We start from the raw sequence: 71,207 nt of genomic DNA on the forward strand, positions 1-71,207 counted from the left end.
TGCTGATGTTTAGGCCAAGGTATGTATAGTTTTTTGTGTGCTCTAGGGCAATGGTGTCTAGATGGAATTTGTATTTGTGGTCCTGGGAACTGGCAATTATTTTTGTCTTACAGAGATTTACTGTCAGGGTTCAGGTCTGGCAGAATCTGTGCAGAAGATCTAGGTGCTGCTGTAGGCCCTCCTTGGTTGGGGACAGAAGCACCAGATCATCAGCAAACAGTAGACATTTGACTTCAGATTCTAGTAGGGTGAGGTCGGGTGCTGCAGACTGTTCTAGTGCCCTCACCAATTCGTTGATATATAAATTATGTTGAAGAGGGTGGGGCTTAAGCTGCATCCCTGTCTCACCCCACGGCCCTGTGGAAAGAAATGTGTGTTTTTTGCACATTTTAACCTTGTTGTTAACTTGTTGTTTGTGTGCATGGATTTTATAATGTTGTATGTTTTCCCCCAATACCACTTTCCATCAAGTTGTATAGCAGACCCTCATGCCAAATTGAGTCAAAAGCTTTTTTGAAATCAACAATGCATGAGAAGACTTTGCCTTTGTTTTGGTTTGTTTGTTTGTCAATTAGGTTGTGTGCAGGGTGAATACGTCTGTCGTACGGTAATTTGTTAACAAGACAGTTTGACATTTTCTCAGTACATTGTTTTCGCTGATGAAATGTACCAGTCTGCTGTTAATGATAATGCAGAGGATTTTCACAAGGTTGCTGTTGATGCATATCCCACAGTAGTTATTGGGGTCAAATTTGGCTCCACCTTTGTGGATTGGGGTGATTAGTCCTTGGTTCCAAATATTGCGGGAGAAGCGAGAGCTAAGGATGATGTTAAAGAGTTTTGGTATAGCCAATTGGAATTTGTGGTCTGTGAATTTGATAATTTCTTTGATACTTTGATGCCATCAACACCACAGGCCTTTTTGGGTTGGAGGAATTGTACTTTGTCCTGTAGTTCATTCAACGTAATTGGAGAATCCAGTGGGTTCTGGTAGTCTTTAATAGCTAATAATAAGATTTGTATTTGATCATGTACATGTTTTTGCTGTTAGTTCTTTGTTATAGAGCCAAAAAGAATAGAGAAGTGGTTTACCCATACATCTCAGTTTTGGATAGATAACTCTTTGTGTTGTTGTTTGTTTAGTGTTTTCCAATTTTCCCAAAAGTGGTTATAGTCTCTGGATTCTTCAATTATGTTGAGCTGATTTCTGACGTCCTGTTCCTTCTTTTTCCGTATTGTATTTCTGTATTGTAGTAATTCACCATAGTGAAGGCGTAGACTCAGGTTTTCTGGGTCTCTATGTTTTTGGTTGGATAGGTTTCTTAATTTCTTTCTCAGGTTTTTGCATTCTTCATCAAACCATTTGTCACTGTTGTTCATTTTCTTCAGTTTTCTGTTTGACATTTTTAGATTTGATAGGGAAGTTGAGAGGTCAAATATACTGTTTAGCTTTTCTAATGCCAAGTTTACACCTTCACTGTTACAGTGGAATGTTTTGTTCAGGAAGTTGTCTAAAAGGGATTGAATTTGTTGTTGCTTAATTGCTTTTTGGTAGTTTTCCACACTATTTTCCTTCCATCTATAGCATTTCTTAATATTATTCAGTTCCGTTGGTTTAGATGCCTCTTGATTGAGTATTGCTCTGTTCAAGTAGACTGTGATTTTGCTGTGATCTGATAGGGGTGTCAGTGGGCTGACTGTGAATGCTCTGAGAGACTCTGGGTTGAGGTCAGTGGTAAAGTAGTATACAGTACTACTGCCAAGAGATGAGCTATAGGTGTACCTACCATAGGAGTTCCATCTAAGCCTATCATTGACTATGTACATACCCAGCGTGCGACAGAGCTGCAGGAGTTGTGACCCGTTTTTGTTGGTTATGTTGTCGTAGTTGTGCCTAGGGGGGTCTATACGGGGTATGGAATGTTGTCACCTCCAGGTAGGTGTTTGTCTCCCTGTGTGCTGAGGGTGTCAGGTTCTTGTTCAGTTCTGGCATTTATGTCACCACAGACTAGTGTCCCTGGGCCTGGAAATAATTGATTTCCCCTCCAGGATGAAGAAGCTGTCTTCATTAAAGTATGGGGATTCTAGTGGGGGGATATAGGTAGTACACAGGAGGCCATTTTTCTCTGTTATGATCATTTCCATTTGAATTTCTAGCCAAATGTAAAATGTTCCTGTTTTGATTGATTTAATAGAGTGAGTTAGGTCTTCTCTATACCAAATTAGCATCTCTCTCTCTCTCTCTCTCTCTCTCTCTCTCTCTCTCTCTCTCTCTCTCCCTCGCCACATGGACACACACACACACACACACGCATACACTCAAGCACGCACACAGTCACACAGTCACACAAACAAATACACACACACATTCACTTACAGAAATACAGAAATGTATGCACGCAGGAACACACACTCACACACACACCTCCCCTTTAACCATTTAAAATCCAATCTAGCCTAATTGACTGTTCGGCAGTAGCAGCATATCACAATATCATTATCACCTACTCAGTCGAACTCATAAAGTGTTTCAGCACTCTCTCTCTCTCCCCCTCCCCCTCCCCCTCTCTCTCTCTCTCTCTCTCTCTCTCTCTCTCTCTCTCTCTCTCTCTCCCTCTCCCCCTCTCTCTTTCTCTCTCTCTCTCTTTCTCATCCCCTCTCTCTCTCTCTCGCTCCCCTCTCTCTCTCTCCATCTTTCTCTCTCTCCACCTCCCTCCCTCCCTCCCTCCCTCCCTCCCTCCCTCCCTCTCTCTCCCCCCTTCTCTCTCTTTCTCCATCTTTCTCTCTCTCTCCTTCTCTCCCTCTCTCTCCACCCCTCCTCTGCTAAGCTTTCACCCACCTCCGTCGCTCTCTGCTCTCCAACCCAGATGCCACAAATGTATCACTTGTATAGTTCTTTATAAAAAATAGTGTAAAAACTATCAATACTACTTATTTCTCTGCGAGTGAGGTGGATATACAGCATTTAGAAAAAAACATGATTTGTCTCTCTGAAATGAATCCATCAAGCGATAGATTTTAAACAAATACATGACTGGCATTGAACATGATTAAAACACACCAATATCTTTCATAATTTCTTTAATTAAACAATAAAATCTAATTTACAAACATTTTTGAAAATGGATATATAGCATTTTGGAATGAAACTATTCACTTTCTACCACTCTGCCTGGACTGTCATTGGGTGGGGTTGGTTGGGCTCAGGGCTGACGGGTAGAGGTTGAGGGCAGGAAGAGAGGGAGGAAAGGGGCAGAGGAGGAGGTAGAGAATTCAGCTGAGAGCAATGTCTCACCCAGGTACGACAATTTCTTCATTAGCGAAGACACACAGACACCAGAAGATGAGGTGGGATGGGAGGGGGAGAGGAGGGGTGAAGGGGGAGGTCTGCAAACACACCACCCCCTCCGCTGCGCTGACTAGCTGTTCCAGATTCGACTACTTGTTTTTTGGCGGTGGAACCTCATAAATCACCCAGAATGCTTTGCTCTCTGACTCACCATCATAACCAGCGTGTTTGCACTGCAAAATATTCCTGGAAACGAAGGAATACATGAGAGAACTCCTAGCCAAGGACAGGATAGGAGAGTAGGCCTCATCCCCAGAAGCTTGTGTACTGAATGTAGAGATTGATAAAGATTGGTCAATCAATTCCCAATCAGAATGTCTTATACTGTCTATCTATCTATCTATCTATCTATCTATCTATCTATCTATCTATTCAGTTCTCTATGTGTTTTCAGTATACAAGAGAGGGACCTAGGGCACCACTATGACTAACTATATAGAAATAAGTAAACAAGAGGACTTTCTACTGTCTGATTGGGGTTTCCTGACCCCTTAGAACACCACTGAGCTTATCAAAACTCAATTGACCTCTTCTGTTTGGGATACACAGACCACCCCTCCACACCCTAATGCCGGGCACACTCAATAGAGTGTATTTACACACACACACACACACACACACACACACACACACACACACACACACACACACACACACACACACACACACACACACACACACACACACACACACACACACACACACACACACACACACACACACAATTAACGAGGACCAACCGAGACTGCAGGTCGTAGCGATTGGAGCAGGCGGAGAGGCTAACATGCTGTGTACTCAGCTCTCTGGATGGACAAAGACTTCAGTCACTGAACTACTGTCTGTCTGTCTGTCTGCAGCTACACACACATCCCATAACATAGCAGACAGATGGCCTAACTCAGCAGGACTTATTTACCACTGGAAGACTGAGCAAAGACCAGTATGTGCTGCCCAATCAGCAAACATCCTCACTGAGTATCCAGAAACACTCACACACAAACAAATACGCAGGCACAGGCACAGACACGCACTCGTGCGCACACGTGTGCACACACAGACACAGACAGACACAGACAGACACAGACAGACACAGACACACACACACACACACACACACACACACACACACACATATATATATATATATATATATATATATATATTCAACACAAAAAAACTTGGACATCCCAGTCCTTTCAATCATAAGATGATCCAATGGCAAAGCCAATGCTACTTGATGCTGCCATAAAGTGTATAGAGTTTGATGTTTTAAAATAAAGGTATGGAGGTATTTTGACTGAGGGGAACCTTTGCTCCTTGCTCCAGCACACAGGGTTGCAGTCCTCCGGCCTGCTGCAGTCCAACCCTAACTCGGCCAGGCCCTGCCAGCTGGATGTCACATTGCTGCTTCATTACTGTTTGCTGGTGTCCCTGTGACCCTGCAGTTTTCATTTACACCCTGGTGTGGAACCCTCCATCACTTTCCAGTCCTGGGACAGGTCCCCCGCCCTGCTCTCTGAGCCTTTCAGAGAAAGAAGGCAGAGAGAGAACGGTCATCATTCAGTACATATCAACCTTACCTGATGCTTATCATGACAAAGATGGAATATGAGTGTTGAAAGTGTATGTGAATACCTATGATTGGTGTTCATGGTATTGTAGTGATTCTCGCTATACAGTGCATTCGGAAAGTATTCAGACCCCTTGACTTTTTCCACATTTTATTACGTTACAGCCTTATTCTAAAATTGATTAAATAGATTTTTCCTTCATCAGTCTACACACAATACCCCATAATGGCAAAGCAAAACCAGGTTTGTAATCATTTTTGCAAATGTATAAAAAATCTAAAACTGAAATATCACATACATAAGTACTTACATAAGTATTCAGACCCTTAACTCAGTACTTTGTTGAAAATGCACATGAAAGCAGGCTGTCAGGTTCTCCCATCTCCACAGAGGAACTCTGGAGCTCTGTCAGAGTGACCATCGGGTCCTTGGTCACCTCCCTGACCAATGCCCTTATCCCCTGATTGCTCAGTTTGACTGGGCGGCCAGCTCTAGGAAGAGTCTTGGTGGTTCCAAACTTATTTAATTTAGGAATGACGGAGGACCTTCAATGCTGCAGCATTTTTTTTGGTACAATTCCCCAGATCTGTGCCTCAACACAATCCTGTCTCGGAGCTCTACAGACAATTCCTTCGCCCTCATGGCTTGGTTTTTGCTCTGACATGTACTGTCAACTGTGGGACCTTATATAGACAGGTGTGTGCCTTTCCAAATCATGTCCAATAGATTGAATTTACCCCATGTGGACTCCAATCAAGTTGTAGAAACATCTCAAGGATGATAAATGGAAACAGGATGCACCAGAGCTAAATTTCGAGTCTCATAGCAAAGGGTTTGTATACTTATGTAAATAAGGTATTTCTGTTTCTTATTTGTAATAAATCTGTAATTGTGAGGTATTAAGTGTAGATTGATGAGAGAAAAAATGTATTTAATCAATTTTAGAATAAGGCGGTAACGTAACAAAATGTGGAAAAAGTCAAGGTGTCTGAATACTTTCCGAATGCACTGTATGAGCCACATTACAATTCCCACCAAGTGGGTTAACCCTATTAGCGTCATTTTCATGCCAGCAACATAGGTTCACTTTCCTGCCCTGCCATTCGCTACATTGGTGTTAGAAGTGGGATGGTGGCCATTGGAATGCACGGCCCAGACATGTAAGGGGGCTGAGCAGTCGAGGCACGGGGACGTGCCTTGCTGTTCAGAGGGAGCAGTGTAGCGATTCTCGCTACATAAGAAACATTACAATTCCCAACATGTGGGTTAACCCTATTGGCAAATCTGCGATGGGTGTTTTGCCTTTCACGCTAGCGACCCAGGTTTGCTTCCCTGCTCTGCCATTAGCTACAGTATAATACAGATGGTTTATTGGTGGGGAAATGAGAGGATGATATGGTCCAAATTAGATTGACCCTCTTCACCCAATACACTAGAAGACCCGATATGAGAAATGTACATTTCAGGGACACATAAAGCAAAACAACCATGAAAATTGAGAGTTAAAGTTCTAAATAAAGAGTTGTTACTTTCTATTTGAATTCTCTCCCTGGTGCGAGGTGGTCTGTCCTCTTGGCATATACTGCATTTGGGGTTCATCTACTTTTTTTGTTTAATGACAGACAGGGAATTCTAAACGTGTTAGCCGTGTGTCACACCTCCATGAAGATTGTCACAAAGACGCGTCAGCGATGGAAACCCCTCAGAAGGATTCCTCAACCTGAATCGTTCCATCTCTACGTGTCATATCAATTACACAAGAAGATTCACTTAGCATAGCTGTGTTGGTACTGGTATTTATTCAACACTCTATACAGCAGCCCCAAAAGATGATTGAATTTGGGTGCAGGAGACCACAACATCAGTGTAAGCATTGTGTGATAGGTACTGTGTAGGTTATGTGTGATAACCATTGTACTTTGGCAAGGACTTTATTTTCAACAGTTATTTACTCACATTTTGTCTCTTTACAAAAAACTGGCTTCTCGTTTGTTTGTGTGAACTGTGTGTGAGTTCTTTTTGAGTTGTGATGACAAAGGTTGTTCAACAAGACGTATCTGTGCCAGTTGAAATAGGCTATGTAGTCACCTTAGCCCTGAAAAAATATGATATATTCTTTAATCCCGACATGGGCCTTAGTCTTTGGCTTGCAGTTTAATATTATAAAGCTCAATATGACATAGGCTGAAATGTATAGATTCAATCCCTCTTCACCTTTTAGGAAATGGAAATGATATGATTGTAGACACTGTAATGTGGTAGTTAACGTAGTGCATGCCTAAGTTCCTCAGGTTAGGCTAATTTCATTGACACTGAATGTGACTGTAATTGACGCAATGAAGTCATATTTGAGAAAACAAAGGAACTTTTAATTTATTATTAAAATTACATAAATAAACATAAACTCCCAATGAGTCCAACAAATGCAAATAGAATAGATATGTACATATGATTGCCAGGGAGGGAATGTACACAGAGCGAAGGAGGAGAGACATCTGTGCTTTCTCCTGGGCTGCAGTGGGAGGATACAAGGCACTTCTTGCTTTCATTCTTTCCTTCTTTCTTTTCCTTCAGGCCACGAAACGCAACACACTGACACTGGATCCAAAACAGTTACATGTAAACAGCTAACAATGAAAACGGACGTTAATTTATTTTATATACACACATATACATTTTTTATGTTAGATCAACAGATTATTTAATCTTATTTATCTATTATAATAATAACACAACTAATTGTAACAATAAACAGTTAAACATAAGGATTGGCCCCTTTAGTAAAGTTGGGGGGGTTACTTCATCAACTTAGCTTTGTGTTGCTAGTGATCCTGATTGTCTTACGCCAGCGTACGATTGTCTTGGAGTACTCTGTCTGTACTGAAGGACACAACTACAGTAACACACCAGCAACTGGAACAATTGTAGAGGAAGTATATTCAGACTGTCTTAGGCTTATAACTGCACCTCGGAGAGAGTGAAGGAAACTCCCAATGGAAAAACAGATGCCTCTTCCACTCAGACATCAAGTGTGTAACTTAAGAATGGCAACCTATGGATTTAAGCTTAGAATGTCTAGGGTGTTTGGAATGGAAGACCAACCATGTCATGTTGGTAAAACACAAGGCCTGAGAGGACCCTACATCTCTCTGCTTTAGATAGATCTTCTTCTGAGTTGACTCTGCCTTTCAAAGGCGCTGCTTCAACCCAAAAGGTTCCTAGCTGATGGTCAGGCAGTAGAGTGGAGATGGTGGTGATGTGGAACAGGATGGTGCTTGAGGAGAGTCAATGGCTATGGAAGCATTGTGCTCAGTAGCTCTGAGCCACAGGTGCCCAGGAGGCGGTGAGCCTGGCGATGGAGCTTTCGAACTGGGCCTCGCCCACGCCTACACCCACCTCGCTAAGGCTGGGGTCGTACATGGAGGATGGTGAGGATACGGGCAGGGAGGAGGTCAGGCCTGTGTAGGAGGAGCCTCGCAGGAACTGGCTGGTCAGGCCACCAGCGATGGAACCAGAGGAGGAGCCGGAAGGAGTTAGGGCCGTCCCGGCAACAGACCACAGGCTGGGATACTGGCTGTAAGGAAGAGCGTGAGAGAGAGAGTGAGAGAGAGCTTAGGTTACAAGTTTTTTTGTTTTTTTTCCAACCAGGAAGAAATATGGGCCTAGTAAAGGTCTAGGCCTAGGGCCCAGAATTGTTCCTGATAAAATCAAGTAGTCAGGAACATACTGAAAAATAAACAGTGATATCAGAAACATATATATGATCAACTATGACCATGTGTTGCCATACCTGGAGTTGGATGTGGAGTTGCTGGTATGGGCCAAGGTTCCCATCCCAGTGGAGTTAGGGATCTGAAGGGCTGACCAGCTGTCATGGGTGGGCAGGGCTCCCGAAGAGTTGTCCATGTAGTTGTCTAAACAATAAAGTACATCGAGAAATTACTAACAACAGTATACAAACATTTCTCTGATCAAAACAATGCATTTCCTTCAGGGGTAATTTCTCAAACATATTTTAACCAACATCTTCAAATCCATGAAACCCCCATGCTGTAATCTATACCTATGAGTCTGACTAGTGATCAGAATAAACAGTAAACAGTGCATTCCCAGAGTGCTGGGTTGGGTAGAGGAGGTTCTTACTTGAGCTGGAGGAGCGGTGTGGGTAGTGGCTGGGGTAGGGAGCGGCCCTGTGGCCCCTCAGGCTGGAGTATCTTTCACAGTAGGACCCCGAGGAGTGGCCAGGGGCCCCGCTGAACGGAGGGGGGCTGCTGCTGGGGCACATGGGACCGTTACCAGGTAGAAACCAACCACCAACTGGAGGGAGAGAAGAAACAAAATGGTTTGGTTAATACACTTCCTTTTTTCATAATGTTCTCTATGTACAGTTTCCTTGGGGACATGGAAGGCCTTGAAAATAACATGTATGATGATGATGATAATGATTTTCTGAACGTTTAATAAAAGTGTGTTGGAAAATGATGTCACATATAATGACTTGGTTTGATTGTTGGAATTGAAACGGAGAGGTACAGAAAGAGCTTTTCTAATTTGGTTGGTGTTGTGAGACTTAAGAAAAGACTTACATTGGGAATAACCAGACTGTTGACTGTCTCCACCATGGTCTGGCATGTCTTTATGGTCGCTTCTAAAATTGAAAACATAATACCAGAATTCGCACACAAATTAAAATAAATACAGGAAAAGCGTTGTCATATTGCTGACACAATATCAGTCTCTTTCGCTTACCTTTCTTTGGCATCGAGGAAAGCTTTAGCGAATGGATTGTGTTTGATCTTCAACGCAGTTATCTAGAAGGTACATAAACATGACAACTAATATTATTTTCTTCCATCATTGTAAGCAGAACACAATATAATGTTTATTATTGTGAACAAGGATTATCTCTGTGACTGTGTAATTAAGGCCACTGACCTCTTCGTTCTGGTAAGCAGTGACAGCGATGAACTGGGTCTCGGGGAAAGACTGGCTACTGATCATCTTCTGGAGCCCTCCAACCTTCACAATGTGTATCCTGGGCTCATACTTGTGCAGAGAGTTCAGCATAATCTAGATCGAAATTATACATTATTTTAATAATATCACAATAAAGAATAATCAGAAAAACACACACTCAAACTAAATTAAAAAAAAATATATAAGCCTACAGAGCCCTAACACAAAATTGTGAAGTTGACTTGCCATGAAATGAATAACGTTTTCCCCCAGAAAAGGCCTACTTTTGTAATTCAGCACAGCAGGGTAGAGCATCATTAGCTCTGAGAGAGCAGGGCAATATGACCTAGCCTACCAAGTTGACTTTAAAATTATTTACATAATAATGAATATACATACTACAAATACGAACACAGAAGACGACAAAACAAATCGAGGCATTACCTGTCCTCCCCCGTTGAGTTTATTGGACAATTTGACTTTGCTAAATGAGACAGGCGCTTTCATCCAGTGTGCTCCGAAGTTAGGCGAGTCTGGGTGGATGTAGACGCAGCTAGGGCTCTGTGGCTCGGGCTTGCCACCGGGAACCCACTCGCCGTTCACGTACTTCCACCGGTTGTTGTCTGCAGCCACGAAGTCCAAGAGAACTGAGTACATAGCGTTGGGGTCCAAACCACTCACATTCGCTCTGAGCACTGGAAACATCCGCCTGTAAGTTAAAATAAAGTTGTTAAATAAAAATATTGCCTAAGCAAGCCCAAATATGGTGTTATGTTGGCTCAGCCGTTGATCTTTATAAATTAATTATTTGACATATATATATTTGCATTAAAAAGGGTGCAATTTCTGGCCCGTTACTTAATCCTAATAATAGGGTTTATAAGATTTGACGACCATTGCACTTTATCCCTAATTTTTGACATAGTTTTCAAGTTGTAACAGTAAAGCATATATGGCCTATAGATATGGCATATAGCCTGGTCAATACCCTATAGACTATTCTGAAAGGCTGAACATGCCTGTGGCCGATCTAACCCTTGCGCATCAGTTACGTTAAGCTTCGTAGTCGTGCGTAAATGCGGGCTACGATTTCTCCAGATAAACTTTGCTTTTAGCTAGGCAGGCCAGCAGGCCTCGAAGGCCTCCTTTTGATCCGTAGCTAACAGCAAAAAACAACCATAGCCTACCTGCCAGTCTTGGTGACAATCATTTCGTTGGTTAGTTCTTTAAACTTGGTCCATAATTCTGCATCTTCTAGTCCCAGTTTAATATCCCTCTCTGAGGCGTCTCCTTTCTCGCTGCCCTTCTGAAACTCGCTCTCCACCACGCTCAGAAGGTGGTCCAGCCTCTGGTCGGAGTTTGAAGTCATATTTCCTATAGGATGAGTTCGTGTGGAGTTCCGCGAAATGTACCGTTAGAATAGGATTCACTGTTCCAAGATTAGTTTTGACAGTGAGATAAGTACTACTGGCTTCGGAGCCCAAGGCCTGATCATATAAGGCCCCCCAGGGACCACATGGGGACAAGGGCGTGGTGTTGCGTTGCGTTCTAGACCACGCCCCGATGGCCTAACGGTCTGGCTTCGAGCGTCTCTTCGATGTCCCCAATGCAAAATGGTCCATCATAACTGCGTCAATGCAAAATTAATAAATGTACCTATAGGCCTCTAGGTCTACTTTAAACTGGGTCATGTTTGAATAAGAATAACGTCTTCATTGCCCTTTCCTTTAGGTTTATAGCACTCCATGGCCGAGGCCTATACATTTTCTAAAATTGTTTGGATATTCGTTTACTTTTGCATAGCCTAATACATTTTTGGAGCTGTTCATATTTCATACATTCGTTATTTATCTTAAATGACCCTCCAACGAAAAAAATACACGTTAAAATGTTATTAGGCCTTATTGCCAAAAACATACAATATGTTTATGGAATTAAAAATTGTTTATTAGTATCCTAGTCTATATCATCTATCTGTCAGATAGGAAAAAACATCGTTGGATGATTAGGCCAAACTCATTTTTGAATATTTAAATAGAAACAAAAGAAAGGAAGAGACAAGGCAACCGGCTGCAGCCACGGTGCCTTTGAACTAAGTTGTATATTTGCGAATAATGCTAATCTTTTGTTGTACCAAATACACACGTGAGAAATGTAGTGTTGACTGTTGCCAGGCCATTAGGCTGTTCCTCTGTTCCTGTACTGGGCGAAGTGTGGATAGCCCGGAGGTGACATCGGAGATCTGCATAATGGGGCCGCCTGTCTGTTTCTGATCTCACATCCACTCTCACTAACATCGAGGAAACATTTATTCGCACTTCATTGTAAAAGTATTAGACTTCTTTATCATTAAGATCGGGGATTGAGTTTATAGGGGATTAATAATTGTATCCTATACCAATGATCTGCTTATGGACTTTTTTTTCTCATTCTGATACCATGCTCTTGAGCAATGTCTGTAGCCTAATGTCTTGTTGTATATATAGGCCTACTTAGAAATTCTATATTAATTATCATCATTTCCTATTTTGTTCCAGTTTATTATCTTATTATCCATTTCATATTAATTTTTTTACATGTGGTTTCCTGAAGATTACTCCAAATGTTACATGTTCATTTCAAGACAGGTGAGGCCTTGAACCTGTGTCCCTCCCTATAATGTCAGAAGATTTAGGAGGGAACTTGTGTGGCTAAAGTCTTTCCTGATGTATGAAGGTTATATTAGGTCTAACAGTTACCATTGATCCTGAGGGGAGGTAGAATACAGTGGGTCTGTGTGTTTTTGTGTTCCTGTCTGCTCTGTCTCAGGCTCTGTGATGTACTTGGAATTGAGTGGGTTCTGTGGAGCGTGACTCCAGTTTACTACTCCACTTCCTGCAGCTCTACAGAGGTCATAAATGTAAAGGAGTTCTCTCACACCTTTCCATCCCATATCATTCAACTGCCTCTTCCTTTTCCCCTCTTTATTTTGAGGCCTGAGAAGAGAGAGAGAGAATTTCACCACCAGCTACAAAATACAGGACTGTTCTCTATCCCGACCAGTCCCTCTGTCTCAGCCTGAGTTTAAAATGTATTACATTTAGATTTTTGGTCACTGGCCTACACACAATAACCCATAATGTCAAAGTGGAATTATGTTTTTAGATTTTTTTAAACAAATTAATAAAAAAAGAAAAGCTGAAAAGTATTCAACCCCTTTGTTATGGCAAGTCTAAATAAGTTCAGGAGTAAAAATGTGCTTAACAAGTCACAAAATACATTGCACGTATGCAATAATAGTGGTGAACATGAGTTTTGAATGACTACCTCATCTCTGTACCCAACTCATAGAATTATCTGTAAGGTCCCTCAGTTGAGCAGTGCACAGTTTCAACCACAAAGACCAGGGAGGTTAGCCAATGCCTCGCAAAGAAGGGCACCTATTGGTAGATGGGTCGAATTCTTTTTTTTTAAGCAGACGTTGAATATCCCGTTGAGCATGGTGAAGTTATTAATTACACTTTGGTTGGTGTATCAATACACCCAGTTAGTACAAAGATACAGGCATCCTTTCTAATTTAGTTGCCAGAGAGGAAGGAAACCGCTCAGGGATTTCACCATGAGGCCAATGGTGACTTTAAAACAATTACAGAGTTCAATAGGTGTGATAGGAGAAAACTTGTGATGGATCAACAACATTGTAGTTACTCCACAATACTAACCTAATTGACAGATAAATAAAATGTATATATTTTTTTTATTTCAGTGAAAAGAAGGAAGCCGGTACAGAATAGAAAATATTCCAAAACCTGCACTCTGTTAGCAACAAGACACAAAAGTAATATTTTCAAACATATCGGTGGATGCAGCAGGTTATGGGTATGTTTGTAATCATTAAGGACTGGGGAGTTTTTCAGGATAAAAAAATTAATGGAATGGATTAAGCACAGGCAAAATCCTAGAAGAAAACTTGGTTCAGTCTGCTTTCCACCAGACACTGGGAGATGATTTCACCTTTCAGTAGGACAATAACCTGAAACACAAGGCCAAATCTACACTGGAGTTGCTTACAGTTTTGACTTAAATCTACTTGAAAATCTATGGCAAGACCTGAAAATGGTTGTCTTGCAATGATCAACAACCAATTTGACAGAACTTGAAAAATTTAGAAAAGAAAAATGGGCAAATGTTGCACAATCCAGGTGTCAAAACAAAGTATTGACTCAGGGGTGTGAATATTTATATAAATTACGTATTTCTGTATTTCATTTTCAATACATTAGCAAACATTTTGAAAAACACGTTTTTACTTATTTTTGGTTCTAGGCCTGTCACGCCCTGGCCTTAGTATTCTTTGTTTTCTTTATTATTTTAGTTAGGTCAGGGTGTGACATGGGTATTTATGTGGGTTTTGTAGTGTCCAGGGTGATTGTAAGGTTTAGGGGGTTTATTTAGAGTAGTTGGGTTTATGTTTAGTATAGTTGTCTAGCTGTGTCTATGTTGTGTGTAGTTGTCTAGGAAAGTCTATGGTTGCCTGAACGGGTTCCCAATTAGAGACAGCTGGTTTCTGTTGTCTCTGATTGGGAGCCATATTTAGGGTAGCCATAGGCTTTAGTTTGTTGTGGGGAATTGTCTATGTTGAACGTTTGTAGCGTGTGTGTGTGTGCACTACGTTTATTAGCTTCACGGTCGTTTGTTGTTTTGATAGTTTGTAAGTGTTTTGTTTCGTTTTGCCTTCGTCTATAATAAAAGAAGATGGCTTATTTTCCACATGCTGCGTTTTGGTCCGTCTCTCCTCCACACGATCGTGACAAGGCCTATGTATTTAAATAACAACTTGGTATTGAGTTATACTGTTTGAATGCTGTTCTACTCAACCAACAATACATCTGAAACTAAGATTAATGTAATTCCTTCATTTGTAATGTGTACCTCAATGTTATTTGTCAAATTTTGTTTCCCATAATCTCTTTAGCCTGGTCTGTTGGTGACGTGAGGGTTAAACCATCCAGTCTCCTCAGACATCAACACACGCTCACCTAGGTGAGAAATATTACAGAGGCCTGGTGCTTCACAAAGGGACAGTTATAAGGCCAGGCATATTTTCCAGAGGACTTCGTCTTCGTCTTCGCTGGCCTAAATAAGTAAATACAGAGACGAGGATGAGTCAGCCCTGAGAAAGAAGAAATAACTCACTAGACGCACGCACGCACATACGCACGCACGCACGCACGCACGCACGCACGCACACACACACACACACACACACACACCCGTAAGTTTGAGTCTCTTGTGTCCTATGCACATTAATGTCTAATATCCTCAGCATTATTTTCTATTTGAAGACACTTTACTATAAGTTGGTGTAAACACCATTGAATCCATCTATCCTTTATCACAGATTTCAGACCCAGTGGTCCACTGATCTCATCTCATATAGTATATCTGTTGTGACCACAGACTTCATTTTCCCATTTTTGTGTTTCATCCTCCCCTCTTTGTCTGTTTCAGGATATAAGGTAACAGATATAACAGTACTGTAATAACATGACAAAACAGGTTACTTCCCATGCCCCTGTCATTTCACCAGCCTCTTCAAGCTCCACCATAAAACTATCTGTCTGTGTTTCCTATTTTGTTTATCACCGATAATTCAAGGTGGGTTTGAGTGGAGCGAGTGTTGGGTTTCTATTGCGGTCGTTGTATTGTATTTTAATGGTACTTTATTAGTGGCTGGTGTAACTGTGGCTCTGTGTGAATAAGCAAAGGTGTTGTTGTCCATAGGGACAGATAGTACCTGAGTGAAACACACCAATAGCCACTTCCCTTTCCCTTTCCCAAACCGTAACCCTCCTCCTACCACTTACCCCCTCCCCCCTCCCCTCTCTGATGTGGATTGAGCCAAAAGATGCGTCTGTCGCTTTTGAATTTCCGTTACAAGTTCAGGGAAATCTAAACTTTCCTTTTCTAATCACTAAGGCATTTGAAAGGGATAAAAATAATTAGTCGGGACAGTAATGGGACAGTAATTGCCCCCTCTGCCCCCCTTAATACAAGCTCAACTATTACCAGCTCAACTAATCCCAGCTCAACTTATACCAGCTCAACTAATGCCAGCTCAACTAATGCCAGCTCAACTAATGCCAGCTCAACTACGGTAATACCAGCTCAACTAATGCCAGCTCAACTAATAACCAGCTCAACTAATGCCAGCTCAACTAATGCCAGCTCAACTAATGCCAGCTCAACTAATGCCAGCTCAACTAATGCCAGCTCAACTAATGCCAGCTCAACTAATACCAGCTCAACTAATACCAGCTCAACTAATACCAGCTCAACTAGTACCAGCTCAACTAATGCCAGCTCTACTAATGCCAGCTCAACTAATACCAGCTCAACTAATACCAGCTCAACTTATACCAGCTCAACTAATACCAGCTCAACTAATGCCAGCTCAACTAATACCAGCTCAACTAATGCCAGCTCAACTAATACCAGATCAACTAATGCCAGCTCAACTAATGCCAGCTCAACTAATACCAGCTCAACTAATGCCAGCTCAACTAATACCAGCTCAACTAATGCCAGCTCAACTAATGCCAGCTCAACTAATACCAGCTCAACTAATGCCAGCTCAACTAATGCCAGCTCAACTAATACCAGCTCAACTAATACCAGCTCAACTAATACCAGCTCAACTAATGCCAGCTCAACTAATGCCAGCTCAACTAATGCCAGCTCAACTAATACCAGCTCAACTAATACCAGCTCAACTAATACCAGCTCAACTAATGCCAGCTCAACTAATACCAGCTCAACTAATACCAGCTCAACTAATACCAGCTCAACTAATACCAGCTCAACTAATGCCAGCTCAACTAATGCCAGCTCAACTAATACCAGCTCAACTAATGCCAGCTCAACTAATACCAGCTCAATTAATACCAGCTCAACTAATGCCAGCTCAACTAACGTCAGCTCAACTAATACCAGCTCAACTAATGCCAGCTCAACTAATGCCAGCTCAACTAATACCAGCTCAACTAATACCAGCTCAACTAATGCCAGCTCAACTAACGTCAGCTCAACTATTACCAGCTCAACTAATACCAGCTCAACTAATACCAGCTCAACTAATGCCAGCTCAACTAACGTCAGCTCAACTAATACCAGCTCAACTAATGCCAGCTCAACTAATACCAGCTCAACTAATACCAGCTCAACTAATGCCAGCTCAACTAATGCCAGCTCAACTAATACCAGCTCAACTAATACCAGCTCAACTAATACCAGCTCAACTAATACCAGCTAAACTAATGCCAGCTCAACTAATACCAGCTCAATTAATACCAGCTCAACTAATACCAGCTCAACTAATACCAGCTCAACTAATGCCAGCTCAACTAATGCCAGCTCAACTAATACCAGCTCAACTAATGCCAGCTCAACTAATACCAGCTCAACTAATACCAGCTCAATTAATACCAGCTCAACTAATACCCGCTCAACTAATACCAGCTCAATTAATACCATCTCAACTAATACCAGCTCAACTAATGCCAGCTCAACTCAGGCTCAGCTTTGACACAACAGATGATGAACTCTCTCTGTAAAGTGGCTGCTTCTGACTGGGGATACTGTAGTAGGATACTGTAGTAGGATACTGTAGTAGACTTTTCATGTTCTTTCATGTTATTATAGTACTGTTATATCTGTTACCTTATATCCTGAAACAGACAAAGAGAGCAGGAAAAAATGGGAAAATAAAGTCTGTGGTCACAGCAGATATACTATATGAAATGAGATAAAAGGACCACTGAGTCTGAAATCTGTGATAAAGGTAAGTGTCAGAGTTGACAAACACAGAAATGTATTTGAGATGTCTCTTATGCAACACAATGTAACCACAACTCTGTGGTATTATGGCACTTACAGATACATTGACGTGTCTATATACAATATTTACGGTAACAATGACTTTTCTAGGACTACTGTCCATCCCTTCTGTCCATTGTGCTGAAACACAGTTTCACAGATTGTGGCTTTGGATTGATGATTTAGATGTTGACTTATGAAGTGGATACCGCCAGGGGCACAGTCTTAGCGTATCTCTGGTTCCTCTAACCTAGAAGGTGTCAGGATCAGCAGGTCAGGTACCCAGGGTGACAACATGACTGATTTACTACTTGTTGTAATGTCAGGTAGCCTAGCAATACACTGCTGTTTCATTAAATGTTTTCATCTCATGTTTAATCAAGAAGTGTTTGATATATAAATAGACTAATATTTTTTAAGTATAGTAGGGCTCCAGATAAGTTTTTCTCCCGGTGCCAATGGAACTACTTTGGGACCTGAATACCAGTAAAATAGTTCACTGCTGGAATGTGAGAGTGAACGTCTCATGATATTTTGATAGCTTCTATATTCTCACAGGCCTGTATACTAGCTCAGAGGGAAAAAGTACAATAATTACAGGTATATGATTAAGGAAAATCCTTGTTCTACTGAGGCTATATCATCAAGTCATTTAGTCTCCTCAAACCTGTCTGCTGTCTGTCTCTCTGTCTCTCTCTCTCTCTTTCTCGCTCTCTCTCTCTCTGGTGTTGCCTGATGTGAATATGAGCGGCTGTTTTCAGTCTGTTTCAGTGGGTTTTGTGTTGCCTGGTGTATATACAGTGCATTCAGAAAGTATTCAGACCCCTTCCCCTTTTCCACATTTTGTTATGTTACAGCCTTATTAAAAAATGGAAGCAAATAAAACATTTTCTACACACAATACCTCATAATAACAAAGCAAAAACAGGTTTTTAGTTTTTTTGCAAATTTACAAAAAATAAAAACAGAAATAACTTATTTACATAAGTATTTAGAACCTTTGCAATGACACTCAAAACTGAGTTCAGGTGCATCCTGTTTACATTGATCATCCTTGAGATGTTTCTACAACTTGATTGGAGTCCACCTGTGGTAAATTCAATTGATTGGAAATGATTTGGAAAGGCACACACCTCTCTATTTAAGGTCCTACAGTTGACAGCGCATGTCAGAGCAAAAACCAAGCCATGAGGTCGAAGGAATTGTCCGTAGAGCTCCAAGTCAGGATTGTGTCGAGGCACATATCTGGGGAAGGGTACCAAAAATGTTCTGCAGCATTGAAGATCCCCAAGAACACAGTAGCCTCCATCATTCTTAAATGGAAGAAGTTTGGAACCACCAAGTTTCTTCCTAGAGCTGGCTGCCCAGCCAAACTGAGCAATTGGGGGATAAGGGCCTTGATCAGGGAAGTGACTAAGTACCCGATGATCACTCTGACAGAGCTCCAGAGTTCCTCTAGAGTGCCAGACAGAAGCCACTCCTCAGTAAAAGGCACCTAAAGGACTCTGACCATGAGAACCAAGATGCTTTGATCTGATGAAACCAAGATTAAACTCTTTGGCCTGAATGCCAAACCTCACGTCTGGAGGAAACCTGGCAGCATCCCTACGGTTAAGCATGATGTTTTTCAACGGCAGGGACTGGGAGACATGTCAGGATTGAGGGAAAGATGAACGGAGCAAAGTACAGAGAGATCCTTGATGAAAACCTGCTCCAGAGCACTCAGGACCTCAGACTGGGGCAAAGATTCACCTTCCAACAGGACAGCGACCCTAAGCATACAGCCAAGACAACGCAGGAGTGGCTTCAGGACAAGTTTCTGAATGTCCTTGAGTGGCCAATCTAGAGCCCAGACTTGAACCCAATCGAACATCTTTGGAGAGACCTGAAAATAGCTGTGCATGAGAAGATCTGCAGAGAGGAATAGGGAAAACTCCCCAAATGCTATCTTTATTTAACTAGAGAAGTCAGTTAAGAACAAATTCTTATTTACAATGACAGCCTAGGAACAGTGGGTTAACTGCCTTGTTCATTTTTACCTTGTCAGCTCGGGGATTTGATCTAGCAACCTTTTGGTTACTGGCCCAACACTCTAACCACTAGCCTACCTGCCACCCAAATACAGGTGTGCCAAGCTTGTAGCGTCATACCCAAGAAGACTCAAGACTGTAATCACTGCCCAAGGTGCTTCAACAAAGTACTGAGTAAAGGGTCTGAATACTTAAATAAATGTGATATTTACATATGTATAAAAATCTATTTTGACTTTGTTATTTTGACTTTGTAAGGCTGTAACGTAACAAAATGTGGAAAAAAGTTAAGGGGTCTAAATACTTTCCGAATGCACTGTATGAGCAGCTGAGGTCAGCAGACACTAGCGTGTGAGAAAACACAGTTAAATCTGCTCAGTCAAGCCCCTAGCTGTGCCATCTCTCACACACCTACACACACGCACACACACACAATCATTGGTCATGTGTGGGTAAGTCATAGTTTGTATTTCCTGACTGCATTTTCTAAGAAGCCAAAACCCTTTCCACTCTGGATTTGAGGTGGCTGCGTTACATACTGTCGGTAAGGAAGGAAGGACTTGAGCTGGCAGGGTTAGGTATGGGGGTAGAGAGAGAGTTGATGCAGAGAGATCAAAAGGACAGAAGCACAGACACACAGACAGATATGTCTGACAAACATTAAAATGTGGTAGCCACAACCATGCATGTATTAATCTTAGCAGATATCAGGAGCCCTGAAGACGTTATTTACCCAGAAGAGTGATGGGACGTGAGCCCACAGAGCAGGCACTTCACTGAGCACTCTCTTCCTGTTGCATCACTTCCTCTTCATAAATGCAAAATGACATGTTCACACGATACAGTGTCAGCTACTGATGAATGTTCTATGAGCTATTAGGATTTCTTGTTAATCTAAGACGCCTTTATCACCACTAGCATACAACCGACTAACAACACCATTTATTTGTATGGTTTTCTGGTGTTCATCCTGGGACACATAGGGGAGATGGTTTAAGATAGTCTGTTGCTGAGTAGTTGAATGGAATCTTTAACTAATCTTTGTTAAAAGAGAAAGTGCTGGAACACACACTGCTGAGGCAATACCCTGCAGAAGTGCTCCTTTTTTGACTGATCAGCTTCCCTGTATGTGTCCAAGGTTTTCCACGTAGGAAGGAGCCCCTCTCTGGGTAGCCAGAACCAAAGCCAGGACAAGAGCCAGCCAGGGCACCAGCCCAGCGTCTTGTCTGTCTGGCCAGCCTGAGGGGGCTAACCAGAAGCTGTAGGCCAGCAGACTATAAAATGGGGTAAACAAAGGGGTTGGGCCGGAGCTGGGGCTTTTTACTGCATTCCCACGCCAGCAGCAGCAGCAACTCACTGAGAAGTGCTACCTGGAAAACGCAGGCACGCAGGCAGGCAGGCAGGCAGGCCCCCCCTCCCCTCCCAGTCTACACCCATCTACCCCCATTCTCTACTACCAGCTGCAGGAGTAGACAACCAATCCAAAGCGAGTGCTGCAGCCCAGGTGTACAAACACTAAACACAGACCCAGATCAAAGGGTCTCATTAAAGGATAATAGATAGACCCCCCCCCCCCCCCCTTCAGGTTTGTACCACAGCAGGAGTCTTCTCTATATCAATCCCCTTCCTTAGGCTACACCTGCTAGAGCTCCCCCTACTGTCTGGACAATGCAGGGGCAAGACAGTCACTTCGAGTCAGGGAATCTATCAGGATCGCAACACTGCCCCTATTGGCCAGTTACTCAGTTTTGCTGAGATTATAGGTTTATTTATTTTATTTTATTTTACCGTTATTTTACCAGGTAAGTTGACTGAGAACACGTTCTCATTTGCAGCAACGACCTGGGGAATAGTTACAGGGGAGAGGAGGGGGATGAATGAGCCAATTGTAAACTGGGGATTATTAGGTGACCATGATGGTTTGAGGGCCAGATTGGGAATTTAGCCAGGACACCGGGGTTAACACCCCTACTCTTACGATAAGTGCCATGGGATCTTTAATGACCTCAGAGAGTCAGGACACCCGTTTAACGTCCCATCCGAAAGACGGCACCCTACACAGGGCAGTGTCCCCAATCACAGGTGGTTTACTTGTATACAACGGCCATACAAATCTACGTTACTATCACCCAGGACTTTACGTGTTGCATTGTATACACACAAATAAAGACACACAGCAGTACTGAGCTAAATAGATTGTCCAGAACGATTATTCACTCTATCCAGCTATTTGTGACAGCAAATGCTAACTGGTACTTGGCAACAGTGGATTCGGCCTATCCATGTATTCACCAACACTTGTGAGTGAGCAGTGAAACTGTATAATCCTCTTATAATAAGATAAACAAATGGAAAAATATAATCAACCAGATGCTGTGTCACTATTACCCAGATGTGCTGGGTATTACAACAGCTTTATTTAGCAATGATAAATATTCACAAGAGGGTAGATACTTCATAGCAGAATCATCCTTAAGGATTTGTGTGACAACTCAGGCAGGCTCTCAGAAACAAGCTGTAGAAAATACAATCAGAACACAAAAGAAAGAGGCACTGTCGCATCATTTGATTTAGATTCAGAAAGCTTTATTGATAGATGTCAGTGAGTCAGTCAGGTCAGGCCTGGGAAAGGTCTGTCTGTCTGGACTGAACGGACCTCAGAGGCCCATACCAGCTCCTGTGTGTCTTTGATGGGGAGGCCCTCTCTTTGTAGTCGGCGTGTTAGTCTGTAAAAGTTAAAGGGCTTAAATGGTCCCTAACAGGAAGCAGTTTACATGGTGACGCTCAAGCTGCCTGTGGCCCCTATTGTTCCCGGGCCCCTCACCACTTCATTACGATTTCCATAAGAAAGGAACAGTAATTTACCCTTTTCTTCTGGTCTCCCTTCATCTTGGTGGAGTGCATCTCTCTCTCTCTTTTCTCACTTTTTCCTTCTCTCGTCCAACCTACCCATTTATCGGTTGGAAATATAAGGGTTGGTTATGTAATCTTTAAAGCATTTCAAAATCACGGAGACCAGTTATTAAAGATGATAAATAAATCAAACTGTATAATGTACAAGCATTTGTCTGTTTTGGGATGAGAAGGAGGACTAACTTGTAAAGCACATTGACCTGAGAAAGTCAGGTCTGTCTATTGATGAAAGAGGGGTTTAGAGTTCTTTATGTGAAACTTGATGTCTTCTGAGGAGTTTAGCGTAACTGAGCTGTACACAGAGAACAGTTTCAAATCCTGACTGACTGAAGGGACACTGTGACCGATCATTCTGTCCTCTGACCTGGATGGAGAGAAGGCTAGTGTAGACCAGCGGAGTGACAGAGACCGTTGTGGAGAGCGTTCATAGGGTTTCACAGAGAGAGAGAAGGAAAGATACTTTCAAGAAAATATAGATATATTGGTCATCCACACTATAAGGCATGGATGGTGTTCAAAACCAGAAAAGTTGACTATATAGTGAATCCCAGCTGTGGCAAAGCACATGAAGGAAAGAAACCCCCACCCCCCCTCACACACACAGCCCACCCCATACTCCACCCCATACTCCACCCCATACTCCACCCCATTCTCCACCCCATACCCCACCCCATACCCCACCCCATAATCCACCCCATTCTCCACCCCATACTCCACCCCATACCCCACCCCATACTCCACCCCATACTCCACCCCATACCCCACCCCATACTCCACCCCATACTCCACCCCATACCCCACCCCATACCCCACCCCATACTCCACCCCATACCCCACCCCATAATCCACCCCATACTCCACCCCATACTCCACCCCATACCCCACCCCATACTCCACCCCATACCCCACTCCATACTCCACCCCATAATCCACCCCATACCCAACCCCATACTCCACCCCATACTCCACCCCATACTCCACCCCACCATCCCCTTCCCCTGCCCCTTATCCCACACTTTGAACTTCTGAAGTGAGAAGGGGAGAAATGCAGCGAGAGCAGAATGAATCTATGCGGAGAGAACGATGTGTAACCTCTCCAGTTAATCCCATCAACCCTGACGCATGGACACGTCCTGGGACACATGCAAACACCGATCAAACATGTCCTCTCTCGCTCACGCCTGGTCAGATCCCCCAGGATTGCCATATATCCCACTGGGTGGGCAAATACCCCTGAGTCTCCTATGGTAGCCCTCAGTCCTGTAAACTTGTGAACGACCTTAGTATTACCCACAGATATAATGCATGACACGTCTGGATCACAGAATTACATGTGTTTAGGACTCTTTGCATGGTTGAATGCGCCAGATTCTGTTTTCAGCCCAACAGTAGACTTGTCCTGCCCTGCCACTCCATTTACAGGAGTAGGTGGTTCCCCCTCACTATTGAATGTCACTTGTCAACATGAGGTGAAACAGTCTGTCATTATATCATCCAGTGTGGTTATAATTCCAGCTATAACACCTCTATGGTTCTATCTCTGTCTCTCCCTGTTTTCCTCCAGTCTGAGAAGGGGAGAGCGGCCAGCAACGGACCCCCTCAGTGAGTATGGCTGTTTTACCCACGGCCCCATGCAGAAACTGACAATAGAGCCAGGCTGGAATCATCGTCTGACCTATCGTTGCAGGGGGAGCCAGAGAGGCTGGAGGCTGGTTGAGGTCCAGAGTATGTATTCAAAATGTGTCTCAGAGTAGGAGTGCTGGTCTAATCATTATGATCTAAAAGGCATAACAGATCCAAGATCTGCAATCCTACTCTGAGACACGCTTTGCCTCCGCCCCAGCAGGCCTCCTTATTACACTGTGACTGTATTTGCTTTGGAGATGATCTCATCCCAGGTGACCCTTTATAGGTTACTGGCTCCTCTTAATGATACTATATTCCTTTACAAATCCATAATTTTTGGTTTGACATACTACCTATATACACTACCGTTCAAAAGTTTGGGGTCACTTAGAAATGTTCTTGTTTTTGAAAGAAAAGCACATTTCTTGTCCATTAAAATAGCATCACATTGATCAGAAATACTGTGTAGACATTGTTAATGTTGTAAATGACTATTGTTGCTGGAAACAGCAGATTTTTTATGGAATATCTACATAGGCCCATTATCAGCAACCATTATTCCTGTGTTCAAATGGCTTGTTGTGTTAGCTAATTCAAATTAATAATTTTAAAAGGCTAATTGATCATTAGAAAACTCTTTTGCAATGATGTTAGCACAGCTGAAAACTTTTGTGCTCTTTAAAGAAGCAATAAAACTGACCTTCTTTAGACTAGTTGAGTATCTGGAGCATCAGCATTTGTGGGCTCAATTACAGGCTCAAAATGGCCAGAAACAAAGAACTTCCTTCCGAAACTCATCAGTCTATTATAGTTAGAGCCAGTTTGCGCTGTCCTGTGAAGGGAGTAGTACACAGCGTTGTACGAGATCATCAGTTTCTTGGCAATTTCTCACATGGAATAGCCTTCATTTCTCAGAACAAGAATAGACTGACGAGTTTCAGGAGAAAGTTCTTTATTTCTGGCTATTTTGAGCCTGCAATTGAACCCACAAATGCTGATGTTCCAGATACTCAACTAGAATTTGTTTACAATAGTTTAGGGCCCAATGAATGTATTTCAATAGACTGATTTCTTTATATGAACTGTAACTCAGTAAATTCATTGAAATTGATTTTATTTTTGTTCAGTATATATATTTTACTTTTTACTTTTTTACGTTTATAATGAATACAGATTTCCATTACCTACGGACAATGCAGTCTTATTTCTTTTCATTTACCTGATCAAATGGATGGTAGAAAACTGTACAAAGAAATGCTGCTTTTAGAAGTGAAATACCACTCGTGGCAAGATTGTATGAACACCAAGAGCAATATTCCATAAAGAATTGTACCTAAACATACCTAAAAGCATTTAAAAACTAGGACTTTTAATCATATTCGTATATTTAGTATACCCTTGAGATTTATTTGAAAAATATCTTCAGCAATGTCGGGTTCTTAATCTAAAATACCATGACAACCTCATCTAGTAACCTGGTAATATTGACTCAACCATTCCCAACCTATGAACTACAAATATCAATGTCATCCACTCTGTACAAACTGACGTTGTCTGCTTGCTCTAGCCCTACCTGGTACATGCTCCTTACTCTATATACCTTATTCAATATCAGATCATATTTAAAGCAATTCATAGATCCATACAACCTCTAGTCTCAAAGCCAGGACACGTTACATAATTGCAACACATGGTCACTCACCACCTACAAGTTTCATTTCAAACACATTGAATATGTCAGTCAGTTGGGAGCCCTTGGGCCTGAGGCTTGGACGTCCTCCAAATTAAATAGGACTACCTGTTAACCTGGCCTTCAACTACGTTTTACCATTGTACACTTTCAATTCATGGGTAATAAAAACATGAGAACAAATATAAAATGTGACATTTGCTGCCTCTCGCAACGTCTCTGAAAGCGCGTGTTACATTTCACAATGAACTAAATGCCGAATCTGCATGGTAGCTAATTTCATATGGTTTTTCAGTTATTTTTCTCTTACATTAAAGTACCGATGATGCCAGATTTCAATGAATGTGGTTTGAATTAATTTATTTTAAAAAGTCCAAACATTTCTTTAAAACATTCAGAACACAGTAACCCATGCAACAGGAATGAGACTAACAAGAACCCAGCACTTTAGGACTACAGAAATGGGAAGAGACAGAAATAGAGAGATAGGGTGATGAAGAAAGAAAAGAGAGATTCAATTCAACTGTAAGATCGGCGCCGGAGGTTGGTTTTGATGAGGATTCATAGTCGTCGTTTTCCTGGGCAGAGTAAGAGTGCAGAGGGGTATGGAGGGTTGGCTGGGGAACGACAGTGACGTCTCCTAGCTGAACTTAGCTTTAGAGAAGTCCATCTCTGGGTGCTGCGACATGAACCTGGAACACAATGACAGAGGGGGGTGGGGGGGTGGTTCACATCATAGAGTCTGAACAGTAAGAGTAGCCTGGTTCCATGCTACAAGGGTTTGGCAATCACAACAAACTTAGGCGTTTGCAAGACTAGCCATGTTTAATAGTCAGATTACACTGGATAAACTCATCCCAGCATTGAGTCCAGTAAAGGGACAGTGGAGGAAGTCAAGCTGGTACCAGCACAGTGATGTCAGTTACAGATGCACCGATGTGGACATTTTGTGTGATACCGAAAGGTCAATATTTTCTTTGCAATATTGACCTCTCCCTTCGTTTTCTCACCTCCACAACGGGCCGATGCAGATATATTTTAAGGCTTTTAAATCGCCCAATATGGTCAAAAGAACACCTACAAAGTAACCACATCTGACTCTAACACCCATTTATAAAGGATTTGGATGTCCTCTATTGTGTCACACAGTAATGAACAGAAGTCTAACCATAGTAAGTGTACTAGATATTTTGAAGAGGACACTTTCATAAACAGAGGAAGTGTGAGGCATTGCAGAATGACATCACACATATAACCAGCCAACCTATCATTGGCCTCGCCTCATCATGACCAGGACAGGGAGTAGAAGGGCTTAATTAATAACATGAACTCTGATAAGAGACTGTCCTCTACATCCATCTCCGATGGATCCTTCCCTTAAATAGGGTTTATAGTAAGCCACAGGTGAACAAAGGTAACCTAACGCTGGCCTGGCTCGTGACTGGGACTAGAATGGGTTAATAACCTTCACAGTGATAAGAGAATGTCCTGTACATCCATCTCCAATGGTTACGGCTCCTTCCCTCTATCCCGTACACACCCCTTATCACTGTGTAATGGTCCTTCTACCTATACTAGTCTAGTGAGTCATACAGAGATCATTCAGGCAGTATTTGCCAACTATCACTAATGCACCTCACATTGCTCAAGTCACGTCACTAGGAAATAAAAACATGGTCATTGTCTGGTCATGCAATCTTTCGAATACAGAACATATTCACAAGACTACGCAGTATGTAAAATGCATATAACTTTGTTCTTCAATAAAAAAAATAAAAGGGCACAAACTATGCAATCCACCTGCTCATAACAAAAAGTTCAACAGTGGGAGACATGCACATTGAGACTGACTGTACAATGATGGCCGAGGTCAGCGTGGGTCCCTGACTTTGAATAGGGATAACATATGCACTACTCAAAAAACACACTGCTTAATCCACCTGCTGAAAAGGAGTGCAGTGTGTGACATGGGGCATTATGATGGTCGAGGAATAAGAAGTGAGGTCAGCTCTAATCCCAGACTCAGTTGGGAAGCTGGTACAGACGTCTCACTATCTGTTTATGGCTGCAATGATCGTGTGACCTGACCTTGACAGGAAACAGTAAGAGGGAGCCGCTTTAACATTCACTTTTTCCTGTTTCCTCGTTTCTATGGCTGTTAAACTATCCAGTATATTTGAACATGTTTGACAATAAAAAGAAAAGCACCAAGTAAACCTATACAAAGTAAACAGCAAACAGAACATTTTCTTGTCAGTAAGTATATAATATGAAGTACTTTTCTAATGTTCAATTCTGTCAGTAGACTGTCAGTAGTTAAGTCCCAGGGATTATTGGGATCGGTCAAGCATTTCACTGTCTATGTTTTTATTTCCTTTATTTCCATTTAACCTTTATTTAACTAGTCAAGTCATATAAAAGTCAGTTAAAAACAAATTCCTTATTTACATTGATGGCCTACCCCGGCCAAACCCGGACGACGCTGGGCTAATTGGACGCCACTCTATTGGACTCCCAATCACGGCCGGATGTGATTCAGCCTGGATTTGAACCAGGGACTGTAGTGACGCGTCTTGCACTGAGATGCAGTGCCTTAGACCACTGCGCCACTCGGGAGCCCAATGTGAAGAAAAGTACTGCACTACTTAAACTATGTCATGATGGACATGCTATATGATGGTGCTAGAAGCAATGTGCTGAAAGCTACTTTTTGAGGATGTCTTGTTTCTTCTGCTCTTCGGAGGTGGGTAGACCCATGGACTTCTGTCTCTGGTCGTACATCATCTTCTCCACCATACCACGGGTCTCCCCATCCAGATCTGACAGCTGAGACAGCAGGAAGAGAGACAAGGAGAGATAGAGGGTGAGAGGGAGGAATATAGAGAGTTGGAGGAGCGATAGAGAGATAGAGTGAGAGGGAGGAATATAGAGATGGAGAGGAGCGATAGAGAGGAATATAGAGATGGAGAGGAGCGATAGAGAGATGGAGGGTGATAGGGAGGAATATGGAGAGATGGAGAGGAGCGATAGAGAGGAATATAGAGATGGAGAGGAGCGATAGAGAGATGGAGGGTGAGAGGGAGGAATATAGAGAGATGGAGAGGAGCGAGAGAGATGGGGGGTGAGGGAGGAATATAGAGATGGAGAGGAGCGATAGAGAGATGGAGGGTGAGAGGGAGGAATATAGAGAGATGGAGAGGAGCGAGAGAGATGGGGGTGAGGGAGGAATATAGAGAGATGGAGAGGAGCGATAGAGAGATGGAGGGTGAGAGGGAGGAATATAGAGATGAGAGGAGCGAGAGAGATGGGGGGTGAGGGAGGAATATAGAGAGATGGAGAGGAGCGATAGAGAGATGGAGGGTGAGAGGGAGGAATATAGAGATGAGAGGAGCGAGAGAGATGGGGGGTGAGGGAGGAATATAGAGATATGGAGAGGAGCGATAGAGAGATGGAGGGTGAGAGGGAGGAATATAGAGAGATGGAGAGGAGCGAGAGAGATGGGGGGTGAGGGAGGAATATAGAGAGATGGAGGAGCGATAGAAAGATGGAGGGTGAGAGGGAGGAATATAGAGATGGAGAGGAGCGATAGAGAGAGGAATATAGAGAGATGGAGAGGAGCGATAGAAAGATGGAGGGTGAGAGGGAGGAATATGGAGAGATGGAGAGGAGCGATAGAGAGATGGAGGGTGAGAGGGAGGAATATAGAGAGATGGAGAGGAGCGATAGAGAGAGGAATATAGAGAGATGGAAACGGAGCGATAGAGAGATGGAGGGTGAGGTTAGGAATATAGAGAGATGGAGAGTGAGGGAGGAATATAGAGAGATGGAGAGTAAGGGAGGAATATAGAGAGATGGAGAGTAAGGGAGGAATATAGAGAGATGGAGAGTAAGGGAGGAATATAGAGAGATGGAGAGTAAGGGAGGAATATAGAGAGATGGAGAGTAAGGGAGGAATATAGAGAGATGGAGAGTAAGGGAAAGACCTTTAGTAAGTGGGAGATAAATTACCCTTTTATCTTTAAATAAAGGAGAATAATCACATGTTCTCTTGCAATATACAGTGAGCCTTGCATCAGTAGCCTGGCGTTGGTTACCTTAGAGTTCTCCGGACAAATCTTCTTTGTATTGAGTTCTGGATCCGTGGTCACTATCTTATTCCACCACTCCATCTTGTTGATCTGAAACAGACGCAAGGCATGATTTAGTGACTGAAAAGGTTTCAGAGTGAAATATATGTTTCATCTCAATGAAACCCCTTGTAATACAAGAGAAATAAAAGCAGTACCTTCTCCAGGTGAATGGTGACCACCTTGCCGTCCTCAATGAGCCAGGAGCTCTCCTCCACCTTGACGTGGTTGTAGAGCTGTCCATCGATCACAGGAGGATGACCCTTCAGACCCACCTTCAGCATACCACGCTGGATGTCCACCACCACATCCTTCCCCTTCATACGGAACTTCACATCAAAAGGCACCACCAGCTGGGGGGCGGGATAAAGGGGAACACCCAATTAGAATGAAGGCACCACCAGCTGGGGGGCAGGATAAAGGGGAACACCCAATTAGAATGAAGGCACCACCAGCTGGGGGGCGGGATAAAGGGGAACACCCAATTAGAATGGAGGCACCACCAGCTGGGGGTGGAATAAAGGGGAGCACCCAATTAGAATGAAGGCACCACCAGCTGGGTGGCAAGATAAAGAAGAACACACAGAATGCCTGATTACCTCGTCTGCCCAGATTACATCTTGCCCAATACTAAACCAATCCCTAGCAACTGGGGGCAAAAAGATAAATCACCATCCGCTCTGAAATAGAGGAGCTGCCCATGCATAATGTGCAAAATGAACAGAGAGCACAAAATACCCCTTCATAGTTAAACAATCATGCTACAGTTAAACGTTAATATCCATGCACTAGGGAATACTAAAACCAAAGGCAAATAAACTCACGTCCACTTCAGACAGGGATTGTGTCCAACGATAGTTGGCCAGGTCAGCTCCATTGCCTGCGTTAGGTTTCACCTTGTCCTTGTCTTTCTCATCTTCTTCTCCATCGGAATCAGTCTGGCAGAAATGAACAAGTTATTAATTAGCTTCAATTGCTTCAACATGCATAAAATACCCTTGTGCTGTTAAATATGTGCATACATTTCCCCCCCTAGTTTATTTCCCAAGTGAGATGCCCCGCCTATATGATAGCAGGGGAAACAGTGATGTCTCTCTACAGCTCATTTATCTAATGAGGCATCCCAACCGAATCTCTTACCTCCTTCTCTCTCCCTTCCTTCTCAGCTTTCTCAGGTGGAGTTTCTGCATTTGTGTTTGTGGACTCTTTCTTCTCCTCTTGTTTATTTTGCTGAAACCAAGACAAGACAAAGACAGACATTAAGCTTCATCAAGACAAAGACTAGGGTGGTCCCCGATTTAAAGAAATATTGGTTTACATAGAGTTGTCGGTGTTTTGTGCTCATGCACATAATTACATTACCCGACCTTCCCCAGTAAAAGTAACCCCATCTGAATAGGGTACAATAGAGCCTGACCTATAGCATATCATAATAACATCAATAAATTGGTTATAACAAACTCTGAACACCGTAACACGTGACAGCAAAATGGATGCAGAGGACATGACGAATAAAATTGAAACGGGGGAATGTTTACTGGTTGCTCAGGAGGTAAAGGGAAAGTCAGATGTGTGGAATAAATGTGACTAGTTGTGTAAAATCCCAGAGATCAAGAAAAAGAAGGTAAAGAGCAAACACTGCATGCATATTATGTGTGTTAAACAGGTGCTGTATAGATTACAATATGATTTTTCTGACCGTTTGGAACAATGTAAACACTAAATAAAGTACAAGCGTACCAGAGAGTCTGCTGTAACATTTTTATGTTAAGCCTTTATTACAGTAAAGACTAAAAACAGTCGCATTCATTCAAGAATGCTATTTCCGAAAAGGAACAGTTTATTTATTGCATAAGCTAATTATTAAATGCTTGCTTTAGTGTATTTAAAAAATATATAATGCTTGATTGCATTTCAAATCATGAATGACTCATATGCAGTGTGATGACATGAACGAATGAATGATTGATACAGTAGCCTATAGAAGTATTGAAATATAGGCCTAAATTCATTACAGTAATAAGACTAAACAGGATGTGCTCTTAGGCCTACAGTTTGATGGTGGTTATACAAAGCTGTTATATTAAGCCTACTAATGATAATGACATTACTTATTATCATAATAATAATAATTACAATGAGATCAAGAAAAAGGAGGGTTATTATTATAATTATAATTTCCACAACAATTTAGAACAGTGTAAAGACTAAATAAATTATAAATAATACTAGAAAGGCTGTTCTTACTAAAATCACAGCAAAGCAAAGATTAAAAACTGTCTAATTTGTGAAATTGTTTACTTGACATGTCGTTGCGTGAGGCTTGGTGCTCACGGAATCAGTAGGCTATTAAACAAACACTCAAACAGGCAACAGAAGCAGGATCTGTCTTGTTTCTGTAGATATAATGATGATTTATAAAGACAGGCACATTTAAGAGTTAGGCTATTGATTATAGACCTAATTAAGTTGGGGTTTCCTCTCTCCTCACTTTTCTTAGACAATAAGTCAAGGGCTGTTTCTCCTCTCCTCATTCTGCTGCTGTTCTCCACAGCATTGTTCTCAACACCAATATGCTGGTTAACTTTGCTATTATGCACATAGCAACACGGTCTAGGAAAAGGCGCCAATTCAACAGCACACTGCTGTGTTTCAGAACCGTGGAAAGCGACCGGTAAAACGGGCATGTTATAAAATAATATCATTTTTATTAGTGTTGCACCATTGTTCTTATGTAATATAACCATATACAATTTCAGTTTAACATGTCTTAGACTGATTGACTGTGCCATCTCCAAGGCCTCCACAATGGATCAGTTCACTCAGCGCGAATCAGACAGGTGATATTTTTTGCTACTGCTCGACATAAAAAATCTCGGTTCACCAACAGCCTATCGACCAAACAATTGACCAGTCGACTAAACGGGGTCAGCCCTAACAAAGACAAACTGTTAAATCTAATGTGTATAGCACATCAAACATTCATAACTGACAACACATTTTTCTTACCTTGTCGATTTCGGACTGAAGTCTCTCTGCCTCTTCGTCTGTCAGTTCTTTGATTTTGGGCTCGTCGTCTGCTTTCTTAATCTTCTTTTTCGCCTCTTCTTCAGCTAGCTTAGCAGCCCTCTCTGCCTTCTCTCTCTTCTCCTTCTCCTGTCTCTTCTCCTTCTCTCTGTGGGCCTTCAGGGCAAGACCGCTGTGGTGGGCAAACGACTCCTTCACCAGCTGGGGACAGAGGTGTTTTTACTAGGTAACACAGCCACAAAGTCATAAACCCCTTATTGCTACAATTTCTCCTCTTTAAATCTAATTTTAAAACCTGATCCTAACCACGATCCTAACCTTAAAACACCTTCAAATGTTTACTATATAGACAATTTTGACTTTGTTATTGTGCTAGTTCATAAGATTAGACAGATTGGTTCAGCATCTCTTGATGTATGCATTTTTGTTCTGTTAAGTATCCAATGTTGGACTCACCTTCTCTGGTGCACCAGCCTCGCCACCCGTGAAGAAGTCTGTTTTACGCCGGAGGAAGCTGAAAAACGTGTTAACTAACTGTTGGACGAACAAATATTAGATTAGAGATGATATATAGCCAACCTGCGCCTTATCCGACTCACAAGCCTATTTGTTATGGCTTACTAACGGTTCCACACCAACATGCCTAAACACTGTTAGCTAGCCTATGGTTAACGATTACGCTACTGGTGTGATATTTAATATATGCGACTAACATTAATTACATGTTTGTGGTGCTATATGCATGGTGCAAACGCTGGACACTTTCCCATCCCCCATATAGCTAAATTAATTAGCCGGCTAGCCAGTTGTTGATGAATTTGCTAGCTAATGTTAGCATGCTATCAAACTGTAATTTACCTCTTGTACACCTCCTTCGTGCTGTTGTGCCATAACAAGCAACATCCCGTCATACTTTTCATCATCACCCATTTTCTATTCTAATATATATAATCTTATATATATAAACTTGTTTGAAAATATAATTTGAAACGGATAGGCTAGCAGCAACAGGGAGCAATGTAAAGTCACGTTGCTGTGTACTTCTTTGAAACAAGCACCGCCTTGTTTCTAAGAGAATGGAAAGTTTGATGCAATGGGAGGTCAAGCTTTTAAATGACAACCAAACAGCCAATTAGATCGTGTTAGATGAACGGATATGGGCACATTCAAATTTTGACGGGGGGAAAATACGAATATTCTAGATTAGAAATTAGTGTTTGATTGATGGCAAAAATATTGCAAATTAATTATGCCATAATTATCGTATATTCATTTTATTTCACGATTACACATTATTTCTTAGTTAATCTGTTATAACTGTGCATTTGAATAAATTAAAATGTATTTATGGAAATACATTTTTACATGCAAACACATGATTTGTATGCTCAAGGATAACATTCTGATTCTGAAATTCTTTGTTGTAGCCATTATAGCTAATTTCCCCACCTCTGAATCGGCAATGATCCTATTGAAAATGTTACATGTAATAGTTGTAGAACATCTTTCTAATTCTAACCCTCATTTATTGTCAATGATAGTGATTTAGCCGGAGATATCGCTGATTGATAGATGTCAATGACCAACAGCTCACTGTTCAATTCTTTGACCCAGATAACATATCTGTGGAGCCATGACTGAACTATTCAAATAAAGTGAAATAATGGTCACAATGACCATCACACAGAGTTATGTTGAGTGATATGCAACATGAGTGGAAAGATTAATGTTTTCTATGTTGCATAGCCTATTTGCAAAAACACATGTAAGGCCAAAAATAAAGTAGGCTATTGATCATGAGAATAAAATGATATCTATCTATGTGATTAGGATCTAGGCTACTTGTGTCGTTTTCCTAAAATTATATTACTCTTTGTCAATACCAACATTAATGCTGCTATCCTATGATCCTAAGTCTGCATTTACCCCTTAACTAGCACGTAATCGAAGACTGAACCAAGGCTGTGTGTTGGGGTAGCAGTCTGTATGGGAGCATTGACCCCGTCCTTGGTAGCCTGGTACAGGTTGAGTTAATAACTGGAGGTAAACATGATAAATGATAAATGTCATTGACCCCGTAGCGCAGCCGGCTTCCTCACGTCTCTCCCTCCCTGCAGGGCAAATGTCACAGTTGTTATGAATACGCCCTATTACCTCGCTCCACGTGGAGAGAACCTAACGCAGCGAACAGAGCAGTCCAGGGTCACTGTCGTTCTCGTGTGTGTGTGTGTGTGTGTGTGTGTGTGTGTGTGCTCTGAGGGGGAGGGGTCAAGGCTGACTTGTCACACACAGATCAGAGGAGCGTGTCCTGTCTTCCTATAAATAAGACTCAGTCTACTGGAGTTGTCAGACAGTCAGAGCTGCTGATCACACTGCTGGACAATATTTCAAAGAGAGAAAGTGGCTATTCTCACGTCTGTAGCATAGCTCTGTAAAGCCTCTGCATTGGGGTCATCTTATCATCTATTGATTGATTGATACTTTATTGATCCTCAAAGGAAAATTCATCATGTTTCCTCTTGAAGAGATGAAGACCACCTGTCACTGTTCAGGTTACCGGGAGCAACAACATCAGCCTCACACCATCCTGTACAATATCCTGAGCCGGGCAGACAGTAACTACAACAACAACAACAGCATGATCAACAACAACCACGTGAACCAGTACGACTACAACATGATAATGCCTCACAACTGCCATTGCGAGCGGCGACGAGCAGTGTGTCTGAAGAACCCTGAGGGAACCTGTCAGGTGGCATCTGATGTTCTGGTCAAAACCATCCGCTTCATGAAGAGTTTACCCTCCTTCAGTCAGCTTCCAGTGGAGGATCAGCTATCTCTGCTGAGGGACTGCTGGGTGCCCCTGTTCTCTCTGGGCCTGGCCCAAGAACAGACTGTGTTCGAGGTGATGGATGTACCACAGGCTAGCATGCTGAGGAGGATTCTCCTTAACAGTCAGGGGCCACAGAGTGAGGAAGAACAAGAGGAGGAGGATGAGGGGAAGAGGTCTCTGCCCACGCTGGCTGGAATACATAAACTCAGATCCTGTCTGAACAGACTGTGGACTCTGAATCTCAGCCCAAAGGAATATGCCTATCTGAAGGGTGCTATGCTGTTCAATCCAGGTAAAGCTCTTCTTCTACTTCTCCTCAGCATGCTATGGTGTACTGTGGAACTCCAAATCTACCTGACATTCTATTAATTTCATTCGATTTAAATATTTTAAGCAATCAATGGCATAATCAATGATTATTTAATCATCTAACATGACAAATTATGGTATACAGCTTCACTCTTCTGTCACATTAGGGTTAAACTGCTGATGGTGGAATACAGTTGAATTGACATTCCATTTACCCCAATTCCTCTTAACAGACGTCCCAGGACTGAGCACCACTGTATTCATCGACAGTCTCCAACAGGAGGCCCAGAGAGCTCTACAGGAGGTTGTCCTGACCCTTCACCCAGGAGACTCGGGTCGATTCAGCCGCATCCTACTATCAACTTCTGCCCTACAGGCTGTCAGCCAATCACTCATCACAGAATTGTTCTTCAGACCTGTTATTGGTCAGGCGAATCTGTTTGACTTGTTAAGTGAGATGCTGTTTATGAGACAAGAGTATAGCTGAAAGTTTGTGCGTGTGTATGAATTATATTTTAGGGTATTTTCTACTGACAAATATGAATGTGAAGATTGCAACTAAGCAATAAAAGTTTTATTAACAAAATGTTTGTTTCTCTCTTAACACATATTTAATCACTCTTCTATCATTTGTTTTTGGCATACATCTGACAATTTATCAGTGGTGCGATAAAAATAAATGAAGTGAGCTGCTGTAATTTCCATTGATAGAAAAATCAGGGACTAATTGTACTGGCTCTTAGCATGATATGTACTCTGGCTCCTACTAGTGGTTTCCTACATGTAACTACAAACATGTTGTGCTGTATACTGTACAGGGAAGTACGGAATGGAAAGTACCAAAAATCCCTTGAGTGACTACCTGGGATTGAACATTTCAAAGCATAAGGGAGACTGGCAAAATGTGGCATTAGGCCATGTATTAATACTCCAACTAGCTCAACAATATGTAAACAGCTATCTATTTCCTGTAAGCCTACCTCTTATCAATTTCCTGTCTATGGCTAGAACCAGAATAACCTGTTTTACATGAACAACCAAACATGTTAAGTCATCATGTTAAGTCATGATAAGTCATCTTGTTACAGTTATTTGGTGGCCTGTATTATTTTGTCCTTGCCAAAGATAAAAGTAATCTCCAGGGGGCACAAATGAACACCCCGTCAGTGTGCACCTGCCAGAGATGTCTGTGTAGCTTAAGTCTTAAATGTGGGCCTGTTCAACATGGCAAAGCATTACAGAACATTCAGACAAAAATGTATTGAGTAGAATCAAAAATATGCTTTCCTTCCATTGTAGAAAAAATAATTGTGTCAGATCTTTTCAATGTACAACATTCTAAAAGTTTCACCTCACAGAACGCTCATTGGCTCTTAGTCTGCATGTTGTCAGACATTCTTCCATTTTGATATATCAACTCCATAGAACTGAGGTGTAAATAACCTGGAAGAGTATTGTGTGTAGTTATTGTGTGACTCACGTCATCATGCAAAGGGAAAAGGCTATTTAGAAAGAATGAAGACCCAGACATACACAGAGCTTAATGTCAACACACAAAACATAGGACTCTGACTTCTATTGGTGAGCTAATGAAAGGTTAGGAAGTCACAGTTTGACATTTTTTTTTAATTAACAATGTAAGTCATTAATTTACACACGCTTAGTGGCAGATCCTAAATTCCACATAAACCCACTTAGTCTCCCCTTGTGCAGAACTAAAATTAGACTTAAGTGGAAGTTAGAATTTTCCCCGTAGAGAACAACTCATATCCTTTATACCAACCACAATAAAACATTTGACAAAATGTGCAAGAATAGCATGGCATTAACGCCGTCACAACTTCATTTGCATTTCACTTTTTTTAAGTGTTATATAAAATCACAGAACTGCATACATTATAAAAGTTAATTTCACTTATGTACTCATAGGAGTCTACAATGATATCATGTTACAACATTAGCTGGGCCACATTCTCGCTAAAGATTTTGAAGCATAACCAATTTTAAAGCAATCTCAACATATTAGGATTAAAGTTATGTATAGTAGTACGATATTCCCATGGCATCAAAATATACATCTACAATTGTATTTCACAGTCACCAATAAGCCAATAACAACATTCATTGTCTTTGAGGTGTTCTTTCTTCATACGTTCCGAGTGGTTTTTGGCCTCCAGTACATTCCAGGTTGGTTCTTGGTGTCCAAACCACTGCATTACTCACATGGGTTAAACCTTACGAAGACTAAGAGCGTCAGGTCCAAACACAGCACAATAAAACCGTGGAGCAATCAAGTGTGCGGTTATCTATATTTCTTGAGTCAGTTTACTCTACCCTGCAAGTCACTGGATAAGAGTACACTACCTTGAAACTGGTTCTTGTGTCAGTGTTGGGAGTTGACCTGATAAAGCAGAAAGAGATCAAACAGCAGTAGAGAGTGGGGTTTCATATTAACACAGCTAGTTGTTATTCAAGGATAAAGGGACATACAGCACTAAAGTAATATGAGGGTGAAGAACAGACATCAAAACAGGAGGAGCTGCTGGAAGGGTCTGATAAGTCTACAGTAACTTCTCTCTGAGACAGACCAACCCCCAAACACGGACGCAATATGTCAGAATCAAAAATACATTCACTACCCTGAGTGGATTATAGTCCTTCAAAATACAGATGACATGATTCATAGTATAGTCTTCAAAGTCATGGCCTCTGGAGTAGTTTGCATATGCGTAATACTCCTCCCACCTAATTTAACAGAGTGCAATTCTCTGGCTCCTTCAAGGTCCCAACACAGAATTCAATAGAACATACAATGCATGTGTAACTATGGTTCCCAACCTCTCCAGCTGGGGACTGGTGAGATGCTCCATGGCATCAGGAGTGTTGAGTATGGGTCATCATGTTCTGACCGTGGTCCAGGGCAGGGGCATGCCAAACACAGAGATCTGATGCTCAGAACTTTCTGCTTAAATCAAAATATAAAGGTATGAGATATATAATAGAACAGACAAACTTCATTGTCAACGCAATGATGAAATTTGGCTTCAAAGTTCACATATAAAATGCAAATGACAAAAAAAACATCAGGAGTACCTTATCAACTTATGTGCAAAATGAAGTTAAGTCCACAGGTTTAGTAATATATACATAATTGGTTCAGGACCTTCATCATCAAGAACAACTTGTCATCTACATGATTCAATTCGGTTCATATTACAGCGTTTGGTTTATAAAACCTATTTATTTGTGTCTGACCAAGTCAATACAAGTCTGACTTGCCCAAGGAGCTACAACCTTAAGGCAACCAATCCACCTCTGGGATAGGCTTAAATAAATAGGATGTTCACAATAAAAAGTCTCGGAAAGGAAGTATCTATCAGGGGAAGAGATAACGTTGAATTTATGCCACAACATTCCCTCTATTAGATCTATCTCACTCAGATACTAACCCAACCGGTTTCAGTGTTTCCTAGATTTTTTTTTTTTGTGCAGCGGTGGCAAAGGTCGTGGAAGGGGGGGAAATCACTGGGGAACTCCAGTCGCGATCTTTTTTTATGTAGGACTGTGAGATGGTACACTATATATTCAAAAAAAGTATGCGGATACCCCTTCAAATTAGTAGATTGGTCTATTTCAGCCACACTCGTTGCTGACAGGTGTATAACATGGAGCACACAGCCATGCAATCTCCATAGACAAACACTGGCAGTAGAATGGCCTTACTGAAGAGCTTAGTGACTTTCAACGTGGCACCGTCATAGGATGCCACCTTTCCAACAAGTCAGTTCATGAAATTCCTGCCCTGCTAAAGCTGCCCCGGTCAACTGTAAGTGCTGTTATTGTGAAGTGGAAACGTCTAGGAGCAACACTGGCTCAGCCGCGAAGTGGTAGGCCACACAAGCTCACAGAACTGGACCGCTGAAGCTCATAAATATCGTCTGTCCTTGGTTGCAAAACTCCCCACTGAGTTCCAAACTGCCCCTGGCACAATAATTGTTCGTCGGGAGCCTCATGAAACGAGTTTCCATGGCCGAGCAGCCGCACACAAGCCTAAGATCACCATGCACAATGCCAAGTGCCAGCAGTAGTGGTGTAAAGCTCACGCCATTGGAGTCCAAAGCAGTGGAAACGCGTTCTCTGGAAAGATGAATCACGCTTCACCATCTGGTAGTCCAACGGAGGAATCTGGGTTTGGCGGATGCCAGGAGAACACTAGCTGACCTAATACATAGTGCCAACTGTAAAGTTTGGTGGAGTAGGAATAATGGTCTGAGGCTCTTGTCATGGTTCGGGCCCCTTAGTTCCAGTGAAGGGACATCTTAACGCTACACCATACAATAACATTCTAGACGATTTTGTGCTTCCAACTTTGTGGCAACAGTTTGAGGAAGGCCCTTTCTTGTTTCAGCATGACAATGCCCCTGTGCACATAGCGAGGTCCATACAGAGATGGTTTGTCGAGATCGGTGTGGAAAAACTAGACCGGCCTGCACAGAGCCCTGACCACAACCCCATCGAACACCTTTGGAATGAATTCGAACGCCGACTGCGAGCCAGGCCTAATCGCCCAACATCAGTGCCCGACCTCACTAACGCTCTTGTGGATGAGTGGAAGCAAGTCCCCGCAGCAATATTCCAACAGCTAGTGGAAAGCCTTCACAGAAGAGTGGAGGCTGTTATTGCAGCAAAAGGGAGGCTCTTTTCAATGCCCATGATCTGGGAATGAGATGTTCGACGAGCAGGTGTCCACATACTTTTGGTCATGTAGTGTAATTTCTTGTGACATTTTATAAGGACAAGCTACTCCAAAAATAATGAAAATCAAATGATGCCAACATCATATATCTATAATCTCTCCCAGAAATGAGCCCAATAACATATTGGTAAAGCAATATTTTAGGACCGACTCTTAATTTAGCCAGGCACCATACAATATTATCAGGAAGGTGTGTTATTAGCAATAAGCAAGGTTTTTTCTGTATCAAAAAGGGAGCTACTTTCCTTCTAGAAACATTTCCATGGAGCTGAGATAACATTTTGCCATTTTAAAGCAAATTGTCTGCAATTCTACACATTTTGCTATGGCTAATTCTGTGTTCTTATGCTCACACACAAAATCAATTACATAATGTAGTTATTTTGTTAGATACTTCTCCCTCTTAGCTGAAAAACATTTTTCAAAGCCATTTTGGTTGTCATGTTAGCTGTTCAAATAATGGGAATTTGTGTCGCAATGCAGAAGTTAACTCCTTCTGAAGAATATGTTGCTAGGCAACCCCCCTGCAATTCAAATGAAATTTTATTGGTCACAAACACGTGATTAGCAGATGTTATTGCGGCTGTAGCGAAATGCTTGTGCGTCTAGCTCTGACAGTGCAGTAATATCTAACAAGTAATACCTAACAACATAGACCACACACAAATGTAATGAATTAAGACTATATACATATGGAGGAGCGATGTCAGAGCACTTGCTGCTCTGTATGTGTCTAACGCTTCGAACACACAGCGTCGTTGCATTTTGGTACACCAGAATTACATTAATTTCCAATGAATCACTGCGTTTGCCTTGCAGCATTGCATTGCAGAGGCAGCATTGCGTTGCAGAGGCAGTTGCAGTACGTTCGTGGTGTGGTGCATTCGTTAGATTTATAGAAGGTAGGCGTCAAACTGTATGCGTAGACGGCTTGACAGAAATAGTAGCAGAAGGTGAATGTTGAACTTTCGTTGCACACATATCCAGATGATGCTGCATACTATTTTGTGCAATGACGCTGTCGGTGTGTTCGAAGCATTAAGCCAGTATGAGAAACGTGCTAACAAACGTTTGTGCTATGAAACTAAATAAATACTGCACTCCGACCCACAAAGCAAGGAATTTGAACTTGAAAAAGTAATGTAGTTCTATTGGAATTTACAGCTGCTGTTGGTAAGTAATGATTCTGCTAGCTTCTGACAAGACTTACTGCATCTTTAAAAATATATACATCAATTATCTTTTCTATAAACTTTGTGTGGTTATAGTTATTTAAGTTTACACTGAAAGCGTTTTTCCATCCTCTCAAATTTTCCAGGGTGGGTGGCAACAATTTATCAGTGGCAATGCGCTGCTGCTAAATGAACACAAGGGAAATACAGCGGTTTCAGTAAAAGTGTGTCTTGAAGGACTCTAACCCCATCATAACAAGCGCTTAATGATGACTACAGCACACACGTCAAGTCTCTTACCCGCTCCACTGTTGATCCTCATGTTCCTAGCATTCATATCAGAATCTGTCTCCTTGGATATCTGGATACAATAATCATCTTCAACGTAAAAAACAACAAACAAAGAGTGACAGTCAACTAACAGTGGAATAAATTAATGACAAACGAAGTATCACTTCAATAAGTATGCAAAATAAGGGAAAAGCTGTTGGAAATGTTTATCCGTAGAGGTGTTGCTTACTGTTATTGCTGATGGTTGATGCTTGATAGTTGCTCATGGTTTCGTTACCGCTGTCGGAGGTTCTCCTCTGTGACTTTTTGCACGGAGGTCTCTTCTTGCTCTTCCTAGTGCTGATCCTGACAAAATAGAATAGATGAAAATGGTATATCAACTTTACTGTCCACTTTACAAAGTAAATGTATTAATTCGCTGTTGCGATACGCAACTGCTTTTGCGCGTGCACACACAAACACATTGTGCCCTTGATCAAGGCAGTTAATCCCTACCAGTGAATGGTAGCTACCTGATGATGCCCTTGACCAGTCGACACTCAGCATCCTGTTTATCAAGCTGATGCTCTTCGGCCAGGTCACTGATAAGCTGGCTGATTTCACTGGTCTTCTTCAGGAACACTGAGTCTGAGGTGCAGTGAGCCAGCTCCTCGATCTGGTACTCAGAGTACAGCTCCAGAAGCTTTTGGGTGATCAGAGAGTCCACGTCACCCACACTCAGATCACCCATATCCCCCTCGTTCCAGGAGTAGGAGGGAGGGCTGTACTGTCTCCCTCCTCCTCCACCTCTTCCATTGTGTAAAGGAGGCCTGGTAACGACCACCAGCTCCTTCTCCATTGTGGAAATGTGCACTTTGACCCCTCTGATGTAGACGTCCTCCGACCAATCCGCGTCACCACCACCACCACTCCCTTTACTGGATTGGGAGTCGTTGGTCCCAAGGTGGCCCTGGAGACCCCGGAGGCTGACCTTCTCCCGATCGTCACCTGGGGAGCTCTGAATGGGACTAGGGGCCAGGATGGTGCTCCGACACACCCTGTAGAGTCCACAGGTCAGCACACTGCACACCCAGCTCTTACAGCTTCCTGGGGAGGAGTGGGCACAGGGACCACACCCCTGACCCCCTGAAGGAGAGTCTCTAGATCCGGGGATGAAGCCAATGGTCTCCTCTGCCTCCCTGCTCTGCACGTCCCTGCGGTTGGCCTTGTGGTATGTCACCTTTGGCCCCTGGTGCCTCTCCTCCACCGGGTCCACACATCGCTCCTCGTAGCAGGACTCCAGGCTGGTGCTGTTGCCCCGGGAGAGGTGATGTTTGGGTCGCAAAGGGACGAGGCCTTTCTGGCCCCCTGGCTCGGACCAGGGTCTGGAGCTCCCTGTGCTGCTGCTGGGCATGGTGGTTAACTAGAGCCAGGGCCTTGGAAAAAAAGAGGAAAGGGAGTGGGGGGGGGGGCAGTGCATTACATTAATGTATGAAATATGTATGTTACATTTATAAAGAACATTGCTTAGCCCTGTCATAATAATCAGCAGCTTCAGACAAAGTAAAGTGGACTTGAATCAATAGACAACAACAATACTACATGGACATTAGGTCAATGCCTGACTATATGCCATGTCAAATGTATGCTGCCAGGCCCTTGGCATGGCAAACCAAACTTTAAACATAAGTCACATGAGGCTGCAACCCCTGCCAAACCAAGAAACTATATCAATCCTCACATATCCCTTAGTGCCAAGTGAAGTTACCCAATCTATTCCGTGGATGTTGTGTGTATGTAGCCTACAGGATGTAGGGCTCAAATTAGTTGTTTTAAAATCAATGAACCACAACAAGATTAAACACACAAACTTAAACTTGGTTCAATTTCAGCCTTATTGGCGTGCCGGTTTGTGTTGTAGCCCAACATTAACACACTTAATTCACCTAAATCCAAGGGCTTGGTGATAAGATGGGAACTTGATTCAGGTGTGTTATTACTGTGATATGCCAGAAAATGGCGCCCTGGGTCTCCAGAACGCCCTGGCCTATACGTTCAAAACCTTCTTTCACAGAAAGTCAACAACACGCCATTAATAATGGCATTATGGAAGCCAGCATGAGGACGGTGACTGTCCATTCAATGTAGGCTGCTGAAGTAGGCCAAAATGTAAACAAATGTGTCATAAGGTGAATGTCAATAAAATAAAATAAAAGGCTTTACAGGGAGTTGATATTAATTAAAACAATCCCCCGAACGGTTGTTTGATAAACCGGCCGGGCCTACTTCATATAATAAAAGGTTTCTAATTTGCTGACACGCAGCAAAACAGCTTGTTGAGCTGGACGACGACGTTTTCAGTCGGCCAACAGCCTTCTGTCAAAATAACTTACAATAATTGTCAAGGTGCCATTTCCAAAATCCATATCCAATCAAGTATCGTATTTTGTTCCATCTGTAGTGTATTGCTAAAGTTACACCTGGGTTTATTAATTTGCAGTATGCGTTTCCGTTTAAACTACGTTTTTACTCACGGCATGGGAAGAGTGATCGCGGGTCTTTCCACCGAGTTTTCTTCCGTAAAGTTATATTCCTCAAAGAGCAAGAGCATTTGTATTATATTTTTCGTCTTAAATTAAATTGCCCACAAAACACACGCGATATAGTTTCGTTTCCCAAATTCCTGCTACAGCCGTTTATTTTTTTACCTGCGAGACAAGGTAAACCAAACATAAACTCAACCAGAGAGTAAGAGGCGAAGCAAGATTGTTTACTCCGCCCAAAAGCTGTCCACGAAAATAAATCCACGAAGTAATGTCGAATTTGGTCAACAAAAAATGGAATTGCTCATATCCCTAGTCAAAAAATCCTACAGGATTAGGGATTTTTATCAGATTCTCACTATCCTATAGGTAAACTCAGCAAAAAAGAAACGTAAATTTCAGGACCCTGTCTTTCAAAGATAATTCATAAAAATCCAAATAACTAAACAAATCTTAATTGAAAAGGGTTAAAACACTGTTTCCCATGCTTGTTCAATGAACCATAAACAATTAATGAACATGCACTTGTGGAACGGTCTTTAAGACACGAACAGCTTACAGACTGTAGGCAATTAAGGTCACAGTTATGAAAACTTAGTACACTAAAGAGGGTTTCTACCGACTCTGAAAAACCCCAAAAGAAAAATGCTGAGGGTCCCTGCTCATCTGCGTGAACGTGCCTTAGGCATGCTGCAAAGAGGCATGAGGACTGCAGATGTGGCCAGGGCAATACATTGCAATGTCCATACTGTGAGACGCCTAAGACAGTGCTACAGGGAGAAAGGACGGACAGCTGATCATCCTCGCAGTGGCAGACCACACGTACCAACACCTGCACAGGATCGGTACATCTGAAAAATCACACCTGGGAGACAGGTACAGGATGGCAACAACAACTGCCTGAGTTACACCAGGATCGCACAATCCCTCCATCAATGCTCAGAGTATCCGCAATAGGCTGAGAGAGGCTGGACTTGTAGGCCTGTTGTAAGGCAGGTCCTCACCAGACATCACCGGCAACAACGTCGCCTATGGGCACAAACCCACCGTCGCTGGACCAGACAGGACTGGCAAAAAGTGCTCTTCACTGACGAGTCGCGGTTTTGTCTCACCAGGGGTGATAGTCGGATTCGTGTTTATCGTCGAAGGAATAAGCGTTACACTGAGGCCTGTACTCTGGAGTGGGATCGATTTGGAGGTGGAGGGTCCGTCATGGTCTGGGGCGGTGTGTCACAGCATCATCGGACTGAGCTTGTTGTCATTGCAGGCAATCTCGACGCTGTGCGTTACAGGGAAGACATCCTCCTCCCTCATCATTGCAGCATGCCTCATGTGGTACCCTTCCTGCAGGCTCATCCTGACATGATCCTCCAGCATGACAATGCCACCAGCCATACTGCCCCTTCTGTGCGTGATTTCCTGCAAGACAGGAATGTCAGTGTTCTGCCATGGCCAGCGAAGAGCCCGGATCTCAATCCCATTGAGCACATCTGGGACCTGTTGGATCGGAGGGTAAGGGCTAGAGTCATTCCCCCCAGAAATGTCCTGGAACTGGCAGGTGCCTTGGTGGAAGAGTGGGGTAACATCTCACAGCAAGAACTGGCAAATCTGGTGCAGTCCATGAGGAGAGGCACTGCAGTACTTAATGCAGCTGTTGGCCACACCAGACACTGACTGTTACTTTTGATTTTGAGCCCCCCCCCTTTGTTCAGGGACACGTTATTCAATTTCTGTTAGTCACATGTCTGTGGAACTTGTTCAGTTTATGTCTCAGTTGTTGAATCTTGTTATGTTCATACAAATATTTACACGTTAAGTTTGCTTAAAATAAACGCAGTTGGCCTCCCGGGTGGCGCAGTGGTCTAGGGCACTGCATCGCAGCGCTAGCTGCACCACCAGAGACTCTGGGTTCGTGCCCAGGCTCTGTCGCAGCCGGCCGCGCCCGGGAGGTCCGTGGGGCGACGCACAATTGGCCTAGCGTCGTCCGGGTTAGGGAGGGTTTGGCCGGTAGGGATATCCTTGTCTCATGACAGCATCGGTTTGAGGACGGCAAAAGGACGACAAAGGATTTTTATGCCATTGGTGGTTGTCACGTTCCTGAACTATTTCTGTTAGTTTGTTGTATGTGTTAGTTGGTCAGGACGTGAGTTTGGGTGGGCATTCTATGTTTTCTGTTTCTATGTTGGTTTATGGGTTGCCTGGTATGGCTCTTAATTAGAGGCAGGTGTTTGGTGTTCCTCTAATTAAGAGTCATATTTAGGTAGGTTGTCTCACAGTGTTCGTTGTGGGTGGTTGTCTCCTGTGTCAGTGTTTGTCGCACCATACGAGACTGTTTTGGTTTGTTTGTTCATCGTTAATTTATGTGTAGGCTATTTCCCCTGTTCGTGCGTTATTCGTGTTATGTGAGTCCGTCGTCCAGGTCTGTCTACACCGTTTGTTGTTTTGTTAGTTTATTAGTCAAGTTCGTGTTTTCGTGTTATTCTTTAATAAATTATGTCTTCAAACTCCGCTGCATTTTGGTTCAATCCCTGCTCCTCCTCTTCTGATGAAGAGGAAGAGGAAAACCGTTACAGTGGTTCTAATCCTGAATGCTGATTGGTTAAAACCGCATTCCACCCGGTGTCTATTCCACAAATTACCACCGGCTAAATCTATGACGTAAAAATGCCTTTTTACTCTGTTCAATCTGACTGTGCAATCCACTGTCTCATCAGCCCAGCCAGACAATTTATACATTTGATCTCCACTATAAAGATGTGATAATGGCGCCGGAGGGGATGGCTGCCATTTCATGAGCTCTTAACTAACCATGCTATTTTGTTAGTTTTTTTTGCATTGTTTGTACATAATGTTGCTGCTACCAGCTCTTATGACCAAAAAGAGCTTCTGGACATCAGAACACGATTACTCACCTTGAACTGGACAAATAATTTTTCTTTAATGAGTCAGATGAGAGGGATTTACTCCAGACACCCGACGAGGCCCTCATCCCCATCATTCACAGGAGAAAAAGACAGATATCGTGGAAGGAGATCGTGGTGCCTTGTAAGGATCCGGCGACGAAAGGCAAATCTGCCTTTGCCATCGGTACTATTGGTCAACGTACAATCGCTGGATAATAATGTGAACAAACTACAAGCATGTATATCCTACCGACGGGACATTAAAAACTGTAAAATCTTATGTTTCACCGAGTCGTGGCTGAACAACGACATGCATAACATACAGCTGGCGGGTTATACACTATATCGGCAGGATAGAATAGCAGCCTCTGGTGAGACAAATGGTGGCGGTCTATGTATATTTGTAAACAACAGCTGGTGCACGATATCTAAGGAAGCCTCCTTTGTTTTGCTCGCTTGAGGTAGAGTCTCTCATGATAAGCTGTATACCACACTATCTACCAAGAGAGTTTTCAACTAGATTCTTCGTAGATGTCTATTTACCACCACAAACTGATGCTGTCACTAAGACCACACTCAATGAACTATATACACTCAAAAGCAAACAGGAAACCGCTCATCCAGAGGCGGCCCTCCAAGTGGCCGGGGACTTTAATGCAGGGAAACTTAAATCCGTTTGACCTAATTTCTACCACCATGTTAAATGTGCAACCAGAGGGGAAAAACTCTAGACCATCTTTACTCCAATCACAGAGATGCATACAAAGCTCTCCCTCGCCCTCCATTTGGCAAATCTGACCACAATTCTATCCTCCTGATTCCTGCTTACAAGCAAAAACTAAAGCAGGAAACACCAGTGACTCGGTCAATAAAAAAAGTGTTCAGGTGAAGCAGATGCTAAGCTACAGGACTGTTTTGCTAAGCTACAGGACTGTTTTGCTAAGCTACAGACTGAGATATGTTCCGGGATTCTTTCGATGGCATTGAGGAGTACACCACATCAATCACTGGCTTCATCAATAAGTGCATCGATGATGTCATCCCCACAGTGACTGTACGTACATACCCCAACAAGAAGCCATGGATTACAGGCAACATCCGCACTGAGCTAAAGGGTAGAGCTTCTGCTTTCAGGGAGCAGGACTCTAACCCAGAAGCTTATAAGAAATCCCGCTATGCCCTCCAACGAACCATCAAACAGGCAAAGCGTTAATACAAGACTAAGATTGAATCGTACTACACCGCCTCCAATACTCGTCGGATGTGGCAGGGCTTTGCAAACTATTACAGACTACAAAGGGAAGCACAGCCGCGAGCTACCCCGTGGCACGAGCCTACCAAACGAGCTAAATTACTTCTATGCTCGATTTGAGGCAAGTAACACTGAAACATGCAGATTCAGCTGTTCCGGACGACTGTGATCACGCTCTCCGTAGCCAATGTGAGTAAGACCTTTAAACAGGTAAACATTCACAAGGCCGCAGGGGCCGGCTCCGAGCATGCACTGACCAACATGCATGTGTCTTCACTGACATTTTCAACCTCTCCTTGTCTGAGTCTGTAATACCAACATGTTTCAAGCAGACCACATAGACCCTTTGCCCAAGAACACTAAGGTACCCTGCCTAAATGACTACCGACCCGTAGCACACACGTCTGTATCCCTGAAGTACTTTGAAAGGCTGGTCATGGCTCACACCAACACCATTATCCCAGAAACCTTATACCCACACCATTTTGCATACCACCCCAAACAGATCCACAGATGATGCAATCTCTATTGAACTCCACACTGCCCTTTCCCACCTGGACAAAAGCATTATATGTAAGAATGCTATTAATTGGCTACAGCTCAGCATTCAACACCATAGTGCCCTCAAAGCTCTGCAACTGGATCCTGGACTTCCTGACAGGCCGCCCCCAGGTGGTAAGGGTAGGTAACAACATATCCCCTCCTGTACACCCTGTTCACTCATGACTGCATGGCCAGGCACAACTCCAATCCCATCATTAAGTTTGCCAATGACAGTGGTATGCCTGATCACTGACAACGACGCGGCAGCCTATAGGGAGGAGGTCAGAGACCTGACCGTGTGGTGCCAGGACAACAACCTCTCCCTCAACGTGATCAAGACAAAGGAGATGATTGTGGACTACAAGAAAAGGAGGACCGAGAACACCCCCAATCTCATCGACGGGGCTGTAGTGGAGCAGGTTGAGAGTTAAGTTCCTTCGTGTCCACATCACCAACAAACTAACATGGTCCAAGCACACCAAGACAGTCGTGAAGAGGGCACGACAAAACCTATTCCCTTCTCAGGAGACTGAAAAGATTTGGCATGGGTCCTCAGATCCTCAAAAGGTTCTACAGCTGCACCATCGAGAGGATCCTGACTGGTTGCATCACTGCCTGGTATGGCAACTACTCGGCCTCCGACCGCAAGGCACTACTAAGTGTAGTACCAAGGGCGTTGTTAAAGGGGGGAAAACATGAATGATTCAAGGGGCCCCTAAATGTTTAGAAAATTATTTGTTAATCTTTTTTTTTATTTTATTAGAAAAAAAAATCTGTGATGAAAATTAAAACGTATAACCATAATCAGATCAGGCATCTCTACCCAACCATCCCGTTTGTACCTCCCCATAATGCACATGGTTTGGTCCATTCTCCATGAGGAGAAAAAAAATACAGCTGGTCTGACAGTTGCTCCGGCATGTAGCCTAAGCATTCAGGAGAGATAACCACTATGCCCCCCTCAAAAACAAATATCGGGTTTCCAAAAAATGAAAGAAAACAAAGACAAACGCAGCTAATGTCACGATCGTCAACGGGACTGAGAGAGGACCAAGGCGCAGCGCGTGGAAAGTACATCTTTTATTTTAAAGAAGGAAAAAACAAAACAGACGACCGTGAAGCTATACAAACATCAGTGCTGACACAAAACACTTCGACATAGACAATTCCCCACAAACAGCTAAAGCCTATGGTTGCCTTAAATATGGCTCCCAATCAGAGACAACAATAACCAGCTGTCTCTAATTGAGACCCAATTCAGGCAACCATAGACTTTCCTAGAACCTACACTCAACCATAGACACAGCTAGACATATTCACTCAACACAAACCCATACACTACACCCAACACCCCCTTTACCATATAACCACCCAAAACCGACAAAACACAAACATTCCCCATGTCACACCCTGACCTAACTAAAATAATAAAGAAAACAAAGAATACTAAGGCCAGGGCGTGACAGCTAAATTCAGGATAAAAAGAGCTACCACTACCAGCTATGGCTAGCTAATTAGCTATTGTGTAGATATTATTATAACTGTATTCCCCAATATTTGCGTGATATTTGTTTGCTAGCTAGACTAAAATTAAAACCTAACATGTAGCCTACCTACTGTAGATGCTACCACTACTACTGCTGTAGACAAAGATCCCAACGTGTGTCTACTACATGAAGTTGAATCAGCGGACCTTGGAGGTGAGGCTGTTGTTTTGTAGTAGCTGCAGCATAACTAAACCATTTTTAAATTGTAAAGTTGGGCACATGATGACCTAGACACACTTTTTTAGTAGGGTAACCTGTTACGCTCCTTTGTAGAATTAACGGACCAAGGCGCAGCGTGTGTAGAGTTCCACATGTTTAATTAAAGAAACTCACCAAAACAATACAGAAAAAAATGTAATGTGAAGTCAAATGCAGTGCTCACAGGCAACCACACACAAACAAACAAGATCCCACAAAAACAAACCCAGTGGGAAAAGGCTGCCTAAATATGATCCCCAATCAGAGACAACGATAAACAGCTGCCTCTGATTGGGAACCAACATAGACATATAATAACCTAGATAACCCACCCTAGTCACACCCCGACCTAAACAACATAGAGAATAAAAGGCTCTCTATGGTCAGGGCGTGACATAACCTTTGTAGGAGCGAATATTAAACCTACAATTCCCTTTGTTTACTCACTTCCTAGAGAGCTCCAGGTAGGCAGAATCTCAGCAGAAAGCTGTCAGACAGACTCTGACGCAGAGGAGAGCAGGGAGGAGGAAGAGGAGTTAAAGAGTAGCAGCAGTGCCAGTGAAGGAGTGACAGAAGAGATTGAACAAGCAAGTAATAAGGGAAAGGAAGAGTATGGACAGATTTGAAGTGAGGAAGATGAGTTTTTAGATGATCCAGAACAGTGGTCAGAGAAAGTACAAGACCATGAAAGAGAAGCTATTGTTCGCAGACTAGCCAACAGGTGTGGTGAGGAGACAGAACTGTATAAAATCATGCCCCCAGACTCAGAAAGCAAGCCATTCCCCAACTATTTACAGTACAGTATGTCAGCAAACGAAAGAGAAAAGGTGTAGAGACTGGCTTATTTATGTAAAGGAATTATTATATTGCATTCCACGTGATCTTTTTTCTCATGAGCAAGGTAAACCTTCACCCAGTTCTCTGAATAGTAAGGATGGAGTAAGGATGGCTATAAGATATCATCAGTGAAATGGCGGAGAACGTTTGACAAACTACCAGAGCATGAGGATGGTGTCTCACAAGAGCTGTTACTGGAAATTGAAAAATCTGCAGCATACCATAACAGCTACAGGTATAGACAGTCAGCTGCAGAAACAAATCCAGTCAGAAATGTATAAAAACAGAGCACTTCTTGAAAGGATTTTGGATGTGACACTGTACTTAGCATCTAGGAATCTGCCATTCTGGGGGAAATCACTCAATCTTGATGATGTGCATAATGGACATACCTAGCCTTACTGGAACTGTTGTCAAAATTATGACCCGCTATTACGTGAGCACTTACAGAAAGTCAGGGACAAAAAGAAAGGAGCACGACTGACTCATTACCTCACAGCCCTGGGAGACAAAACGAGTTCATAGGAATATGGGGTCAAAGGGTTTTGAAAACAATACTTTATGAAAGAGAAGATGTAATCTATTACTCGGTTGTATGTGATGCAACTCCAGACATTTCCCATACTGAGCTAAATGTATTATTGGTGAGATATGTATACAAAGATAAAGTTCAGGGAACAGGTGAATGGGAAATAATTGAACGTTTTCTTGAATTTAAAGACTTTGCTAGTTAGACAGGCAGTGAATTTTCTGAAATGATTTTGAGTGCATTGGAAGGGCAAGGAATTGACATAGCAGATTGACATGGTCAAGGCTATGATACTGGTGCAAATATGTCAGGGAAAGTGAAGGGAGTTCAAGCACACATATTGCAAAGGAATCCACTGGCCACGTACTCACCTTGTGCCTCCCATACTCTTAATCTTGTGGGTATACATGCAGCTCAGTCATGCCAAGAAGTATCAACCTATTCTGGCTGTGTGAATCGTCTTTACAATCTGTTCAGTGCCAGCCCAGACCGATGGCCATTCAAGGAAAAGACTGGCTGCTGTCTTAACCGCCTTTTAGACACTCGATGGAGTGCAGGTATTGCTGCGGTCCGACCAGTGGCAACTCATTTACCGTCTATCATCAAGGCCCTAGACATGCTTTTTGCTACCTGCAGCCTGACAAACGAAGCCAAATCTGAGGCAAAAGGTTTGAAAAGCTACTTCATGTCTTTCAAGGCAATCTTCCTGCTCACTTTCTGGGTAAAAGTTTTGCAGTGTATTGAGAATAGAATTCTTCAGTCAGGAAGTATTTCTCTGGACACTGAAGCAGCTCACATTAAGACACTACAGGAAGAAATACAGGCTCTGCGTAATCAATGGGACGCTCTTCCGGCAGAAGCCTCCATGGTGGCAAATGAAATGGGTGGAACTACTCAGTTTCACAGTGAACAGAGGAGCCGCCAGAAAAAAAGAAAACGTTGAGACTGAAGATGACAGAGCAAATGAACAGAAGTCAGACACAGGATTTCTCAACACGGTGTTTTATGTGGCTCTGGATAGTATAATCATTCATTTGGACATGCGGTTCCACACGATTGCAGCTATATATGATGAGTTTCACCAATACTTACATTTAGGAAAATGACTGAAAATCAAATGTGTATATCTTGCCACAAATTGAGAAACAAATACTCCTAAGATCTCACAGATTGTCACGTTCCTGACCTGTTTTCTGTTGTTTTGTATATGTTTGGTTGGTCAGGACGTGAGCTGGGTGGGAATTCTATGTTGTGTGTCTAGTTTGTCTGTTTCTATGTCAGCCTAGTGTGGGTTCTCAATCAGAGACAGATGGTAGTCGTTGTCTCTGATTGAGACTCATATATAGGAGGCTTGTTTTGTGTTGGGATTTTGTGGGTGTTTGTTACCTGTCTCTGTGTTTGTGTTCTGCACCAGATAGGTCTGTATCGGTTTTGCACATTTGTTATTTTGTATGTTGTTTGTAGTGTTTCACTTGTGTTTGTATTAAACATGTTTAACACTAGCCGCGTTGCATTTTGGTCCTCTCCTTCACCCCTGGAAGAAAACCTTTACACAGATGGATTTGAAAATGAAGTGCGAGATTTAAAGACGATATACAGTGCCTTGAAAAAGTACTCAACCCCCCCCATTCGCGTTTTTCCTTTTTTGTTGCATTACAACCTGTAATTTAAATAGATTTTTATTTGAATTTCATGCAATGGCCATACACAAAATAGTCCAAATTGGTGAAGTGAAATGAAAGAAAAAACTTGTTTAAAAAAAAATATATACAATAACAAACATAAGTGGTGCGTGCATATGTATTTTGCTATGAAGACCCTAAATAAGATCTGGTGCAAACAATTCCCTTCAGAAGTCACCTAATTAAATAAATAAAGTCCACCTGTGTTCAATCTGTGTCACATGACCTGTCACATGATCTCAGTATATGTACAACTGTTCTGAAAGGCCACAGAGTCTGCAACACCACTAAGCAAGGGGCACCACCAAGCAACAAGCAGCACCATGAAGACCAAGGAGCTCGCCAAACAGGTCAGGGACAAAGTTGTGGAGAAGTACAGATCAGGGTTGGGTTATAAAAAAATATCAGAATCTTTGAACATCCCATGGAGCACCATTAAATCCATTATTAAAAAATGTAAAGAAATGGCACCACAACAAACCTGCCAAGAAAGGGCCGCCTACCAAAACCCACGGACCAGGCAAGGAGGGCATTAATCAGAGCGGCAACAAAGAGACCAAAGATAACCCTGAAGGAGATGCAAAGCTCCACAGCAGAGATTGGAGTATCTTTCCATAGGATAGGACTACTTTAAGCCGTACACTCCACAGAGCTGGGATTTACGGAAGAGTGGCCTGGGAAAAAATGTTGCTCAAGAAAAAAATAAGCAAACACATTTGGTGTTCGCCAAAAGGCATGTGGGAGACTCCCCAAACATATGGAAGAAGGTACTCTGGTCAGATGAGACTAAAATTGAGCTTTTTGGCCATCAAGGAAAACACTGTCTGGCACAAACCCAACACCTCTCATCACCCCGAGAACACAGTGAAGCATGGTGGTGGCAGCATCATGCTGTGGGGATGTTTTTCATCGGCAGGGACTTTGAAACTGGTCAAAATTGAAGAAATTATGGATGGCGCTAAATACAGGGAAATTCTTGAGGGAAACCTCTTTCAGAGATTTGAGACTGGGATAGGGGGTTCACCTTCCAGCAGGACAATGACCCTAAGCATACTGCTAAAGCAACACTCGAGTGGTTTAAAGGGAAACATTTAAATGTCTTGGAATGGCCTAGTCAAAGCCCAGACCTCAATCCAATTGAGAATCTGTGGTATGACTAAAATATTGCTGTACACCAGCAGGAACCCATCCATCTTGAAGGAGCTGGAGCAGTTTTACCTTGAAGAATGGGCAAAAACCCGTGGTTAGATGTGCCAAGCTTATAGAAACATACCCCAAGAGACTTGCAGCTGTAATTGCTGCAAAAGGTGGATCTACAAAGAATTGACTTTGGGGGGTGAATAGTTATGCACGCTGAAGTTTTGTTTCACAATCAAAAATATTTTGTATCTTCAAAGTGGTAGGCATGTTGTGTAAATCAAATGATACAAACCCCCCAAAACCTATTTTAATTCCAGGTTGTAAGGCAACAAAACAGGAAAGATGCCAAGGGGGTGAAGACTTTCGCAAGGCACTGTATAGTGCCTCTTTTTCAGATGTTTTTTCTCATGTAGAGCTCCAAAACGCCATCCACAAGATGCAGTTACAGAGCATTTTTGGAGAGGTGTGTATTGCACTGAGAATCTTCTGTACAATGCCTGTAACAGTTGCTGGAGGTGAACGTGCTTTCAGTAAGCTGAAACTTATAAAGAACTAAGAGCCACATAGTGCCAAGACAGGTTGAACAGTCTTGCCATCCTTTCAAATGAAAGCCAGTTAACTTGAAAATGTTACTTTAAATACATTATAAACAAGAAGGCTCGATGCTGGGCTCTTGGTGCAGTGTAACCTCTGAGTTTTGTTTACAGGGAACAAGGGAGCCTTAAAACCTGTTCTACCCAAGCCTGCCTGGGGATGGGCAAAAGACTGTTTCAGAGTATTTTCTGCTATGGTTTATCTCCTGTTGAACTTAGTCAGGATTGCCCACAAAATGCATGGACACTACAGTTGCAGTTTCAAAGATGCTTGTTTTCTGTATGTACCACATTTATGCCTGCAGTCCACATAATTCAGGATTTATTTTTATTTTGTGTATGTAGGCATATGTTTAGGAATTATGCATGAGGCAGAAAAGGGTTAGCCTTGTTTATAAGAATTGGTAATAAATTATTTAATCTGAAACATGGCTCATTGGTAAATTCTACATTAAAACTGACTACAATTAAAACAAGTCACCAATTGTGTAGTTATTTATAATAAAGCATAATGAAAATCTCATGACATGGACAGCTTTTGTTAACATTAGGAACCCAATTCTTTTGCAATACTGTTAATATAGGCAAAGGATGAAGGTGGAAACTAGAATCTGCACAATTGTAGTATAGAGCAGCAGAAGCATTACATTTAATAACACATTGTTCAGTATGTTATTTTAATCTGAAACATTCTGATTTCTATGTTAGGGGCCCGGGAGGGTTTTTTAACTTCTGGCAACGCCCCTGCGTACGGCCCAGGCTTCCTGCCATCCAGAACCTCTATACCAGGCGGTGTCAGAGGAAGGCCCTAAAAATTGTCAAAGATTCCAGCCACCCTAGTTATAGATTGGGATGCTGCTGCTACTCTGTTATTATCTAGCATAGTCACTTTAATAACTCTACCTACATGTACATATTACCTCAATTACCTCGACACCGGTGCCCCCGCACATTCAATCAAATGTATTTATAAAGCCCTTCTTACATCAGCTGATGTCACAAAGTGCTGTACAGAATCCAAGCCTAAAACCCCAAACAGCAAGCAATGCAGGTGTAGAAGCACGGTGGCTAGGAAAAACTCCCTAGAAAAGGCAGGAACCTAGGAAGAAACCTAGAGCTGTAACGGCAGTCTAAGTCGTCCTCCTCAGACGAGGAGAGGCGAGAAGGATCTGAGGACCAATGTGCAGCGTGGTAATTTTCCATGATTTAATTAACACAAAACAAGACACTATACAAAATGACAAAACAAACTAACCGTCACAGTCCTAGCTGGTGCAGCTCATGACTGTAGGGCAGCTCATGACTGGAGGGCGGCTCTGGCGGCTCATGACTGGCTGGCGGCTCTGGCGGCTCCTGACTGGCTGGCGGCTCTGGCGGCTCCTGACTGGCTGGCGGCTCTGGCGGCTCCTGACTGGCTGGCGGCTCTGGCGGCTCCTGACTGGCTGGCGGCTCTGGCGGCTCCTGACTGGCTGGCGGCTCTGGCGGCTCCTGACTGGCTGGCGGCTCTGGCGGCTCCTGACTGGCTGGCGGCTCTGGCGGCTCCTGACTGGCTGGCGGCTCTGGCGGCTCCTGAATGGCTGGCGGCTCTGGCGGCTCCTGAATGGCTGGCGGCTCTGGCGGCTCCTGAATGGCTGGCGGCTCTGGCGGCTCCTGACTGGCTGGCGGCTCTGGCGGCACCTGACTGGCTGGCGGCTCTGGCGGCACCTGACTGACGGACGGCTCTGGCGGCTCCTGACTGACGGACGGCTCTGGCGGCTCCTGACTGACGGACGGCTCTGGCGGCTCCTGACTGACGGACGGCTCTGGCGGCTCCTGACTGACGGACGGCTCTGGCGGCTCCTGACTCCTGTGTAGTGGGCCGCTGCTGCTCGTACTCACGCTGCTTGGTCCGAGTTTGGTGGGTGGTTCTGTAACGGCAGTCTAAGTCGTCCTCCTCCTCAGACGAGGAGAGGCGAAAAGGATCTGAGGACCAATGTGCAGCGTGGTAATTTTCCATGATTTAATTAACACAAAACAAGACACTATACAAAATGACAAAACAAACTAACCATCACAGTCGTAGCTGGTGCAGACAAAACACAAAGACAGGAAACAACCACCCACAATCCCCAACACAAAACAAGCCACCTATATATGATTCTCAATCAGGGACAACGATTGACAGCTGTCTCTGATTGAGAACCATATTAGGCTGAACACAGAAACAGACAAACTAGACACGCAACATATAATTCCCACCCAGCTCACGTCCTGACCAACACTAAACAAGCAAAACACATAAGAACTCTGGTCAGGACGTTACAAGAGCGGAACCAGGCTATGAGGGTTGGCCAGTCCTCTTCTGGCTGTGCCGGGTGGAGATTATAACAGAACATGGCCAAGATGTTCAAATGTTCATAGATTACCAGCAGGGTAAAATAATAATAATTGCAGTGGTTGTAGAGCCTGCAACAGGTCAGCAGTAAATGTCAGTTGGCTTTTCATAGCCGATCATTCACGGTATCTCTACCGCTCCTGATGTCTCTAGAGAGTTGAAAACAGCAGGTCTGGGACAGGTAGCACGTCCGGTGAACAGGTCAGGGTTCCATAGCCGCAGGCAGAACAGTTGAAACTGGAGCAGCAGCACGACCAGGTGGACTGGGGACAGTCAGTTGTCGTTGATGGCTTATTTGTGTGTGTGTGTGTGTGTGTGTGTGTGTGTGTGTGTGTGTGTGTGTGTGTGTGTGTGTGTGTGTGTGTGTGTGTGTGTGTGAGTGAGTGAGTGAGTGAGTGAGTGAGTGAGTGAGTGAGTGAGTGAATATTTAAATTCACTGGATGATACAGTATTTACTATCATAAAACTAGACTGCTGATACAGAATTATTTATCATATAACTAGAATGATGATACAGTATTTATTATCATTAAACTAGACTGGTGATACAGTATATATTATCATACAACTAGAATAGTCCAGATTCTAAAACTACTTAATTAAAGAGACTACATTCTAAAGGAAGGGTCATAATTAGTCTCAAATCTTTCCTTATTTCCGCTCAAATCTTATCTCCAGAGAGAGAAAGAGAGAGAGAGAGAGAGAGAGAGAGAGAGAGAGAGAGAGAGAGAGAGAGAGAGAGAGAGAGAGAGAATATTTAAATTCACTGGATAGACAAGAGAAATACTCCAGATATAACAGACTGACCCTAGCCCCCCGACACATAAAATATTGAAGAATAAATACTGGAGAATGAGACAGGAGGGGTCGGGAGACACTGTGGCCCCGTCTGACGATAGCCCAGGACAGGGCCAAATAGGCAGGATATAACCCCAGCCACTTTGCCAAAGCCCAGCCCCCACACCACTAGTGGCATATCTTCAACCACCAACTTACCATCCTGAGACAAGACCGAGTATAGCCCACGAAGATCCCCCCACGGCACAACACAAGGGGGGGAGCGCCAACCCGGACAGGAAGATCACGTCAGTGACTCAACCCACTCAAGTGACGCACCCCTCCTAGGGACCGCATGGAAGAGCACCAGTAAGCCAGTGACTCAGCCCCTGTAATAGGGTTTGAGGCAGAGAATCCCAGTGGAGGGAAGGGAACCGGCCAGGCAGAGACAGCAAGGGCGGTTTGTTGCTCCAGTGCTTATCCGTTCACCTTCACACTCCTGGGCCAGACTACACTCAATCATAGGACCTACTGAAGAGATGAGTCTTCAATAAAGTCTTAACGGTCGAGACCGAGTCTGCGTCACTCACATGGATAGGCAGACCATTCCAAAAAAAATTAGCTCTATAGGAGAAAGCCCATGTAATGCTTTGTAGGTTAGCAGTAAAACCTTGAAATCAGCCATAACCTTAACAGGAAGCCAGTGTAGAGAGGCTAGCACTGGAGTAATATGATAAAATGTTTTGGTTATAGTCAAGATTCTAGCAGCTGTGTTTAGCACTAACTGAAGTTTTTTTAGTGCTTTATCCTGGTAACCGGAAAGTAAAGCATTGAAGTAGTCTAACCTAGAAGTGATAAAAGCATGGATACATTTTTCTGCATAATTTTTGGACAGAAAGTTTCAGATTTTTGCAATGTTACGTAGATTAAAAAAAGCTGTCCTTGAAACATTCTTGATATGTTCGTCAAAAGAGAGATCAGGGTCCAGAGTAACGCCGAGGTCCTTCACAGTTTTATTTGAGAAGACTTTACAACCATCAAGATTAATTGTCAGATTCAACAGAAGATCTCTTTGTTTCTTGGGACCTAGAACAAGCATCTCTGTTTTGTCCGGGTTTAAAAGTAGAACGTTTGCAGCCATCCACTTCCTTATGTCTGAAACACAGGCTTCTAGCGAGGGCAATTTTGGGGCTTCACCGTGTTTCATTGAAATGTACAGCTGTGTGTCATCCGCATAGCAGTGAAAGTTAACATTATGTTTTCGAATGACATCCCCAAGAGGTAAAATATATAGTGAAAACAATAGTGGTCCCAAAACGGAACCTTACCTTACTTAAATGTATCACGAGCCACTTTAAACAATGACACTTTATATAATGTTCTCATACCCTACATTACTCATCTCATATGTATATACTGTACACTATACCATCTACTGCATCTTGCCATCTTGATGTAATGTATCACTAGCCACTTTAAACAATGCCACTTAATAATGTTTACATATCTTACATTACTCATATCATATTTATGTACTGTATTTTATACCATCTGTTGCACCTTGCCTATGCCGCTTGGCCATCGTTCATTCTTATATTTATATGTACATATTCTCATTCACCCCTTTGAGATTTGTGTGTATTAGTTGTAGTTGTTGGGGAACTGTTAGATTACTTGTTAGATATTACTGCACTGTCGGAACCAGAAGCACAAGCATTTCGCTACACTCGCATTAACATCTGCTAACCATGTGTATGTGACAAATAAAATGTGATTTGATTTGATTTGAACATGCGTGCCAATTAAAGATCTTGACTAATCAGATGCAAGGCCCAATTAGGGTGTAATCCAGCCCAGGTGTGCAGCCTGGTTGGTTGTTAAAAGCTACCTCAGTTTCGTCTATTGTAGCATAGCAGAGGCACGCTGTCCTCTAACCTACAGAGTCACATTAGTTGTTGGCATGGGACTCATGATGGCAAACACGCTCAGGTTATTGTTCAAGCAACTGGTTTGGCTTTTACTTGTGGAAAACGTCTTAGTCTCTCCTGCTTTGTCATATACTTATAGCACTGACACATGGCAACAACTTCCAAGGCGAACACCACAATTTGACAATCGTCCACACTTTAAACAGCCTCCACTCCAACAAACAGTTTCAAGGCCAGTTAGAGTAGAAACTGTCGCTGTGACGTGCCATTCAGACTACATGGAGATAGTCGTGAAGGCTGATCTGTTTAAACTCGGTAATCTAATCGACGTGGATGACCTGCGACTTGGAGTTGAACAGTACCAAGACCAAGACAACTGTAGGGCTACAGCGTCAGCAGCCGGTGATGAGTACAGAATATTTGCACCACTTTTAGACTGTGGAACCAAGTACCTGGTAATATATTTATATATTTGTTTTCAGTAGTTGACTTCTTGAAACAACCTTCTCTTAAATGCTGCTTTGTGACTCCACAGATGAACGAAGACTCATTGATCTACACAAACCTCCTCAGATATACACCCAGAACCACACCAGATGCCGTTATTCGAATGGCTGGTGCTGTAATCCCAATTGAGTGTCATTATGAAAGGTGAGTTTAGGCTATACTGTTGTATGACGATCATAGGAATCCTGCGTTGACCTATTGGTGTATTTACCGGTCTGTACTTTCTGTTTCAGGAAGTACAGTTTGGACAGCTCTCCTCTCCAGCCGACCTGGATCCCTTTCACCGCCACAGTGCCTGCTGAAGACACCCTGCAGTTCTCATTGAAGCTTATGACAAGTGGGTATATTAATCCTGGGCTGCATTTTGCAGGGTACAATTTTGTTCAACTTTCAGATAGTCAATCACAAGGATACAATGGCGCTCTCCCAGAAGCTAGGTAAAACCCGTGAATATAATGTTCAGATATCACATTTATTTATATAGCCCTTCTTACATCAGCTGATATATCAAAGTCCTGTACAGAAACCCAGCCTAAAACCCCAAACGGCAAGCATTGCAGGTGTAGAAGCACGGTGGCTAGGAAAAACTCCCTAGAAAGGCCAAACCTAGAGCAACCAGGCTATGGGGGGTGGCCAGTCCTCTTCTGGCTGTGCCGGGTGGAGATTATAACAAACATGACCAAGATGTTCTTATGTTCATGCATGGTCAAATAATAATCACAGCAGTTGTCGAGGGTGCAACAGGTCAGCATCTCAGGACTAAATGTCAGTTTGCTTTTCATAGCGGATTGAGAGTTTCTCTACCGCTCCTGCTGTGCTGACTCTCTGCTGAGAGTTGAAAACAGCCGGTCTGGGACAGGTAGCACATCTGGTGAACAGGTCAGGGTTCCATAGCTGCAGGCAGATATAAATGTACTATGTAGCACAAATGCCCCTCTGACATGCAAAATACGGAATCACATCAGACAACTGTTATTGGGGTTTACTTCTATCTGCAACATTATACAGTTTGCCTACAAAAACATGGCCCTGTTAACAAACCCCTTTTTTTAATCCATTATTTGATGCTCACTAGTTGAGTGACTATTTACAAAATGTTCTGGCCGGGGTAGTTTTAAAAGCGACTCGCGTTCGTAACTTTAAAACACATCGCTTGCAGTACGGTTTTTCATATCAGTGATACATTTTCAAAAAAGATCAATTACTACACGTTTTATAGGGTTCCCACACCGGTGTAGTTCCATGTGACAGTGCTTGTTAACATACAGAAGAGAGAGGCGTACCTGTGCTAATTCGTTATCTGTCTTCAAACACCTGTGTATAAACGGAAGATTGACCCCACAAACGTGTTGTCACTGAAATACTGTCGGCAACAACTAAATGGGGTAGAGTAAGTGTTGCGCTTGTGAAGTGATATGAAAGAGGGCTTTGTTTCTTGAACTACACTGCAATAGATGTTTTAGCTGCCAGGGCCAATTCACATCTAAACAGATGGTCCTTGGGCTATAAGGAGTATTGTTAGGCTCCGTTAGTTCATTATTGGATATCCTGTCTTTACTGCCATTTCCTTTCCAGGTGACTGGCTCTATGAGCGGGCTTCTGGAGTCTACTTCCTGGGTGATCCCATCAACATTGAGGCGTCTGTCAGGGTTGCTCACCACACCAGGCTCAGAGTCTTTGTTAGCAGCTGCGTGGCCACACTGGACCCTGATAGCAACTCTGTCCCCAGATATGTCTTCATTAAGAGGGATGGGTAAGCAGGGGGGGAAATGGCTTAGAACTACTATTCTCCGGCTGGCCCGTAGAGAACAATGGAATATGCCATTTGAGGGCTTCCACCATTTTTAAAGTAGTCAACTGGTGCTTTGAGACTTAATTGGTTACTAAGGACGATGCTCCAATATTTATTTTAATATTATCTCCCTTCAGGTGCTTGACGGATTCCCAGCTGCCTGGTTCCCGCTCTGGTTTCATGCGTAGAACCCAGGACAACAAGCTCGGGTTCCACATTGATGCCTTTAGGTTCTACCAGGAGGACAGGGCAGAGGTGAGGGCGGTATTTTTTTTAAAGAACAGATGTTGTAGAGGCCATTATGGGTACTGTAGTCAAATGGTTCTACAGTAACATTTACAGACGTTATGTAGGCTACTGTGATTCTGCATCTTTGTTTTGCTTATGCTGTTTTTTTACAGCTGTACATCACCTGCCACCTTATGGCAGTCCCTGTCATGAACCATGCAGAGCCTAGCAACAAGGCATGCTCCTTCATTGATGGCAGGTGGGATAAGTCACATTTCCTTAGCTACTGTTACTGGGCTGTGACCTATTCACTGGAATAACCATATATATTTTTTAAAGTGGTGTGTTCTTGGTCCATGAGTAGATCTTTCATACATTTCAGATGGAGGTCTGCTGATGAGAATGATTTGCTATGTGGGCGTTGTACAAGCCTGAGTAGACAGAAGGGGGTTGATCAAGCTCCAGCACAACGTCCCCTCAGTCCAAGACTAGGTGGTAGCCAACTTGAACCTCATGTCTACCACAACAAAGCCCCAGCCTCTGGTGACAATTGGAGTATTGGGATGAAAGCCAATGAAGGTGTATTTGACATCTTAATCCCTCTATTCCATCACCAACTTCTCAAAACACTTTGCAGGGGCGGGACCTTCTCCAATATGGTTGAGATGGAAATTGAGGGAAGACTTGAGTGTTTTGACTGCAAATGTGTGTGCCTGCATGTGTTTTATTAATGTGTTGTCCTTTTAGTATGGGACCAGGATACTACTTTGGGCCCCGTGATGGTCCTCCCAAGTAAACAGAAGAGTACACCTGTATCTCCACGAATGAGTGGAGGTATCGATAAACCTGGCTTCCCTGCCTCAACAGGGGACAGGAAGCCCGTATCACCTGGCAGTCGTGTGAGTGGCATGGACTACAAGAGAGGTAATTTGACTCTGACATGGTGTAATCTTATTCCTTATGTAGTGCACTACCTTTGAACAGGTAGTCTTGATAACCCAACCCTAGGCAACAGCAGTGACTCGGGTCTGTTTCAATGACTGACTCATTTGGCAACTTCTCCCAACAAATCACGAGGCAGACATAGCAGAACGTCATGATTTGAAACCAAATTTTGTAGGGAATACCTTTGCAGTGGTTTTAGTGTAGGTAGAGGCAAACTAGCCACTGGCATAATGCGCTCATTAAAAATAACTGATCTATATCTTGCTAGCTACTATTTTGTATGTATTCAAGCGGATAAGGTAGTGACATAGGCAGACTTCGTTGCTCTATGCCAAACTCACATTCTAGTACGTACAGAAGTGGAAAGCCAGTTTATATAAAGTTTGGGAGGCAACCAGGATGTCTAGACTATAGCCCAGACCATGATGTACTGGTCAAAAGTAGTGCACTCTATAGGTCATCGGGTGCCACTTCGGACACCAGTCTTTTCCTATCCCTATAGGCTAGCAATTCTGTCAACACTGGCTGTGTTAATCTGTTACATTGAATTCCAGGACCTTATTTCGCCCAATCCCAAAATGCGGCTAGTCCCTTGGGTCCGAGGGTCGGACCCAACAACAAGCACGGTCTCGTTAGCTCTGCAACATATGATGGCTTCATCAGGCGGAAAGAACTAATCGCCCAAAGAGGTAATGACAGTACGTTACTGTTTTGCATGTATGATAATGGCATGTAGACTCTGCTAAATAGTCTGTTCTCAGAGCTGGAGGCCACCCCAGACCCTGAGTTGATTCCTACACCTGAGCCCATTGGAGACCTTGAGGTTACCACAGAGAAAGAGAGTCTGACTGAGGATCAGTATGAGATTGGAACCTACTGAAAGGGTATGTATGGGATGATGGTACTGCTATTTTAGAGGGAGAAACCTGCACATGGCAAGCAGGTTAGCACTTATTGGGATGGCACTGCAGAATGTTCACTAGCTGGCACAGCCACAAAGTAATAATATGATTTTTAAACATTAACCTCACTGCCAAACCTAATGCGTAACATTCAATTAAAACCAAAAAGCATACATAGTTACAATGTAGCCAGTTTTGACTTTATATCTGGCACATCTAGTGGAAATCGCTCAGTTCTGCCTCCAGGACAATACTGTGTCAACCTGCACATGGCAATTGCCAGAATCACTTTTAAATATCTGCCTCTGACTTCAGAGCTTTTGATGTGGTTTCATAAAGAAGGGATATGTTCCCAGCCCACTTCACATTTCTAGAATTGGAAGGAGCTGTTGTCGTGGTGGCCCCTAATATCCTTGCTCCAAGCAGCAGCACACCAACTCACCGAGGTTGATGCCGGTCCTGATGTCCCAGCACACAAGGAGGATGACCCTACAACAAAGTGACATAAGCACCACATCTGCTCCTGGCGAACTCAACCAGTGATGGGACTACCACAACACAGACGATATCTCAAGAGATGCCTGTTAATCTCTTTGAAAAATAAATGATTTAATTCTACTTTGACTGACTTTGTCTTAACCATTATGCACTACATGCTAGAGTAATCTGAAATATTGGCTTTGTTAAAGTGAGTGCCTGTTGCTGCCAACTGACATTTCCTAGCTTAGTCTTTGGTCTGTATTGGTGTTTGCGTAGCCAGACATCACATCATGGATTAATGTGACTCTTTCCCAAGGTTCCTGATTGCAAGCCCAATAGCTTACATGCTCAATGTGAACTCTGGCTATAAAGGGTCTGAGGAATGGGTGGACTGCACAGGAGGTTAGTGACCCTTAATTGGGGAGACTGGGCTTGTGGTAACTGCAGTGGAATGGTATCAAACCCATGGTTTCCAAGTTTTTTTTTGGGAGACTTCCATTATTATCCAGAAGGATCATTTAGTGCTAAAATTTAAGTGTGAGTTCCGTGTGGTGTACGCCTAGCCTCAGTCAATGGGAATGCTTTGGTCAAGTTCCTCCGACTACATTGCAGATGCATGCCAGATCTTAAAATGCCTGGTTATGTATTTATCAAGTCGGCTAACCACATACAGCCATCTGATGCACTGTTGATGACGTGGCACACAACCACTGGATGCAACGCCTAAGCATCTAGTTGGGCAGGTGCTACGGTCAGAAATGCACACGGGATTGCCACAGCACCTGTTCTGACTTCAACAAGCCAGAGATGAGAAATTCAGGTACCAATTTATATGGCTGCATGTAGACCGACAGCACAATTCTGATCATTCTCCAGTAATTGGTCTCGAACAATCAAATTATTTTTTCAGATCGGATTGGTTAAGAGGCCAATGAGTGAAATGATAAGAATTGGGCTGCCTGTCTAAACGCAGCCAATGGCCTTAGGGTTCTAGGCCCATATTCCCAAAGCATCTCGGAGTATAGAACGGCTTATCAATGGATCGGTTTTTCCTATTAGATCAGTGCACTTGAGCCTTGTTCACACTGCAAGGCCTAGTGCTCACATCTGTCAAAAAAAAATGTATTTCACCTTTAACCAGGTAGGCTGGTTGAGAACAAATCCTCATTTACAACTGCGACCTGGCCAAGATAAAGCAAAACAGTGCGACACAAACAGGGTTACACATGGACTAATCAAACAGTCAACACAAAGTCTATATGCAGTGTGCAAGTGAGGTAAGTCAATAAATAGGCCATAGTGGCAAAATAACAATTTAGCGATGAATGTGCAAATAGAGATACTGGGGGGCAAAGGAGCAAAAAATATAACAGTATTGGGATGAGGTATTTACAGATGAGCTATGTACAGTGATCTGTGAGCTGCTCTGACAGCTGGTGCTTAAAGTGAGTGAGATGAGTCTCCAGCTTCAGTGATTTTTGCAATTCGTTCCAGTCATTGGCATCAGAGAACTGTAAGGAAAGGTGACCAAAGGAGGAATTGGCTTTGGGGGTAACCAGTGAAATATACCTGCTGGAGCGCGTGCTACGGGTGGGTACTGCTGTGTTTTGGAATGCTGACTCTCCAAGCTAAGGTGACAACAAAGCCTACTATGGATGTTCCCAGTTACTTTGAATGTTCAAAATCATAGTGTTAGAACATTTAAAGCCTCAAAGGACAATGAAACTGTTTTCAATACGAGTCCTTTCTGGCTCGCCACAACAGTCAACAAGCTATGTAGCTCTCTAGCACATTCACTAATTTGTTAGCAATAAATGTTCTTGTCAAACTGTCAACCGACTAACTAGCAAGCAACAAGATATGTAAAATAGCAGTCTAAAAACCACGAGGGCAAATAGATCAAATTTGACCGTTAGACACAAGTCGCATTACCGGGAATCAAATGTGTATCTGATTTCAAACCACCTTGGAAGGTCAGGGCCAGCTCCAGACATAAGAGGTTGCTTAATGCCCCCGACCCAAAGAGGTTTATACATATATACAGTACCAGTCAAAAGTTTGGACACACCTACTCATTCAAGGTTTTTACTTAATTTTTAATGATTTTCTACATTGTAGAATAATAGTGAAGACATCAAAACTATGAAATAACACATGGAATCATGTAGTAACCTAAAAGGTGTTAAACAAATCCAAATATAGTTAATATTTGTGATTCTTCAAAGTAGCCACCTTTTGCCTTGATGACAGCGTTGCACACTCTTGGCATTCTCTCACTTAACTTCATGAGGTGGTCACCTGGAATGCATTTCAATTAACAGGTGTGCATTTTTTACCTTTATTTAACTAGGAAAGTCAGTTAAGAACAAATTATTATTTTCAATGATGGCCTAGGAACAGTGGGTTAACTGCCTTGTTCTGGGGCAGAACGACAGATTTTTACCTTGTCAGCTCGGGGACAAGTACAACGCTCTAACCACTAGGCTACCTGCCGCCTTGTTAAAACTTTGTTTGTGGAATTTATTTCCTTCTTAATGCGTTTGAGCCAATCAGTTGTGTTGTGACAAAGTAGGGGTGGTATACAGAAGATAGCCCAATTTGGTGAAAGACCAAGTCCATATTATGGCAAGAACAGCTCAAATAAGCAAAGAGAAAGGACAGTCCATCATTACTTTAAGACATGAAGGTCAGTCAATCTGGAAAATTTCAAGAACTTTGAACATTTCTTCAAGTGCAGTCGCAAAAACCATAAAGCGCTATGATGAAACGAGCTCTCATGAGGACCGCCACAGGAAAGGAAGATCCAGAGTTACCTTTGCTGCAGAGGATAAGTTTAGTAGACTTACCAGCCTTAGAAATTGCAGCTCAAATAAATGCTTCACAGAGTTCAAGTAACAGACACATCTCAACATCAACTGGTCAGAGGAGACTGCGTAAATCAGGCCTTCATGGTAGAATTGCTGCAAAGAAACTACTACAAAAAGACACCAATTAGAAGAAGAGACTTGCTTGGGCCAAGAAACACGAGCAATGGTCCAAATTTGAGATTTTTGGTTCCAACCATCGCGTTGTTGTCAGACACAGAGTAGATGAACGGAAAATCTCCACATGTGTGGTTCCCACTGTGAAGCATGGAGGATCATCAAATCCAATTTATTTATATAGCCCTTCTTACATCAGCTGATATATCAAAGTGCTGTACAGAAACCCAGCCTAAAACCCCAAACAGCAAGCAATGCAGGTGTAGAAGCACGGTGGCTAGGAAAAACTCCCCAGAAAGGCTAAAACCTAGGAAGAAACCTAGAGAGGAACCAGGCTATGAGGGGTGGCCAGTCCTCTTCTGGCTGTCCCGGGTGGAGATTATAACAGATTATGGCCAAGATGTTCAAATGTTCATAAATGACCAGCATGGTCAAATAATAATAATCACAGTAGTTGTCGAGGGTGCAACAAGTCAGCACCTCAGGAGTAAATGTCAGTTGGCTTTTCATAGCCAATCATTGAGAGTATCTCTACCACTCCTGCTGTTTCTAGAGAGTTGAAAACAGCAGGTCTGGGACAGGTAGCACGTCCGGTGAACAGGTCAGGGTTCCATAGCCGCAGGCAGAACAGTTGAAACTGGAGCAGCAGCACGGCCAGATGGACTGGGGATAGCATGGAGTCATCATGCCGAGTAGTCCGGAGGCATGGTCCTAGGGCTCAGGTCCTCCGAGAGAAAGAAAGAGAGAAATAGAGAGAGCATACTTAAATTCACACAGGACACCGGATAAGACAGGAGAAATACCCCCGGACACATAAATTACTGCAGCATAAATACTGGAGGCTGAGACAGGAGGGGTCAGGAGACACTGTGGCCCCATCCGATGATACCCCCGGACAGGGCCAAACAGGCAGGATATAACCCCACCCACTTTGCTAAAGCACAGCCACCACACCACTAGAGGGATATCTTCAACCACCAACTTACCATCCTGAGACAAGGCCGAGTAAAGCCCACAAAGATCCCCGCCACGGCACAACCCAAGGGGGGGTGCCAACCCAGACAGGAAGACCACGTCAGTGACTCAACCCACTCAAGTGACGCACCCCTCCTAGGGACGGCATGGAAGAGCACCAGTAAGCCAGTGACTCAGCCCCTGTAATAGGGTTAGAGGCAGAGAATCCCAGTGGAGAGAGGGGAACCGGCCAGGTAGAGACAGCAAGGGCGGTTCGTTGCTCCAGAGCCTTTCCGTTCACCTTCACACTCCTGGGCCAGAGTACACTCAATCATATGACCCACTGAAGAGATGAGTCTTCAGTAAAGACTTAAAGGTTGAGACCGAGTCTGCGTCTCTCACATGGGTAGGCAGACCATTCCATTAAAATTGAGTTCTGTAGGAGAAAGCCCTGCCTCCAGCTGTTTGCTTAGAAATTATAGGGACAATTAGGAGGCCAGCGTCTTGTGACCGTAGCGTACGTGTAGGTATGTACGGCAGGACCAAATCGGAAAGATAGGTAGGAGCAAGCCCATGTAATGCTTTGTAGGTTAGCAGTAAAACCTTGAAATCAGCCCTTGCCTTAACAGGAAGCCAGTGTAGGGAGGCTAGCACTGGAGTAATATGATCAAATGTTTTGGTTCTAGTCAGGATTCTAGCAGCCGTATTTTTGCAATGTTACGTAGATGGAAAAAAGCTGTCCTTGAAACATTCTTGATATGTTCGTCAAAAGAGAGATCAGGGTCCAGAGTAACGCCGAGATCCTTAACAGTTTTATTTGAGAAGACTTTACAACCATCAAGATTAATTGTCAGATTCAACAGAAGATCTCTTTGTTTCTTAATTGTATAAACATGGCTGTCTGTCTCTCTTACATTTGCAACATTGTTTCAATATTGAAATTCCATCTCCAGATGTGCATAGAAATAAACACGTTGGGAGTCGGGATGAGACAGACAAAAAGGCAACTTTTCTCAGCCAGTTGAAATTATTGAATCATGCATTAGCTCATTGTTATGGATCTTTCCAAATAAATGTCACTAGAAAACA

The 71,207-nt window shown here is 43.0% G+C and overlaps 5 protein-coding genes across 9 annotated transcripts; 2 read left to right on the top strand and 3 right to left on the bottom strand.

Annotated features, from left to right (window-relative positions):
- Nucleotides 1-7,334: 7,334 nt before the first annotated feature.
- LOC129830549 (T-box transcription factor T-A-like) lies at nt 7,335-11,370 on the bottom strand. The gene is made up of 8 exons (XM_055893121.1): nt 11,064-11,370; nt 10,321-10,585; nt 9,856-9,990; nt 9,670-9,731; nt 9,507-9,568; nt 9,064-9,237; nt 8,711-8,834; nt 7,335-8,494 (listed from the first exon to the last, which is right to left on the bottom strand). Exons 1-8 carry the CDS (start codon nt 11,243-11,245, stop codon nt 8,230-8,232), a joined length of 1,269 nt encoding a protein of 422 aa, XP_055749096.1. The 5' UTR covers nt 11,246-11,370; the 3' UTR covers nt 7,335-8,229.
- Nucleotides 11,371-26,332: 14,962 nt separating this feature from the next.
- LOC129831064 (nuclear migration protein nudC-like) lies at nt 26,333-34,204 on the bottom strand. The gene is made up of 9 exons (XM_055894081.1): nt 34,002-34,204; nt 33,600-33,677; nt 33,126-33,344; nt 31,257-31,346; nt 30,941-31,054; nt 30,275-30,469; nt 30,084-30,167; nt 28,697-28,815; nt 26,333-26,681 (listed from the first exon to the last, which is right to left on the bottom strand). Exons 1-9 carry the CDS (start codon nt 34,071-34,073, stop codon nt 26,630-26,632), a joined length of 1,023 nt encoding a protein of 340 aa, XP_055750056.1. The 5' UTR covers nt 34,074-34,204; the 3' UTR covers nt 26,333-26,629.
- A 1,201-nt stretch (nt 34,205-35,405) lies between these two features.
- Nucleotides 35,406-36,871, top strand: LOC129831067 (nuclear receptor subfamily 0 group B member 2-like). Its single transcript, XM_055894089.1, has 2 exons — nt 35,406-36,268; nt 36,519-36,871. The coding sequence occupies exons 1-2, from the start codon at nt 35,653-35,655 to the stop codon at nt 36,770-36,772; spliced, it is 870 nt and encodes a 289-aa protein (XP_055750064.1). The 5' UTR covers nt 35,406-35,652; the 3' UTR covers nt 36,773-36,871.
- A 1,019-nt stretch (nt 36,872-37,890) lies between these two features.
- On the bottom strand, nt 37,891-45,269 carry LOC129831066 (keratinocyte differentiation factor 1-like). Of its 3 annotated transcripts, none has more exons than XM_055894087.1 (5): nt 44,877-45,269; nt 43,017-43,919; nt 42,734-42,849; nt 42,514-42,591; nt 37,891-39,250 (listed from the first exon to the last, which is right to left on the bottom strand). In XM_055894087.1, exons 2-5 carry the CDS (start codon nt 43,895-43,897, stop codon nt 39,183-39,185), a joined length of 1,143 nt encoding a protein of 380 aa, XP_055750062.1. In that variant the 5' UTR covers nt 43,898-43,919; nt 44,877-45,269; the 3' UTR covers nt 37,891-39,182. The 3 variants fall into 3 exon arrangements, with proteins under 3 accessions (XP_055750062.1, XP_055750063.1, XP_055750061.1); XM_055894088.1 differs by having other exon boundaries at nt 37,891-39,247; nt 45,018-45,268; XM_055894086.1 differs by having other exon boundaries at nt 45,018-45,268.
- A 14,276-nt stretch (nt 45,270-59,545) lies between these two features.
- On the top strand, nt 59,546-66,321 carry LOC129831065 (zona pellucida sperm-binding protein 3-like). 3 transcript variants are annotated; one of them, XM_055894085.1, is made up of 11 exons: nt 59,546-61,784; nt 61,865-61,980; nt 62,070-62,173; nt 63,412-63,589; nt 63,766-63,883; nt 64,030-64,115; nt 64,239-64,435; nt 64,724-64,780; nt 65,356-65,490; nt 65,563-65,685; nt 66,060-66,321. In XM_055894085.1, the coding sequence occupies exons 1-10, from the start codon at nt 61,362-61,364 to the stop codon at nt 65,679-65,681; spliced, it is 1,533 nt and encodes a 510-aa protein (XP_055750060.1). In that variant the 5' UTR covers nt 59,546-61,361; the 3' UTR covers nt 65,682-65,685; nt 66,060-66,321. The 3 variants fall into 3 exon arrangements, with proteins under 3 accessions (XP_055750060.1, XP_055750058.1, XP_055750059.1); XM_055894083.1 differs by having other exon boundaries at nt 59,548-61,784; nt 64,604-64,780; XM_055894084.1 differs by having other exon boundaries at nt 59,548-61,784; nt 64,604-64,780; nt 66,130-66,321.
- Nucleotides 66,322-71,207: the final 4,886 nt, after the last annotated feature.

The sequence above is a fragment of the Salvelinus fontinalis genome, chromosome 32 (genome assembly GCF_029448725.1).
Source record: "Salvelinus fontinalis isolate EN_2023a chromosome 32, ASM2944872v1, whole genome shotgun sequence".
In the NCBI taxonomy this organism is placed as follows: Eukaryota; Metazoa; Chordata; class Actinopteri; order Salmoniformes; family Salmonidae; genus Salvelinus; species Salvelinus fontinalis.

Coding starts and splice junctions, on each gene's coding strand:
- LOC129831067 (XM_055894089.1), top strand. CDS start 35,653: ATGTTTCCTCTTGAAGAGATGAAGACCACCTGTCACTGTTCAGGTTAC. Junction 36,269..36,518: donor TGCTATGCTGTTCAATCCAG/GTAAAGCTCTTC, acceptor TCCTCTTAACAG/ACGTCCCAGGACTGAGCACC.
- LOC129831065 (XM_055894083.1), top strand. CDS start 61,362: ATGGGACTCATGATGGCAAACACGCTCAGGTTATTGTTCAAGCAACTG. Junction 61,785..61,864: donor ACTGTGGAACCAAGTACCTG/GTAATATATTTA, acceptor GTGACTCCACAG/ATGAACGAAGACTCATTGAT. Junction 62,174..63,411: donor CTCATTGAAGCTTATGACAA/GTGGGTATATTA, acceptor TTTCCTTTCCAG/GTGACTGGCTCTATGAGCGG.
- LOC129831064 (XM_055894081.1), bottom strand. CDS start 34,073: ATGGGTGATGATGAAAAGTATGACGGGATGTTGCTTGTTATGGCACAA. Junction 33,678..34,001: donor ACGAAGGAGGTGTACAAGAG/GTAAATTACAGT, acceptor TTCGTCCAACAG/TTAGTTAACACGTTTTTCAG. Junction 31,055..31,256: donor AGGAAGGGAGAGAGAAGGAG/GTAAGAGATTCG, acceptor CATTTCTGCCAG/ACTGATTCCGATGGAGAAGA.
- LOC129831066 (XM_055894087.1), bottom strand. CDS start 43,897: ATGCCCAGCAGCAGCACAGGGAGCTCCAGACCCTGGTCCGAGCCAGGG. Junction 42,850..43,016: donor CTGGTCAAGGGCATCATCAG/GTAGCTACCATT, acceptor CTATTTTGTCAG/GATCAGCACTAGGAAGAGCA. Junction 42,592..42,733: donor ATCAACCATCAGCAATAACA/GTAAGCAACACC, acceptor TTTACGTTGAAG/ATGATTATTGTATCCAGATA.
- LOC129830549 (XM_055893121.1), bottom strand. CDS start 11,245: ATGACTTCAAACTCCGACCAGAGGCTGGACCACCTTCTGAGCGTGGTG. Junction 9,991..10,320: donor AACTCAACGGGGGAGGACAG/GTAATGCCTCGA, acceptor ATTTCGATCTAG/ATTATGCTGAACTCTCTGCA. Junction 8,835..9,063: donor ACACCGCTCCTCCAGCTCAA/GTAAGAACCTCC, acceptor TTTATTGTTTAG/ACAACTACATGGACAACTCT.